General features: G+C 50.0%; 5 protein-coding genes and 2 long non-coding RNA genes across 12 annotated transcripts; 2 read left to right on the top strand and 5 right to left on the bottom strand.

Moving 5' to 3' along the window:
• Positions 1–8,998: 8,998 nt before the first annotated feature.
• Positions 8,999–9,718, bottom strand: LOC117088516 (mucin-22-like). The gene has a single exon (XM_033219811.1). It carries the CDS (start codon positions 9,716–9,718, stop codon positions 8,999–9,001), a length of 720 nt encoding a protein of 239 aa, XP_033075702.1.
• An 11,045-nt stretch (positions 9,719–20,763) lies between these two features.
• On the top strand, positions 20,764–27,672 carry LOC117088443. The gene is made up of 3 exons (XR_004439232.1): positions 20,764–20,851; positions 23,086–23,255; positions 27,096–27,672. It is a non-coding gene; the product is annotated as an uncharacterized LOC117088443 (long non-coding RNA).
• Positions 21,406–33,125, bottom strand: MUCL3 (mucin like 3). The gene is made up of 3 exons (XM_033219595.1): positions 33,004–33,125; positions 23,118–25,135; positions 21,406–22,658 (listed from the first exon to the last, which is right to left on the bottom strand). Exons 1-3 carry the CDS (start codon positions 33,083–33,085, stop codon positions 22,512–22,514), a joined length of 2,247 nt encoding a protein of 748 aa, XP_033075486.1. The 5' UTR covers positions 33,086–33,125; the 3' UTR covers positions 21,406–22,511.
• A 2,190-nt stretch (positions 33,126–35,315) lies between these two features.
• LOC117088433 lies at positions 35,316–38,295 on the bottom strand. Its single transcript, XR_004439222.1, has 5 exons — positions 38,255–38,295; positions 37,681–37,851; positions 36,781–36,881; positions 35,891–36,029; positions 35,316–35,777 (listed from the first exon to the last, which is right to left on the bottom strand). It is a non-coding gene; the product is annotated as an uncharacterized LOC117088433 (long non-coding RNA).
• Positions 38,296–39,649: 1,354 nt separating this feature from the next.
• On the top strand, positions 39,650–40,626 carry SFTA2 (surfactant associated 2). The gene is made up of 3 exons (XM_033219690.1): positions 39,650–39,937; positions 40,178–40,266; positions 40,400–40,626. The coding sequence occupies exons 1-3, from the start codon at positions 39,781–39,783 to the stop codon at positions 40,484–40,486; spliced, it is 333 nt and encodes a 110-aa protein (XP_033075581.1). The 5' UTR covers positions 39,650–39,780; the 3' UTR covers positions 40,487–40,626.
• A 1,802-nt stretch (positions 40,627–42,428) lies between these two features.
• VARS2 (valyl-tRNA synthetase 2, mitochondrial) lies at positions 42,429–54,668 on the bottom strand. Of its 4 annotated transcripts, none has more exons than XM_033219562.1 (30): positions 54,537–54,668; positions 53,847–54,079; positions 53,647–53,728; positions 53,433–53,533; positions 53,018–53,139; positions 52,838–52,904; positions 52,644–52,741; positions 51,946–52,027; positions 51,683–51,802; positions 51,099–51,210; positions 49,981–50,069; positions 49,067–49,157; positions 48,700–48,827; positions 48,480–48,583; positions 48,165–48,246; positions 47,775–47,851; positions 47,611–47,686; positions 47,224–47,326; positions 46,920–46,990; positions 46,675–46,800; positions 46,361–46,465; positions 46,150–46,218; positions 45,951–46,029; positions 45,696–45,823; positions 45,413–45,565; positions 44,344–44,550; positions 43,501–43,612; positions 43,168–43,343; positions 42,879–43,007; positions 42,429–42,779 (listed from the first exon to the last, which is right to left on the bottom strand). In XM_033219562.1, the coding sequence occupies exons 2-30, from the start codon at positions 54,045–54,047 to the stop codon at positions 42,678–42,680; spliced, it is 3,192 nt and encodes a 1,063-aa protein (XP_033075453.1). In that variant the 5' UTR covers positions 54,048–54,079; positions 54,537–54,668; the 3' UTR covers positions 42,429–42,677. The 4 variants fall into 4 exon arrangements, with proteins under 4 accessions (XP_033075453.1, XP_033075455.1, XP_033075456.1 ...); XM_033219564.1 differs by having other exon boundaries at positions 53,847–54,074; XM_033219565.1 differs by lacking the exon at positions 54,537–54,668 and adding an exon at positions 54,412–54,469.
• Positions 54,669–54,774: 106 nt separating this feature from the next.
• Positions 54,775–61,087, bottom strand: GTF2H4 (general transcription factor IIH subunit 4). 3 transcript variants are annotated; one of them, XM_033219631.1, is made up of 14 exons: positions 60,728–61,087; positions 60,015–60,154; positions 59,649–59,753; positions 59,132–59,263; positions 58,451–58,547; positions 58,271–58,359; positions 57,625–57,736; positions 57,395–57,463; positions 57,129–57,212; positions 56,752–56,884; positions 56,441–56,571; positions 55,737–55,784; positions 55,506–55,584; positions 54,775–55,067 (listed from the first exon to the last, which is right to left on the bottom strand). In XM_033219631.1, the coding sequence occupies exons 2-14, from the start codon at positions 60,149–60,151 to the stop codon at positions 54,895–54,897; spliced, it is 1,389 nt and encodes a 462-aa protein (XP_033075522.1). In that variant the 5' UTR covers positions 60,152–60,154; positions 60,728–61,087; the 3' UTR covers positions 54,775–54,894. The 3 variants fall into 3 exon arrangements, with proteins under 3 accessions (XP_033075522.1, XP_033075523.1, XP_033075521.1); XM_033219632.1 differs by having other exon boundaries at positions 60,805–61,039; XM_033219630.1 differs by having other exon boundaries at positions 60,780–61,027.
• Positions 61,088–67,696: the final 6,609 nt, after the last annotated feature.

Raw genomic sequence — 67,696 nt, 5'->3', positions numbered from 1 at the left:
TTTTTTTAGTGCTACAGTTCCCAGCTATTTTAAAGACACATTTCCCATCATATTCTCAATGCTCTTCTATTCACACCCAGACACTTTCCTCTCACATGGGACCTCCTTCCTCTTCTTCTTCCTTCTTCTTCTTTTTTTTTTTTTTCTTGAGGTAGAGTTTTGCTCTTGTAGCCTAGGCTGGAGTACAGTGGCACGATCTTGGCTCACTACAACCTCCACCTCCTGGGTTCAAGATGTTCTCCTGCCTCAGCCTCCTGAGCAGCTGGGATTACAAGTGCTTACTACCACACCGGCTAATTTTTGTATTTTTGGTAGAGATAGGGTTTCACCATTTTGGTCAGGCTGGTCTCAAACTCCTGACCTCAAGTGATCCGCCTGCCTTGGCTTCCCAAAGTGCTGGGATTACAGGTGTGAGCCACCATTCCTGGCAGCAGCTGCTGCTGCTGCTGCTGCTGCTGCTGCTGCTGCTGCTGCTGCTTCTTCTTCTTCTTCTTCTTCTTCTTCTTCTTCTTCTTCTTCTTCTTCTTCTTCTTCTTCTTCCTTCTTCTTCTTCCCTCCTCCTCCTCCTCCTCCTCTTCTTCTTCTTCTTCTTCTTCTTCCTATCTTCTTCTTTCTTCTTCTTCTCCCTTCTTCTCCCTTCCCTTCTTTCTTCCTTTCTTCCTGCTATATTTATCATTTATATTTTCTGTCTTTCTCCTTCTCCCTGGTCTACATGAGACACTAAAAATCAGACCGCAAAAGTAGCAGTCAGCCACTGTCCATCAGGAGGTGGATGCATAACAGCATAGGTGGAACCAGCTGTGCGGGGTACTGAGAGGAATATTTTACCCCAGGGCACACTGCAGCTGTGAAGCATCACAACCCTTACTCACATCCAGTGACCTACTCACTTGCAGTGATTTAGCCAATGAAAAATTTCATTCTCTAAAAACCACAGACTATTACAAATTCGCTGTTCGACTCTAAATCAGTAAGAAGGAAATATCCCATTCTTGTCTGGAAACTCTAAGTGACTCTGACACAGAGAAGTAGCCTACAATTCCAACCGGGGTGCAGACAAGGGGTTTCTGAATACAACATTCCACGTTCATTTTAACTTTGTAGTTTCCAAGGAAACTGAATCTATTTCAGTTTCAAGCAGCCGGTGACCCCTTTACAAACAGCCCTGCTTTCTTTTGAGTCGTTTAAAATTCTTTCATTTACATTTCACCAAAAATCCACACTTTCCCCCAATACTATAATGACATTTCCTTTGTTTGGTGAGAAGCTCCTCAGCTCCCTGGTACACAGCCTCCCATTTTGCAACAAACTGATAAACTTGACTTCGTGGGACTATACATTTGCTTCTGCACTCTTGGTTGATTGGACTAGGGTACAAGTGACTCTCCAGACCCCTCTCCATGCTAATAGCCTAGTGGCCCTTTTTCCATCAATTCTATTCCTCCTCGTGATCTATCTTCTCAGGAAGTGTCTGCCCATTTCCATGCACAGTCACTCCCAAGGCAAAACCTCAGTCCTACTGATAGTCCAGCACCAACCACAACTACAGCCAGGGAAATGAGCATAATGGCCTGGGGCTGTAAATGTCCACTCAGTTTGATCACATGTGTGGGTGTGTGGGTCCTACTGATAGTCTAGCACCAACCACGACTACGGCCAGGGAAATGAGCATGATGGCCTGGGGCTGTAAATGTCCACTCAGTTTGATCACATGTGTGGGTGTGTGGCTCACACTAACTGTGTTAGTGCCCGTGGACACTGGGTCCATTTCCTGGGAGGTGCTGCTAGTTGGCTCATGGGTGGATCCTGTGGTGGTCCTGACGCAGGGGGCTGAGGTGGTAGATGATGCTCCCATAGTGGATGTACCCAGGTCAGAGGTGTTTGAGACTATTCCAGTCACAAGACAACTGCAGAGGCTGTGGAGTCCATTCCAGGGGCCATGGTGACAGAGCTGGGGGCGGTAGGACTGGTTCCAGGGTTCACACAACACAATGCATTCATAGCAGAGATAATTAAAGGGGAGTGGGAGTGCTTAGAGCAGAGGGGGTGAATCTAACATGCCTATGGTGAGAGTAGCTCAGGAGAGGGGTGGTGGGGGAGGAGAGATGCTAGAAAGCCATTCCCCTGTGGCTGTGTCCTCACAATAGAGGTGGGTGTCATATAGAGGAGGAGGTAGAATGTCACCTGGCAGGGTTGGTGATAGAGGAAGCAGAAGGTTGAGGAAACGTAACCGTCATGGGTATGGAAGTGGAAGGTCTATTTGACTTCAGAAGCGGCCACCCAAATAGAAGAGGGCAGGCTGATAAACAAAGCGGCAGGCCCTGCTTCTCTTGTGACTGTGATCACTAGGCGTAAGGAGGGAGCTGGAGGAGGAGATGACAGAGTTGGATTCACTCATGGGGATGGCAGTGGCCGTGGTTGGGACAGAGGTGACATCATCTACCACACTGTGGTGGCCAGCAAAGGTGGGGTGAGTGTTCCTGGGCAGATGTGGGAGGACCTGACCCAAGTGGAGAAGCTGCTCACAGGGACAGGAAGGGGGGGGGTCAGACAGGTGCGAGCGAGAATCAACACAGCAGAGGCGGTGGTGGCAGCTTAGGTAGCGATGGGTGTGCCTAGGTCAGAAGTGGTTAAAATAGGGTCACAAACAGCACTAGTCACGAGAATAGAGGTGAGTGTGCTCAGAACCAAGAGGATAGAATTAGATGCAACCAGCTTGCTGATGGAAAGTGCCAGAGAATGAACACAATTTTTTGGTCTTAGACTGGAGCAAGGCAATATGATTTGGATTTATGTCCCTGTCCAAATCTCATGTCAAATTGTAATCTCCAATATTGGAAGAGGGGTGTATTAGTCAGGGTCCTCTACAGCAACAGAACTGATGGACTATATATAAAGGGGAGTTTACTAAATATTAACTCACACGATCACAAGGCCCCACAATAGGCCGTTTGCAGGCTGAGGAGCAAGGAGAGCCAGTCCAAGTTAATCTCCTTTGGTAACACCCTCACAGACACACCCAGGATCAATACTTTGTATCCTTCAGTCCAATCAAGTTGACACTCAGTATTGACAATCACAAGTCCACTGCTTGTCAACTTGAACCCATGCGCATCTCCTGAGATCATACATAATCTTCAAATAAAGACAATAATAAGGTCATAATTACACCTAACATAATACAGCTATCCTTCATACAACTGGAAATGCACCAATCCCCAACCCATATACATAAAGTTAACAATACTTAAATGCTGATGTGAAGTCAATAAATCTTATGCCACATAATGAAGGAGAAAGGAAATGAAATGAAGATATTTTCTTAGTACAAGTGTATACATGTACAAATGTGTTTTAAACAAAAGGAGGAGGAAATACTCATGACAGTTTACAGTGCTTTTTCTGCAGCTGGTCACTTGGTCGTAGCTGGTATCGATGGCTACCTTCTTCTACAACCCATTCTGTATTCCCTTTACCTTTAGCAAGCATCTCAGCAGGTCATGGTTTTTTCCTGGTGGAGTGACCCAAACTTTCATTCCTGAAAGGTCTGGGTCATTTGTAGTCCTGGTCATTTGTAGTCCTGCCTGGATTGGGCTGTTGTAGTTTCCCATTGACCTTAATCACAGGGCATGATAATGCTAAGAGATGCCCTAAAGGATCTCAAGTATTCCACACATACGTTTCCTTACCTTCTTTGTGGAGTAGTAGACTGATTTCTTCAGGATAGTCTGGGTCAATCACGACAGCCAACACTGTAACTCCCTTCTTAGCCTGTTGACGTAAAGGTAGAAGGAGCCCAAAGTGTCCAGGTGGCAATTTTAACTTCCAGTTTAACGGAATCGTTGTTGTGTCTCCTGGTGGCAGCGTTCCTCCCTCTGGAACTAAGACCTCTAGGCCAGCAGAATGTAATGTCTCAGGAAAAGGAAGCAAAAATTTTGCTAGTGGATCACTAAGGGGTGATGGTGAGTGGTGCCACTTCCACTTCCACCCCTTGATTCCTGGACCCATGAATGCTGGTTATGGGAGAAACAGTACCATACATTGGACACTGATTCAGAGCATACACAGCCTTCTAGAGAATTTTGCCCCAGCCCTGCAAAGTATTATCATCTAGTTGATGTTTTAATTGTGACTTCAAAAGGCCATTCCACCATTCTATCAATCCAGCTGCTTTAGGATAATGGGGAACACGGTAAGACCAGTAAATTCCATGAACATGAGCCCACTGCCACACTTCTTTAGCTGTAAAGTGAGTGCCTTGGTCAGAGGCAATGCTGTGTGGAATACCATGATGGTGGATAAGGCATTCTGTGAGTCCACAGATGGTAGTCTTGGCAGAAACACTGCATGCAGGATAGGCAAACCCATATCCAGAGTACGAGTCTATTCCAGTGAGGACAAACCTCTGCCCTTTGCATGATAAAAGAGGTCAAGCCAGTAATCAGCTGGCTGATCACCCTGAGGAATTGTGCCATATTGGGGGCTCAGTGTTGGTCTCTGCTGCTGGCAAATTGGGCATTCAGCGGTGGCCATAGCCAGGTCAGCCTTGGTGAATGGAAGTCCATGTTGCTGAGCCCATACACAACCTCCATCCCTGACACCATGGCCACTTGGTTCATGGGCCCACTGGGCGATGACAAGGTTGGCTGGGGAAAGAGACTGAATGGTATCCACAGAACGGGTCATCCTACCAACTTGGTTATTAAAATTCTCCTCTGCCGAGGTCATCCGTTGGTGAGTACTCACATGAGATACAAATATCTTCGCAGCTTTTGACCACTCAGAGAGGTCCATCCGCATACCTCTTTCCCAAATTTCTTTGTCATCAATTTTCCAATCGTGCTTCTTCTAAGTCCCTGACCATCCAGTCAAATCCCCTACTGATTATGCATCAGTATATAATCACACATCTGATCATTCTCCTTCTATGCAAAGTGCAGAACCAAGTGCACTGCTTGAAGTTCTGCCCACTGAAAATATTTCCCTCCACCGCTATCCTTCAGGGATGTCCTAGAGAGGGGCTGTAGTGCTGCAACTGTTCACTTTCGGGTGGTGCCTCCATATCGTGCAGAACCATCTGTGAACTAGGCCCTAGTCTTCTCTTCCTCTGTCAGCTGAGCATAGGGAACTCCCCATGAGGTCATCAGTACAGGCTGGGGAAGAGAAAGCAGGGTGGCAGGAGTGGAGACCATGGACATTTGAGCCACTTCCTCATGTAACTTACTTGTGCCTTCAGCACCTGTTCGAGCTCGATCATGTGTATACCACTTCCATTTGATGATGGAATGCTGCCGCAAGCCAACTCACTTTATAGCTAGATGGATCAGAAAGCACCCAGTTCATGATAGGTAGTTCAGGTCACATGGTGACTTGATGACCCATAGTCAAATATTCAGTTTCCACCAAAGCCCAGTAATAGGCCAAGAGCTGTCTCTCAAAAGGAGAGTAGTCATCTGCAGAAGATGGCAGGGCCTTGTTCCAAAATCCTAGAGGCCTCTGCTGTGATTCACTTATGGGGGCCTGCCGAAGGCTCCAAACAGCGTCCCTATCTGCCACTGACACCTCAAGCACCATTGGATCTGCTGGGTCATATAGCCCAAGTGGCAGAGCAGCTTGCATAGCAGCCTGGACATGTTGCAGAGCCTTCTCCTGTTCTGGATCCCACTCAAAACTGTCAGCCTTTTGGGTGACTCAATAAATGAGCTGGAGTAACACACCCAAATGTGGAATGTGTTGCCTCCAAAATCCCAGTAAGCCCACTAGGCGTTGTGCTTCTTTCTTGGTTGTAGGAGGGGCCAAATGTAGCAACTTCTTCACCTTAGAAGGGATATCTCAACAGGTCCCACACCACCGGACCCCTAGAAATTTTACTGAAGTAGAAGGTCCCTGAATTTTAGTCAGATTTATTTTCCATCCTCTGGCACACAAATATCTCACCAAGAAGTCCAGTGTGTTTGCTACTTCTTGCTCACTGGACCCAATCAGTATAATATCATCAACGTAATGGACCAGTATGATATCTTGCAGAAGCAAAAAGTGATCAAGCTCTCTCTGAATAAGACTATGACACAAAGCCGGAGAGTTGATATACCGCTGAGGTAGGACAGTCAAGGTGTATTGCTGGCCTTGCCAGCTGAAGGCAAATTACTTCTGGTGGCCCTATGGACAGGAATGGAGAAAAAGGCATTTGCCAAGTCAATGACTGCATACCAGGTACCAGGAGATGAGTTAATTTGCTCAAGCAATGAAACAACATCTGGTACAGCAGCTGCAATTGGAGTCACCACTTGGTTAAGCTTACGGTAATCTGCTGTCATTCTCCAAGATTCATCTGTCTTCTGCATAGGCCAAATGAGAGAACTGAATGGGGATATGGTGGGAATCACCACCCCGGCGTCTTCCAAGTCCCTGATGGTGGCACTAATCTCCACAGTCCCTCCAGGGATGTGATTATTATTATCATTATTTTACTATTTTTCTAGGTAGAGGCTGCTGTAATGGCTTCCATTTGGCCTTTCCCATCATAGCAACCCTCACCCTACCAGTCATGGAGCCAATGTGGGGCTTCTGCCGGCTGCTAAGTATATGCCAATTATGCATTCTGGCACTGGGGAAATGATCACAGGATGAGTCCAGGGACCCACTGGACCGACTGTAAGTCAGACCTCAGCTAAAACTCCATTAATTACCTGACCCCCATAAGCCCCTACTGTTTTTTGTTTTGTTTTGTTTTTTGTTTTTTGTTTTTTGAGACAGAGTCTCGCTCTGTTGCCCAGACTGGAGTGCAGTGGCACAATCTCAGCTCACTACAAGCTCCACCTCCTGGGTTCAAGTGATTCTCCTGCCTCAGCCTCCCAAGTAGCTGGGACTATAGGCGCAACCACCATACCCAGCTAATTTTTATATTTTTAGTACAGAAAGGGTTTCACTATGTTGGCCAGGCGGTCTTGAACTCCTGACTTTGTGATCTACCCACCTTGGCCTTCCAAAATGCTGGGATTACAGGTATGAGCCACCACACCCGGCCTCATAAGCCCATACTTTAACTGGAGGGCCACAGTGACATTTTGGGTCTCCTGGAATCAACATCGGCTCAGAGCCAGTGTCTAGTAGTCCTCAAAATGTCTAATCATTTCCCTTTCCCCAATACACAGTTACCCTGGCAAAAGGTCAGAGGTCTTCTTGGGGAAGGATGGGAGAAAGATTCACTGCATAAATTGTTGGTAATGCAGTGGGGTCCTTCCTCAAGGGGACCCAGCCTCCTACTCATTCAAGGGGATCTGGGTCTGTGAACTGGCTCAAGTCTGGAAATGGGTTGAGGGGCCGAGATTTTCTGTTTTCATAATTCAAATTAGTCTTTTGTCCATTTGACCTGGAAGTTCTCTGCTTGTATATATTAAGTAGGAATGCAGTAGGCTTCCTATCAGTTTCACTTCTAGGAACACAATGATTAATTAGCCAATGCCAGAGCTCTACATGAGTTAGACTATTCTGATTGCCACTTTACCTCTGCTGTCCATTATGTCACCTATGTCCACCTCGCCTTTGATGGTTGACTGCTGCTACTTGGCTGCTGCCACCTCTGGATCCAATTATTCCCATTGTATTTAAATTTTGCAGTTGACTGACTGCGGTTCCCACTGTTAGATCTGACATACAGAGAAGAGAAATTACAGGACTTTTCAGAGATGTAGGTGCTGCCCTCACAAATCTATTTCACAAAACATGGTCAAGGGTATATCTTCTGGACTCTCCCAGCTGGGATGAGTAGGTCTAAACTGACTACTCCACTCCACCATCCCAATCTTCCTAAGCCTTTGGATCCCTTCCTCTACATTAAACCAAGGGAGATCAGGCGTTTCCAGCTTGCTCACAATGGGCCATCTTTTAATCCATATTTTAGCTAACTGAGCAAATAAACTATTAGAACCCTTTTAAACTCCCCAAGCTGCAACATTAAATGCAGAGTCCTTATTTAGTGGGACCAAATCAATAAATTCAGCCTGATCTAACTCTATGTTCCTTCCACGATTATCCCACACCCTTCATATCCATTCTAATGCCTGTTCTCCAGATTTCTGTTTACATAAATTAGAAAATTCAAGCAGTTCTTTTCGAGTGCATCTCCTCATGGGTCACACTCTCAACCTCGCCTCTAGAAGCCCTCCAGGAAATGATACCTAACAGTGTACAGGCTTGACTTGAGACAGGGCAGAGATGATAGAAACAGGTGAAGAGCTGGTGGTTGCCATCGGAATTAAGATGTGTGTGATCAGAGAAGACACACACATTTAGTACCTGACACAACTGTGTTGGTGATGGTCTGAGTAGAAATGTCAGTGACCTTGGTGGGCACAAAAGTGGTAGAGACAGTGGTGGAGGTTGCAGTGGCCCCAGAGGCTGTGGTAGAGGCCAAGAAGGGCAATGAGGCCAAAGCGAAGGCTGTGGAGGTCACAGATACTGCTGTGGATGGCATGGTGGTCTTAGAGCCTGTGGTGGAAGACATGCTGCTTCCAGACCCCGAAATGACCTCAGAGGCTGTGCTCACAGCCATGTTGCTTGTGGAGGCTGTGGTGGTCTCAGAGTCTGTGGAGGAGGCTGCTGTGGGCACAGATACTATTATGCAGGCAGTAGGGGTCTCAGAATCTGTGAGGGAAGCCGTGGAGGTTTCAGTGGCTGTGGTGGTCTCAGATCTTGTAGTGGAGGCTGTGGTGGTCTCAGAGCCCATCATGGACAAAAATTCTGCAGTGTTCTCAGAGGTTATTGTGGAGGTTGTTGTGGGCACAGACACTATTGTGGAGGTAGCGGGGGTCTCAGAGGCTGACATGGCCTCAAAGGCCATAGTGGAGGCTAGGATGTGGTGGACACAAATATTTTGAAAGAGGATGTGGTGATGTCAGAGGCTGTGGAGAAGGCCTCAGTAGTTTCAGAGGCTGAGGTGGGAGCTATGGTAGGCACAGAGGTTATCATTCAGGCTGTGGGAATCTCAGAATCTTTGCTAGAGGCCAATGTGGTCACAGACTACAGTGGTTCCTGAGGCTGTGATGGAAGCCAGAGTGATCTCAGAGCCTGTGGCGGTTTCAGGGGCTTTGATAAAGACTGCAGTAGGCACAGATGTTATCTTGGAGAGAGTGGTGCTTTTGGAGGCTATGGTAGAGTCCATGGTGGGCACAGACTTGGTCACGGAGTCTATGGTATTCTGATAGAGTGTGGTGGAGGCTGTGGTGGACACAGACGCTGTAGTGGTCTCAGCAGGCATTATGGTGACTGTGGAGAATCCAGACTGTGTAGTTGTCACAGGAGCTTTGGTGGAGACCATAGCGGTCTCAGAGCCTGTGGTCATGGCTGTCGTCGCTTCAGTGGCAGAGGTGGAGGCTGTGATGGTCTCAGAGCTTGTGCTGCTTTCAGAGGCTGTAGCGAAGGCTGTGGTGGGCACAGATGATACTGTGTAGCATCTGGTGTTCTCGGAGCCCATGGTAGAGGCTGTGGTGGGCACAGATGCTGTGGTGGTCTCAGCAGGTGTTGGAGTGGCTGTAGAGGGCACAGACTCTACAGTTGTCCCAGAGGCTTTTATGGAGATTGTAGCGGTCTCAGAGTCTGCGATGGGGGGAGGCTGTGGGGTCTCAGAGCCTGCAGTGATTTTAGAGGCTGTGGTGAAGACTGTGGTGGGCAGAGATGTTATTGTAGAGGTCATGGTGGTCTCGGAGGCTGTGGTCATGGTGTTGGAGGCTGTGTTGGGAGCTGTGGAGGGGTAGATGATATCACGGATGGTGTGTTGTTCTTAGGGACTGTGGTGGACACAGATGCTGTGGTGGTGTCAGTAGGTGTTGGAGTGGCTGTGTGGGGCACAGACTCTGCAGTTATCACAGAGGTTTGAGTGGAGACTGTAGTGTCCTCAGAGGCTGTGATGGCAGCAATGGTAGTTTCAGACATGGTGGCCTCACAGGCTGTTGTGTTCTTAGAGCCTGAGGTAGAAGCTGTGGTGGGCACAGGTGTTACCGTGGAAGATGTGGTGGTGTTAGAGACCGTGGTGAAGGCCAGGGTGGACTCAAGGGCTGGGATAGAGACTGTCACTGGCTCAGACACTGCAGTGGAGAACCTGATGGTCTCATACGCTGTGGAGGAGACTGAGATGGTTGCAGAGCTCATGGTGATCTCAGAGGCTGTGCTGGAGGCTGTGGCTGACACAGACATTGTAGATGACGTGATGATCTTAGAGGCTGTGCCGGAGGCTGTGCTGCTCTCAGAGCTGGTAGTAGAGGCCACAGTGGCACAGATGCTGTGGTGGAGGGTGTGGTAATCTCAGAGGCTGCAACAATAGCTGTGGTGGCTTCTGAGCCTATGGAGGTCACACAGTCCATGGTGGAGGCGGTGATGATCTCAGAGGTCGAGGTACTCTCAGAGCCCGTGGTTGAACCCATTGTGGACACAGACTCCACCATGGTCTCAAAGGCTGTGGTGGGCCCTGGGGGTATAGTCCTCCCTGAAAAATATCAATTTTTAGTCAAATATGACACCCACCTTTATATTTTTGATATTTAATTAGGAGCATTATGCATATCTCTTTCTTGTTTCCTTTAAATCAGCAGAACTACTGGTGTCGTTACCTTTTATTTGGAATCATGTATTTTAGAGGCGCAGCATTTGCAGTTTTCTCTGGCAGCTAAGGGCCCGGTTGCTGATTCAGCTATGCTTCTGTAGTGGATGAGTCACTTGATCAATCTGCTTGGCACTTTGTCCTTTCCGCCACAACGTTTTTTGGCACTGTACTTGCCTGGGTGAAATGAAACCTAATCTATGTTAAGGAGGCTCCACATTATCTCTCTGTGTGTTATAACACTAAGGATAATTGGATCTCACCAGATTAGGGGAAACTGTGTTGTTTGAAAACCTCATCCAGGGCCAGGCACAGTGACTCACACCTGTAATCCCAACACTTTGGGAGGCCGAGGCGGGCAGATCACCTGAGTTTGGGAGTTTGAGACCAGCCTGACCAACGTGGAGAAACCCCGTCTCTACTAAAAATACAAAATTAGCTGAGTGTGGTGGCACATGCCTGTAATCCCAGCTACTCAGGAGGCTGAGGCAGAAGAATCGCTTAAACCTGGGAGGCAGAGGTTGCAGTGAGCCGAGATCACGCCATTACACTCCAGCCTGGGCAACAAGAGCAAAACTCCATCAAAAAAAAAAAAGAAAGAAAGAAAGAAAAAGAAAGAAAGAAAGAAAGAAGAAAGAAAGAAAGAAAGAAAGAACGAACCTCATCCAGGTCATCTGGACTGATCAGAAGAATCCCCTTGCCTGGGTGGAAGTGACAAGGAGGTCATAAGAGGGCAGCTTGAGCAGAGACACTCTGGTGCAAGCCCTCCATCACTCTTTGGGACATTCAGCACACGATTCCTGCCTGAGGAGAGCCTGTAGGTTCTCACATACCATCCCAGGGCTCCGGGGTGTAATTCACAGGAGGCCAGATTTTGTCCAGCCTCTTCAGGTGGTCAAGGTTGATGAGTTGATGAGTTAGGCAGTTTGTAAAGAGACACAAGGAAATACCAGGGGGAAAAGTCCTTGAGAAGATTTCTTTTTTTTTTTCCTTTCCTTTCACTTTCTCTTTCTTTCTTTTTCTTTCCTTCTTTCTCTTCCTTCCTACCTTCTTTTCTTCCTTCCTTCTTCCTTCCTTTCTTCCTCCCTTCCTTCCTGTCTTTCTTACTTTCATTTATTTACTTTTCTAGTATAAAGTACTAGATCAAGTGGTAGCACTGGGAAGGGATTAGAGAAGAACCTGGGGGATTAATCTTGGTTTCTCTCTAATATACACTCTCTGCATCCAGGCCTCCTCAATCATTTATTCAAACATATTCCTTAAGAACTTTCTATGGACCACATGATGTGCCAGGCATGGGACACAGTGACTGAAAAGTGGATACAGAGCTTATATTCAAATAAGGGAGACAAACCATGAATAAGTAAACAGATGATGTCCAAAATGAAAAACCTATGCATAGCTGACTGGGACTCTTTCAGGGGCCAAAAGGAAAAGTCTCTCCCATCCTCCATGCAGGACCATGTGCAGGACCAAAAGAGAAATGAGAGGCCTAAAGCAAAGAAATACCTGCAGACTGGTTTTTTAAAGTGGAAGCCGTATTCTGACAGTGCCCTTCTCAATATGGAAAAGCAGCATTTCCGAGCAAGTTGCCACAATGTTTTCTTGTTTTTTTTTTTTTTGAAACGGAGTTTCACTCTTGTTGCCCAGGTTGGAGTACAGTGGTGCAATCTTGGCTCACTGCAGCCTCCGCCTCCCGGGTTTGAGTGATTCTCCTGCCTCAGCCTCCTGAGTAGCTGGGGCTACAGGCACACGTCACCACGCCAGGCTAATTTTTATATTTTTAGTAGAGATGGGGTTTCACCATGTTAGCCAGACTGGTCTTGAACTCCTGACCTCAGGTGATCCGCCCACCTCAGCTTCCCAAAGTGCTGGGATTACAGGCATGAGCCACCATGCCCAACCTAGTTGGCACAATATTGAAGGAAATACAGAAACCACCAGCCTGTGATGGATCTAAAAAACAGCAGCCCTGACACAGCAACCTCAGAGGCATTGGAGCAAGCTGGAAAGCTCAGAGAAAATGTAGACCCAGAAAAGGCTGTATAATTATACCAACAAACAGCAATGCATTTAAAAGTGTGGAATGCTTCAACACACGGCTGAATTGTTAGGAAAAGCCTCAGGAGTGCTAGTATAAGGATGCAGGATTGATGGGACAGCACTCTCTATTTAGAAACAAAAATATTTATAAGGAAACAGAGTTATCCAACTGTAAGAAAACAGCCGCTCAAGTATTAGCTCCTCTACATAACAATGACTGTGTGGCTGGGAAAGCTGTGTCAGGAGAGCTCCAGCATAGCAGGAGTCCATGGAAGTGGCAGCTGAGCTGTGCTAGAACAGCTTCCAGAAGGGTTTGCCCAGCAAGACCAAGTTACGCATCAGAGGTCAGTAACTCCACTTTTCAAGTACATGGGCAATGATTATGCTAAACTCAGCGTGAATTTAGTAGTTCTGGGACACAGTATCAGGAAGAAATCACCAGGGATGATTGTACAACCACATGAATGTACTTAATGATACTAAACTTTACTCTTATAAATGGTTAAAATGGTGTATTGTATGTTGTGTATATTTTATCATGGTTAAGAAAATAAGAAGAAGGAGGAGGAGAAAGCAGAGGAGGGAGAGAGAAGAGGAAGAGGAAGAAGAATCAGAAGAAAAAGGAGGAGGAGAAGAGGAGGAGGAAGAAAGGAAAATCAACAGCTACCCTGGCCAAGCCTGGTGGCATCAACTTTGTCGCTGTTGCTCAGGAAGACAAATATTTGGGATTGTGCAAGTATTTTGCTATGCAAAAAGGAAAGGAAAAATTCTGACATGGCATTTCATGGACATGGAGCTTGTTTAAGAGTACTCCACACTTCATTGCATCCATGGTTTTGAATGCTAATAAAGACTCTAAGGCTGGGCATGGTGGCTCATGTCTGTAATCCCAGCACTTTGGGAGGCTCAAGTGGGTGGATCACCTGAGGTCAGGAGTTCAAGACCAGCCTGGCCAACATGGTGAAACCCCGTCTCTACTAAAAATACAAAAAATTAGTCAGGCGTGGTGGTGCGTGCCTATAATCCCAGCTACTTGGGAGGCTGAGGCAGAAGAATTGCCTGAACCCGGGAGGCAGAGGTTGCAGTGAGCCAAGATCACGCCACTGCACTCCAGCCTGGGCAACAGAACAAGACTCAGTCTCAAAAAAAAAAAAAAAAAGACTCTAATTTTTAGTTATCAGTTCTCCAAATAACCTATCTGTGTCTGCTACCTGGAAAGCATTTTTTTCTTTCCATAAGAGCTTTCCTAAAACATAAGCAGGAGTTAACAGTAAATGGACTGTCAGGTTTTCATACAGTTTATTTTAAAACTTATGAGCCAAATTCTAGATAAATTATGTTTTAAACAAATGAAACAATAGGTATGGATATTCTTTTCTCTTGGGTCATGTAACTTACAAAATTTCCTTTGCATTTTATTTTATGATTATTGCTAAAATTAAGTTTACTGATTTTTAAAAATTAGAATTTAAAAAAAAATTTGGTTTTGTTTTGAAAAGAAAATGTATCCCTCCATGATATTGGATACTGTCTTAGTCAGCTTGGACTGCTATAGCAAATACCACAGACTGTGTGTCTTAAACAATGGTAATTTGTTTTCTCACAGTTCTGGAGGCTGTGAAGTCCAAGATTAAGGTACTGGACAACTCGGTTCCGTGTCAGGGTTCCTTTCTGGATTGCAGATGACTGCCTTCTTGCTGAGTCCTCACATAGTGAAGACAGAAAGAACTCTCTCCTTTGATAAGACCACAGTTCCATTGAATTAGGGCACCACTCTTTTGACCCCATTAACTTTAATTACTTCCTAAACACCCTATCTTCAGATATAGTCACACTGATGATTAAGACTTCAACATATGAGCTGGGCACTGTGGCTCATGCCTATAATCCCAGCACTTTGGGAAGCCAAGGCAGGAGGATCACTTGATATCAGGGGTTCAAGACCAGCCTGGGCAACATAGTGAGACATGGTCTCTACTAAAATTTAAAACAAAAAGAAAATTAGCTGGACATGGTGGCAGCCTCTGGGAGGGGTGAATGCTGAGACGAGAGGATCACTTGAGCCTGGGAGATCAAGGCTGCAGCGAGCTATGATTGTGCCACTACACTCCAGCTTAGATGACACAGCAAGCCCCTGTCTCAAAAAAAAAAAATAGAAAAAAGACTTAAACGTCTTTAGGGGGGACACTGTTCATAGTAGATATATTTAAATTAGTAAGTCCTTTCAGAGGTGAAATTGGGACAGGAAGCTATTTTGAGCCTTAAATATTCTTTAGCTCAATAAAAGATGCAATTTAAGGTCTCATTCAAAAAAATCTATGAATTGCAATACAATATGGACACGATGTTTAAATCTGTACATGCAAATACTGGGATAAAAAGCTAAAAGTTAAAAGTCGTTTCCTCTGAAGAACAGGAATCGGACATGAAAAGGGGGAGGGTGCATCCTTGCTAGTTTTTGCAATAAGTCTATGGAACTACTGGACTCTTTATACATGGATTGCTCTGGTAAAACTTGCAGAAAAAATACATACAGAGAGTATGCGACAAGGACATGAAGATAGTGTTGTAGGGGATTGTTTGAAGAGGCTTGGTGATGAAGAGGAGCTGATGGGGGCAGGGCTGAAAAGATGTGGGTGGGGGTCTGTTAAGCAGAGCAGAGCTTTCCAAAGTGTGTCCCTGGACCACATCAGGAGTGCCTGAGGAACTTGATAATTTTTTTTTTATTTGTTTATAGAGACAGTATCTCGTGATGTTGCCCAGGCAGGTCTCTGACTCCTAGCTTTGGGCAATCCTCTCACCTTGTGCTCCAAAAGTGCTGGGATTACAGGCCTGAACCACTGCATCCAATGGACCTCTCCATTTTATTTATCTATTATTTTTTTGAGACAGCGTCTCACTCTGTCAATCAGGCTGGGGTGCAGTGGCACCATCTCAGCTCACTGCAACCTCTGCCTCCCAGGTTCAAGTTATTCTCCTGCCTTAGCCTCCCGAGTAGCTGGGATTACAGGTGTGCTCCACCACGCCTGGTTAATTTTTGTATTTTTAGTAGATACAGGGTTTCGCTATGTTGTCCAGGCTGGTCTCAAACTCCTGACCTCGTGATCCGCCCACCTAGGCCTCCCAAAGTGCTAGGATCATAGGCGTGAGCCACCGTGCCAGGCCTTTGGGAATCTACTTTTTAAAAATACTCTCCTCTGGGTGCTTCCTGTGCATACCGCTTAGGGCTTATTTGGCTGGTGATGGGAAGGAGCCTGTAGAGGAAGAAGTAAAAACTGGAAGGGGAAAAAGCCCATGAAGAAGGCAGGAGAGGTGGGATGGGGGTGCCAGAGCCACAGTGCACCAACACTCCGATGTTAGTGGGGGAGAATGGATGCTAATGACGGCAGCTTTTTAGACTTGATGGTGGGAAGACGAGAAGGGGCCTGACAGTATTCTGCACACCTGTGCCTCTCTTTTATTATATGCCTTCTTTGTGTGATCTCTGCCTTTCCTAGTGAACTTTGAGCTTCTTTGAAAGCAGGGGCTGTTGCTGCTTTGTTCACTAATTTATCTTCAAAACTAGCACAGAGTAGATGCTCAAAAATGTTTGCCAGATGAACACATGAATGTCATGTTCAATATGACATAACATCCAAGTGAAGATATTATTGAAAAAAATCTGAAAATAAAGGACTGGTTTTCAGAGCCAAGGTAGCAGTATGAGTCTGGAAGTTGCCTGTTGCAGTAATAATTTGGGCCTTTTAAAATGAACAAGCTCACAGAGACGCAGGGAGAAGAAAAAGAACAGGATGTGCAAGGCAGTCTCCAGAAGAGTGCCTGGGATAGAGCAGTGTGTGAGAGGTGGCAACGTGCTCACAACCCTTGCTCTCGGCGCCTCCTCAGCCTCGGCGTCCACTCTGGCGGCGCTCGAGGAGCCTTCAACCCGCCAAAGCCCCTCTCTGGGCTGGCCGAGACTGGAGCCTGCTTGCTGGGAAGTATGGAGGGATAGGCGCGGGCTGGCACCGGAGCTGCGCGCGGCGCGCTTCTAGGTCAGCGCGAGTTCCGGCGGGCGCGGGTAAGAGCTGAGCTAGACCTCGCACTCAGAGTGGCCGGCCAGCCCCGCCAGCCCAGAGCAGTGAGGGGCTCACTACCCGGGTCAACACAACAGAGGATGCGCCGGGTCCCCCAGCAGTGCCGGCCCACTGGCGCTGCGCTGAAGTTCTCGCCGAGCCTCAGCTGCCTCCCCGCGAGGCAGGGCTCGGGACCTGAAGCCCACCGTCCCCGAACACCCCACCCCTCCCCGCGGTGGGCTCGCCGCGCGGCCCGAGCCTCCCAGATGAGCGCCGTCCCCTGCTCCACGTCGCTCGGTCCAGTCAACCATCCAAGACCTGAGAAACGCAAGTGCACGGCCCGGGATTAAGCCGGCAGCTCTGGCGGCGACCACGCTGCAATGTTCACCGACGGAGGCCAGCTAGGTTCCTGAGTTTGGTGGGGACTTGGGGAACTTTTATGTCTAGCTCAGGGATCGTAAACGCACCAATCAGCACTCTGCGTCTAGCTCAGGGTTTGTAAATACACCGATCAGCACTCTGTCAAAACAGACCAATCAGCTCTCTGTAAAGTGGACCAATCAGTAGGATGTGGGTGGAGCCAGATAAGGGAATAAAAGGCTGCCTGAGCGAGCCATTGGCAAAGCGCTTCGTTTTTTTCCGTGCTGTGGGTGCTTTCCCTCCTCCCCCCCATCGTTTGTAATATCGTTGTTGGTTACTCTCTGAGTGTATGCTGGCTTTAGGAGCTGTAACACTCGCCGTAGCCGTCTGTAGCCTTGCTCCTAAAGCTTGACTGAGGCTACGAATCCCGAATCCACTGGGGAGAATGAAAAACTCCAGATACGCTGTCTTTATAGGTCATTAAGACTCACCACTTGGGTCTGCAGCTTTGCTCCTGTCAGCGCAGACCACGAATCCACTGGGGAGAATGATAAAACTCCAGAGAACGCTGTTTTCCGCTAACACTCACCACACAGGTTTGCAGCTTTGTTTTTGTCAGAGTAGACCACGAACCTACCAACAGGAATAAAGCCCCAGACGCGTGCGAACGTCTGTAATGGAACACATTCTGGAGAACAATCTTTAAGAACTGTGACACGTGCTGCGGGGGTCTGCAGCTTCATTCTCTAGGTCAGCGAGACCAAAAATCTACCAATTCCACACGCGAGAGAACCCCGGCAACAGACCTAAGAGAAAACACAAAGCAGTCTATTTAGTCTAGGGCTGTTTCTGTTCTAATCAAACAACTCTTTCTCACTTTCCTTTTATGGCATTTTATCCTACAGTGGAAGTGAAGGGGCTTTATAAATCTGCCTGACATTGTGGTTGTAGTCATTAGGTAGACAAACTTGAAACGTGGAAGAAACACTGAAGGCAGCAAGAAGAGGAATTAGGTAAAGTGGCTAGGAAAACGGGAATGCAGATTGAACTTCTCTCTAGGTCTCCAGGCTAATACAAAACCCATACATAGTTGCTGTATCTCTGGGATCCCAGGATGCCTACTTGTCTCTATCCGGCGATTATGAAGGCCGGCTGAGGATCTTAATTTAGGCAGTATTTCTGTAAGTGATATATTCATTTGGCTTGGCTTTAAACCTGGAGCCTAGCTGTAATAAGGATTTAAGGATGATGCTGAAACTAGAATTTTCAAGTTAGATACAAAGGATTTGTCGAGCAGCCATTAAACCCACGAAATACAATGCAGCTGTTTGCGTTCATGCTTACAGCGGAGCATTGGAAGGGGAGGATGATGGTGGGTTTGTTGCAAAGTAAAGGGGGGGGGTCCAAAATCGTGGTTAGTACTGACTTGCAGAAGGGTGAAAAAGTTCACCTTTGCTTGCATTTTGCTTTCGCTGAAAAAATGAGAATAAGCAAACAATGGGATAGGAACCCTTGTCTCCTTCAGACTTGTGTCCTTCGTGTCCTCTCCAATTGATAATTCACTTACCAATTAAGATTCCAAAGAGAAGCATCACCTGGATGCAGGAGGTGGGAGGTAATTTCCCTCACCTCATCTCGGAATAATCCACGTGGGAAGTTATCTAGAGTGCCTGGGTTCTAGAGCGGAGATGGGTGCCAGAGGGGGCCTTGATGCCTGGTGTCTCAATGGGACGTGAAATTGCAGGAAGAATTAAAAACTTGCCAGGAGCAGGGTTCTGGGATGAGTAAGATGAGTTGGGGTAGGTTCCAAGACAGTGGGGACTGGGAACGCTGGATTCCTGGTTTCTGAGGGTTGCTCCCACAATGTCTGGCTCAATTTCTTTTCTGACTTGACCATAGCTGTGGCATTTATAGTTGCCACGAGGCAGGGGAGGTCACAACTTCTGGACCCTCCCTCTCCAGGGAGGGGCATCTTAAGGCCCTGACAACATGAGGGAAGAAGCAGGGAGCAGGAGAGAACAAGGGGATCAAATCTGTGAGAGGAGACGAGACCCACCCTCCCAGCCACAGGTCAGCAGAAACCGGTTTTCTCTGGGGATGTCTCATTTCTGGGACAGAGGCCTTTGTAGGAGGCAGAGGGGAGAAAAATGGAGGTTACTGTGTCCCAAATCATTGGATCACCTTATTGTGCCAGCACCTCTCCAGGGACAGCTGGGCACTATGAGGGGAGGTTGCAGAGCCTGTGAGTGTCAGGCCAGTTAATGTGTGTCCCGGGACAGAGGCTGGCAGAAAAAAACCCTGCCCTGGGATACTGGCGGTGAGGCCAGAAGACGACTCTGGACGTTCAAGGGACTGGAAAGGGAGGCCTGGACTCTGGAAGAAGAGGCTGGACACACTCTCGCAAATCTAAATTATACCCTGTTCCTTAGGTGGTCTATATAACAACCCACCCATCCAGATGGGGCTGCCTCGGTGTTAGAACCTGGCTCCACTGAGGAACAAAGTGAATGGAGAAAATAAAGCAAGTCTTCTGTTCCATAGGAGCCGTGTGGGTTTGAACAGGGGTCTTCTCTGAGCCTCGATTTTTTCATCTATAAAACAGGCCTCATAACTCGCAGGGTGATGGGAGGTTCACAGGTGCGATGTAAGTGAAAGCACATCACAAACGTGCGTCAGTTTTATGGCCAATGTCTCGGGGGTAGGAGCGACGCCCAGGCCTGTCAGTGCGGGCCCCCCTTCCCGGGGAACTGAGCTGGGAGGAGGGGATTCGGCGCTGTCGGGCTGGAGCGCTGCGGGAGCGGCGGCCTCGAACCACAAATTTGCGCTGTCCGCGAGAGATCAGAAGCCGCCCGCAAAGTGGAACCCGGAAGAATGAGGGAGGACCGCAGTCTCGGGGAGCCGGAGTCCGGTCTCCAACTCCGCCGGGACAGAAGCTTCCGGCGCCCCGGCCGCCGCCTGCCCTCGGGGCACTCGCTCTCCCTAGGTGTCCTCCCCGGGGGCTGAGGGAGCGCTTTCCCTCCTGTCCTACTCATTAAGTAATTATCCCTAATGAGGGCCCAATGAGGGAGCCTGTTAAAGGATTTCCGCCGGGATTTCAAAGTGAAAATGAGCTGGGAACGGAGAGGGGAGAGGAGTGGGAAGGAGACACCCGCCGCGCCCCGAGGCCCACAGTCCGCTTTTGCCGGGCGAAGAACCTCTCCATCTCCGTTTGACCCCTAGTGCTGCATTTTGGTGTCTTGATAGAAGAGGGGTCTGTCCGGTTGGGTATTTAGGACTTTCGGGGCAGAGGTGTTTTTATTTCGTTTTGTTTTTGAATTGGAGTCCAGGCTGAGTTTAGGGGACTCTGCATCCCTCCCAGGGCAGAGAGACACTCCTGTCCTGGCAGATGCCACAGGCTGAGTCACCACCTGCCCAGATAACTAAAATCCAGGCGTCTTCCTCCTTTTCTCGAGGGCTCTCCAGCCCCTTCCGGAACCCAGGTGTCCCTCTACCTCCTGGCATGCCCCCTCTCTGAGAGTCAAGCTTCAATCTTGCCCTTAGCAGAGTGGGTTTCTGGTGGGAGATTCAGTAATAAGGGCCTTCCCAGCCCAGCCAGGGCCAGATAGTTCAATGACATCAGTGTCAGGGTTGGGATTACTGACCATGATAAGTTTCCAGCTTTCAGCAAATGGGGATGCCCAAAGGAACAGATAGTGAGTGACTTGTGGCCCCGCTGTTTGATTCTGGATGGAGTTACGTTTAGGAGCCTGGCAGCAAAGTGGGGCATCTTTTCTGTTAGTGACGATGCCATCTTCCTCTGGTAAGAGAGCCAAGGCTGCATGGGTGATGGGAGGTTTCTGTTGGGACTGACATGGGCACAGAATGGTTTTGGAGGAGGACTGGTGTCCTAACATAAATAGGGGGCATAGCAGATACTCACGGAGTTGGGCTTAATGAATTAGGGTGTTGTTTATTCTGTATAGCACCTACCTTGTGACAACTCTTGTTAAATTATTTAATTTTAATTTTCCTATCTTTGTGTCTCAGGTGAGAACTATGTCTTATACTTCTTTATATCCTCAACAGAGTATATAATAGGTGCTTTAAAATACTTGCTTTTTAATTGACAGGTTTTTCTACTCATTTTGCCACCATGCGAATAAACCCGGCTTGTACTGAGGCTGGCTCTTATCTAAACCCAGAAAGGAGCCATTTTTGGAGCAATAGAAATTCAGCCTCCCCTTTCTTGACCCTCCATAGATTGCGAGTCCTGCCCTCCAGCTCCTCCGGCTCCTCCTCTTCTGTAAGGTCTCAGCCGGAGCCAGGAACACCAGTCAGAACTTTCTCCCAATGGATAGTCTAATAACTATGATGCCCTTTATAAACATCATTACTTTATTATAAAAAAGGTCAGTAGAAGGAAACTATCATCATCATTCTCCTTTTCCCCTCTGCCCAATCAGTAATAAGGTGAAATGGCCATAGGAAGAGAGAGAGAAAATCTAGAAAACACACATAGATGAAATGCCTACAAGCAGGAAAATTGGAATCTGGGGTGAAGGTGGGAGGGGAGAGTATGGAGATGGTAGAGAAGATGGGTAACTTTTACGAGATAAAGCCACAGCTGACTTTTGGTGGAAGAGACAGGAAAATAAATGCTGAGACACCATCAGGGATGGTCTGGGATGGAGATCAGTGGGTGAGACTGCTGGCCAAACAAAAATCCCCTCCTTGTGTGTCCACCCACAACCCAGCAAGCCAAACCAACAGGGTGTACGCTGTAGACATTTAGGAAAACTAAGGGATTTGGGAGGAAGAGGGGTCAACCATGTGGATGAGAGAGATTTGTGATTTCTTCTGAACTTTTTTTTCTCCAGGGCATGGAGAGAGTGGAGAAGGAAATAAATTCTTTTTTCTTCTTGGATCTGTTTTTTTGTTTGTTTGTTTGTTTTGTTTTTTTCATTAAGAAAATGGGGCGGAGGCAAGGGTCCTGAGAATTCAGAGATGAGCCTGTTTACACACAAACTCTTAAGTAATAGTGAATGGAAATAACAATGCTGTCCTGAAACCCAGAGACTCTGCCCTCAGTCTCTCCCTTTCCTCATAATCCCCACTCACAAGTCGGTCTGGGGCATTGCCTTCTAAGGCTCCTGTCCTTTCTTTAGGACTCAGTGCAGTTCTGCATTGGTCCCCCGACATGTCCATCAAACACCTTTTCATTCTCAGACCATCACATTCTACAGAGAATGTCTGCTCGTATTATTCATTCTTTGTTCTTTGTCCCCTAAACTTACACCCTCCTTGCTTATCACTTCATTCCCCAACCAGTTTCAATGAAGAACAGAGGAAGGGCTAGTACTGGTAACCGTCAGTATTCTCTGCCCTTCCTGTAGTCCAGGAAATAGAAATTGTGAGTCCAGTTCCTCATCCAGGAAAGGCGCAGAGCATGGAAGAGCCAGGGCTGGGCTCCTACTCCAAGATCACCGTGGGGAAGGGATCTGGCCCATGCCAAGATTCTGCTGCTCCATCAGGTAGACTGGGTAGGAATTGGGGCCACCCTCATCCTCTGGGTCATTGTCCTGGGTGTTCTGGGTGAGTGTGCGGCGTGTCCGCATCATATAGGAGACCTATGATTGGGATAAGAAAGGAGGAATGAGAACCATCTGTGATTTGTTTTTCTCAACACTCACCTCAGGTCTTCATTCTATTTTCAAGATTCCATCCAAACCTTGATGTTTATTCCAGCTCTAGATCCAATACCATAAGTCCCAGTTCCCCCCTCTACCATATTCTCCTTGTCCTTATACCTCCTATTCTCATACCCCAGACTCTCCAACCCCGACACTTTCTCTTTCACGCCCTTTCATTCTCAGCCACAGCCTTCTCTCCAGTTCCAGCTTTTTACCTCCTGTGTATTTATTGTCTTTCTCCTTAGTTTTCACCAAAACTCTCCCTCTATTACTGTTCCTCCCACTTCTGCCATGTCTCTTTTCCTAGATTCATTATTCCCTGTAAGTCTGACCCCTAATGTGTCCCCAATTCCCTATCCCATAGGTTGATTTCCATGGGGCACATCTGTCCCTTACCAAGGAGACCAGGCCAAGGAACACCAGGAGGAGAATCACAGCCAGCAGGACCACAATAACTATGGCCCATGCAGGGAATGAATCATTCTCCCCCGTCTGCCCAGCGTGGATGTCGTTGTGTGAGTCATTTTTATTGAGGTGTGGATGGCTCACGTTGCCTGGGGCTTCTGATGTGATAGAACTCAACTTCATTCTACGTGTAGTGAGGGTGAAAGAACCAGTGGGCACCTGATGAGTAACCTCAGTTTTATCTAGATGAGAAGAAGTAGTAGTGAGAGATTTGTCTCCTGTGACCTTGACTGGAGGTTTTATAGTCTTTGTGACTGCTGCTGTTTTTTCTGGGTTTTCTGTGGACTTTACTGGGGCTTTTATGGTCTCAGTGGTCAGTGTGGTGTTCCTCGGGTTTTCTGTAGGCTTTTCTGGGACTGGTGTGTTTTTCTCTTTGGTGGATCTGGTCTTCTCTGAGTGTAGTGTAGGCTTTTCTGAGGCCCTTGTGGTTTTCTCTGTGGTTGACATGGTCTTTTCTGGGTGTTCTGTAGACTTTTGTGTGACTTGTGTCATCTTCTCATGGGCCAATGTGGTCCTTTCTCCATGTTCTGTAGGCTCTGCTGGGGCTGGTGTGATCACATTGGCTGATATAGTCCGTTCTCTATGTTCTGTAGACTCTGCTGCAGATGGGGTGATCTTGTCATTGGGTGATGTGGTCCTTTCTCCATGTTCTGTAGGCTCTGCTACAGATGGTGTGACCTCATTGGCCAATGTAGTTTTTGCTCCATGTTCTGTAGGCCCTTCTGGGGATACTGTGATCTTCTTGTTGGCCATTGTAGTCTTTTCTCCATATTCTGTAGGCTCTACTGGGGATGGTGTGGTGTTCTCATTGGCCGATGGGGTCATTTCTTCATGTTCTGTAGGCTCTGCTGGAGATGGTATGGTCTTCTCATTGGCTGATGGTGTCCTTTCTCCATATTCTGTAGGCTCTACTGGGGATGGTATGGTGTTCTCATTGGCTGTCCTTCCTCTATTTTCTGTAGGCTCTTCTGGGAATGGTGTGGTCTTCTCATTGGCTGTCCTTTCTCTATTTTCTGTAGGCCCTGCTGGGGATGTTGCGGTGTTCTCATTGGCCAGTGGGGTCCTTTCTCCATGTTCTGTAGGCTTTGCTGAGGATGATGTGGTCTTCTCATTGGCAAATGGGGTCCTTTGTCCATTTTCTGTAGGCTCTGCTGGGGATGGTGTGGTCTTCTCGTTGGCTGTCCTTTCTCCATGTTCTGTAGGCTTTGCTAGAGATTGTGTCTCACTGGCTGATATGATCTCGTGTATGTTTTTTGTAGTTTTTGTCAGGAGCTTGTCTGAGGCAACTGTTGTTCTGTAATCTTCAGTTTTTTCTGACTCTTCTGGGGTTCCTGTAGTCTTGTATGTTGTTTTTGAGGCTGCTGTGGTTTTTTCTGAAAAACATATTTTTTTTTGCTTGGTCTGTGAATTGCCTGAGTTGTGGAAGGAAGTTGTACCTTTATTATCCAAAGGACTCATGGACTTTTCCAAAGGTCTTCCAATTTTATCTGGTTTTCTTGTTACCATTGATTTGCCTGTTGTGGACTTATGACAATTTGTTTTGCTCTTGGGTGCTGGCGTTATATGTTTTTCTTCAGAGGATTCTTTATGTGTGGTAGTGGAGTAAGCAGGATCAACAGAGCGCTGGTTCCGGTTCATTGGGTCTGTCCCTTGATTGCTGGAGTTTTCTTCAGAAGAGGGAGGAGCCTCATGATTATCTGTAGAGCTTTTGTGGTCTGTGGTTTTGGAGTTGTCCATAGGCTTGTCAGTTGGCTTAGAATGGTGTGTGGTGTTGCAGTGGCGTTTTTGCTCATGGATTTCTGTAGATTTAGGGAGCTCTGGAGGTCTTTGTCCTGAATGAACAGTGTGATCCAAAGGGATACTATAAACAAGGCCTGGAGTGAGGGGAAATATGTCATCAGATGTTGAGAGTTCCCCAGTTTTCTGATATTCTTGGAATGTATTAGCACCTGTGGAGGGATAGAGGCAAATAAGAAACTTCCCCATGATCTTCTCCAACTCCCCCTTCCCACCTCCTTCTCTAGGGGATCTCTTTGCTCCCCCCAATATGACTCCCCAGTCAGTCTCCTTTGAATACTATGATATCTACTCCCCATTCTCACCTCCAGCCCCTGGGCTCAGGCTGTACCTTCAGCAAGCATGCCACCTCATCCCCTTCCACATCTCCTCAACTCTCCATCTCAAGGCCTTCTGGCTTTAGGGCATCTTTTCTGATCTGCCTAAACAGATTAAATCCAGCTTCATTTCAGTGCTTGAAAAGGTCTTTATTCATCATTCTGTCCTGTTACCTTCAACTTCACGTTACAGTTGTTTGCGTGCCTGCCGACCTCCACTCCCTGCCACGCCTATCCAATGGTAAGGTTTTGAGGGCATGTATGGACTAGCATTTTACTGTGCAGGTGCCCCTTTAGGGTCTGTAACTTATGGAATGGAGTCTCCTTTCCATGGCATAGCTGAGAAGACCAGGAATAAACTTTAGACTCTCCACTTTTCCATAACATTCTAACACCATCCCAAATGTAACAGTGTGAGAAATTGAGGTAAGACTTCTGGCAGAACTTCCCATAGGGATTAGCAGGTAGACACAGGTTGTGAGTGAGAGATGTATAAGAAGAATAGAGGATGAGTAGAAGAAAGGGATGGGAAGTTTTCCTTTCGGTGATAAAGTTGGATGAGGGGAATGGATGAGATGACCCAACCCTTATGGTCACCGCACTGGGTCCCCCTCTTCACACATTTAAAGCCAACTGGGGATAGATGAAGGGGCCATCTTGAAAGGAAAAGAGATCTGCTTGGGGGTCCTGACAGGAGTAAATGAGGCAACTAGCTTGTGGGAGGGACTGACTATGTTTAAGGACAGGGTGTGAGAGAAAACGCCCCTATCAGTGGACAGATACACGCCTTAATTCCATGGAAAAACAACCTGATGGAGACAGAGGAAATGTCTCTGATACCTAGCCAAAAGAGTGAAGGCCAAGAGATCACCAAAGAGTGAAAGAGATAGTGTCGTTACATAACTGAGGTTTCCAGTCCCTGTTAGCTTAAGGCGGCAACCAGAACCTGGACCTATTCCCAATCACAAGAAACCACAGTCCACCTGCCTGCTGATGGGCAGAATCGGCCTGGGGAGCTCAGTCCTTGAAAGAAATATGGGCAGAACAAGAAGGATGTGAGGTTAATAGAGAAGCCCAAGTCTCTGAAAGGAATTGAGAGTGAGGGGAGAGAAGGGAGCTGAATGATCAGGCCTGCACTCCGCTGTCCCAATCCCATTACGTGATCTCCTTGGCAGCAATACCAGTAATAGCTATTGTTTATTGGACACCTTCCCCGCCCTGGGATGTGGCTGGTGGCCTCACATTCTCTTTCTGGATTCTCTTCTATGGTGATTGGTCTCCCAGTGCTCCACAAGGCTCTTTAGAAGCGGTCAAGTTCCCCTATTTTACATCTGAGAAATTTACATTTCATGGAGGAAAAGTGACCTGGACATAGTCCCACAACAATAGCAACAGGCAACCTTTCTGGACCTCTACAATGAGACAGGCAGGTTCTACAAGTGGGGGCATACGTTAACTTATTTACTTTTCACAAGAACCTGTTGAGGTTGAGAACTATTTCCTATTCTCCCAGTTGTATAGATGAAGAAACAAGGTTCTGAGTGGAAGTAATCTTCTCAAGGACACCCAGGAAGTAAGAGGTCGAGACAGAATCTGAACATGCATCTGTGCTCCTGGGCCCAGTTCGTTGCTGGTGAAGACCACAGTGCACAGCCAATAGGTCAGCCCAGTCTTTTAAAGAAGGAAGGACACTGACATGTGTGGACTCCCTGAAAGGTGCTGTTCATATATTTGTTTATTTAATCAAATAATTATGAACCTGTGAAGTGAGGATGGTGATCTTACTGTTTTACAGGTAGGGAAAGGAGATGCAAAAAAATTAAGTAATTGGCAAAATTAGACTTTTCACTGTGCCCCAGAGGCTTTTAAACATGATAAGGGATGAATGACTATCTATCAAGTGAATAAATGAGCTGGCAGCAATGCAAAGGGCAATTTCCACTGGCCTTAAAGAATCAGAGGACAGGTTTGGCGTCCAGGCTCAGTCCCTCAACAGTTTTGCGTTCTTGCTCAGGTCGCTTAAGTGCTCTGAAGCTCCATGTTCTCAACTGTAAATAACCATGATGCTGACTGCACCAGCTGAATGTGAGGGTTAAAGGAAGTATGGACCATGGCAGACTCTGGAGCACAGAAGCTGTTTAAATGTTTGTTGAATCCACATTGTAGTCTCTGAAATAAACTCATGCCTTGCCCTGTCCTTCTCCTGGTTGTAAGGGGAGCCTGAGCAGTAGCCCTACCCTCCTGACTGCCCCATCTACCTCTCACCTGCTGTGGCCACCCTCTTGAAAACAGTAGCCTCTGCATTCCTGGGCCACTTTCTGATCATCACTTTCTGATATGTGATAAATACAATTAAATTAACACTATGGCAAGGGTTTTGTTTTTGTTTGTTTTTTTGTTTTTTGAGACGGAGTCTCGCTCTGTCGCCAAGGCTGGAGTGCAGTGGTGTGATCTGGGCTCATTTCAACCTCCACCTCCCAAGTTCAAGTGATTTTCCTGCTTCAGCCTCCTGAGTAGCTGGGACTACAGGCACGTGCCACCACGCCCAGCTAATTTTTTGTATTTTTAGTAGAGACGGGGTTTCACTGTGTTAGCTAGGGTGGTCTCGATCTCCTGACCTCATGATCTGCCTGCCTCAGCCTCCCAAAGTGGTGGGATTACAGGCGTGAACCATCACGTCCGGCCAGGGTTGTTGTTGTCGTTGTTGTTTTTGAGACAGAGTCTTACTCTGCACCAGGCTGGAGTGCAGTGACATGGTCACAGCTCACTGCAGCCCTGACCTCCTGGGCTCAAGCAATCCCCCCGCCTCAGCCCCCTGCCAGCTAGGACTACAAATGTGAGCCACTGTGCCCCTCTCCCCCTTTTTTTTAAGACACAGGGTCTCACTATGTTGGCCAGGCTGGTCTCAAACTATGGTCCTCAGTGATCCTCTTGTCTCAGCCTCCTAAAGTATTAGGATTATAGGCATGAGCCACTACGCCTGGCCTGGCCTGGCCTGGCAGGGATTTTTATTTGTTTTGTTTGTCACTGTCTCCAGCCTAGAACAGTGTCTGGTCCATAGGAGGCATTTTGTAAATATTTGTCGAATAATGAATGAAAGAACAAGACTGATGAAAACTCCTTAGAAGCCTTGCCAACAACATCTCATAATGCACATTTTTTTTTTTTTTTTTTTTTTGAGACAGAGTCTCACTCGGTCACCCAGGCTGGAGTGCAGTGGCCGGATCTCAGCTCACTGCAAGCTCCGCCTCCCGGGTTCACGCCATTCTCCTGCCTCAGCCTCCCGAGTAGCTGGGACTACAGGCGCCCGCCATCTCGCCCGGCTAGTTTTTTTTGTATTTTTTAGTAGAGACGGGGTTTCACTGTGTTAGCCAGGATGGTCTCGATCTCCTGACCTCGTGATCCGCCCATCTCGGCCTCCCAAAGTGCTGGGATTACAGGCTTGAGCCACCGCGCCCGGCCATAATGCACATTAAGTAGAAACCAAATGTATTTGTGACCTCCGCAGGCTGGAACACCAAGGGGCAACTTCCGCTGTTAAGTAATTGAGCTCTGAGATGAAAAGATGTTGAAAGAAGGCCTCTGGCCCACCAATTCTGGGATCCCAGTTCTCATTAAACCACAGGATCACAGTCCATAACTAGACTCAGATAACAATATTTTAGAATTTTAGATCTGCATCAAACAGTTGTGGAACCATAGATTGTAAAAAGCTGAGGTAAAGCTCAAGGGATTCCTTGGTCCTGATGCAGCCAAGAGGCAAATCAGTGTAAACCCCCAGGACAAGAGAAGCATGTCTTCCCCAGACGATCTACCTTTGGTAGTGACTTACTTCCCTAGGAAGTTTTCACCAGGAGATAGTCATTCCACATACAACCATCATAGCCTGAAAAGAACTGTTTTGGTCATTGAAGAATAGGCAGGAGGTGCAGAAGGGAAAATCCAACTTTAGCACAAGACATTGTGGATGGATGCTCAGTCGGGATAAAAGAATAAGAACAAATCCCACAACATCAAAATGATGCACAGTGCCAAAGCCCGCCATCTGCTTCGTTCACTCATTTGAAAGGGAGGACATCAGCTGGGCACAATGGCTCACACCTGTAATCCCAGCACTTTGGAAGGCCAATGTGGGCAGATCACCTGAGGTCAGGAGTTCGAGACCAGCCTGGCCAACATGGCAAAACCCCATCTCTACTAAAAATATGAAAACTAGCCGGGCATGGTGGCAGCAGCCTGTAATCCCAGCTACTCAGGAGACTGAGGCAGGAGAATCAGTTGAACCTGGGAGGCGGAGGTTGCAGTGAGCCAAGATCATGCCACTGCACTCCAACGTGGGCCACAGAGCGAGAGTCTGTCAAAAGAAGAAAGAAAGAAGAAAGAAGAAAGAAGAAAGAAGAAAGAAAGAAGAAAGAAAGAAAAAAGAAAGAAAGAAAGAAAGAAAGAAAGAAAGAAAGAGAAAGAAAGAAAAGAGAGAGAGAGGGAGGGAGGGAAGAAGAAAAAGAATGAAAGGAAAGAAAGGGAAAGAAAGAGAGAGAAAGAGAGGAAGGAGAGAGAGGGAGGTAAAGAGAAAAAGGGAAGGAAGGCAAGGGAGGGAGGGAGGGAGGAAGAGAGAACATCTTGCTAAGTGACTCACGCCTTGGAGTCTCTGTCAGAGCACGCTCTCCCAAAAGAGCATCTCTAGTGTTTCCTGGTATCCTTACCCCCATAAATGGCATGCTCCATTTGCAATAATGTGGGTAATGCCTGTTAAAATATCTATACAGTATTAATTCAATAAGTGGCTTAAAACACAGACATAGAAAAAGAAAACTGGTGGGCACAGTTGCTCACACCTATAATCCCAGCACTTAGGGAGGCTGAGGCAGGAGGACCAGTCTGGGCAACATAGCGAGACTTGTCTCTACAAAAAAAAAAAAAAAAGGAAAGCTAAAGGGAGATATAATCAAATGATTGCCTGGGGACTAGGGAGTATACAGAGAGATTTTATTTTTCTTTCTGATTTTTTCTATTTTCCATTTTCTACAATGAGCATACATTATTTGTGTTACAGAAATTAAATCAAATAGCATTTGTTATAGGAAAATGTTCTTGTTAGATTCTTCCAAGGACCCCAGTCCCAATTCCCATCTCCTGACTCACCTGTGCTCCCTCAGGTGAGTTCATCTGAACTGTGCCTGTGCCTCCCTCTGATTATTTAATCTAGACTGCACCTGTGCTCCCTCGGATGATTTAATCTAGACTGCACCTGTGCTCCCTCGGATGATTTAATCTAGACTGCACCTGTGCTCCCTCGGATGATTTAATCTAGACTGCACCTGTGCTCCCTCGGATGATTTAATCTAGACTGCACCTGTGCCTCCCTCTGATGATTTAACCTAGACTGCACCTGTGCCTCCCTCTGATGATTTAATCTAGACTGTACCCATGGTTCTGTGACTGCATGATGCAGACTCTGGGGTTCCAGGATCTAGTTATCTGTCTGCGTATTGACTGGTCCTGTGGACAAATGTCAGGGCCCCCTCACCAGAATGATAGACTAAAGGGCTTCATCCATCCCAGTTGTCCCTCTTCCCATCCTGCCCAGGCCTCTCTCTCTGCTGGGCACAGCCATGGACTAGCCCTGATTCATACTCCAGTTCCACCCGACCTCATCACAACCCAAGCCCAGCCTCAAGCCATCCCCACCTGTCACCTACTCGCTCTTGTCTTCAAAATCCGCAGAATGGGAGCAGCCAGCTCCCCTTGTCCTCCCCACCCCTGTCTCCATCCCGCCCTGCCACGCCTATCTCCTCTCTGAGACCACGCCCACATGGCCCCATCGAAATCTTTGGAATTCAGATCTCTGCCCTGAAGCAAATCTCAGAGCTACTGTGTATGGAGTGGATTCCCTTCCGCCCCCTGCAGGTTCCTCTTCCTTAAGCTGCAAGATGGAAGGAGGAGAGAGCAGTCAGAGGACAATCCGCCTGAGGGGAAGGGGAAGGAAAGGCAGGCGAGATGGGGCCAGGAGGTGTTGGGCAGCTCTGGTGCCTCTGTCTCCAGACCCTCAAGGTAGGGGAGACAGACATCAAGTCAGGGCACAGACAGGACGCACTGCTGATATCTTTCAGAGGCAGCTCAAAGATTCCTCAGTCCCCGCCATTCACCACCCACCTGCCCCTGCCTCCGCCCCTGGCCGCAACCTGCCTGTGCTCAGGGAAGGGGCACTGCCTCTAACATCACCCTCTGTCTGCACTACTGGAAGGAGAAGGTGCTGCCTACCTGCCCTGCCCCCAGTACTGCTTGGAGGAGACTTCCAGACTCACAACTGTCCCAGCCCCGGTTCCAGATCATCAGCACCGTTACTGTGGATGGCTCTGTCCTTGGATGACTGTCCAGTGGGTAGACAGTGTTGCTGAATCTGCTGCTGTACATCTGCCTTGTGGAGACCCTCCTCCAAATTGCCCAGGCCCTCCACACCGCCCCTGCGTTTAGCATCTCTGCTCCCTGGGTTCAGTTGCAGTCCGTTTCTTGACTAAGTGAACTAATTTCACAATTTCTTCTTATCTTTAGGGTTTGTTTTGTTCATCAAACGTGTCCATACTCATTTTCTCATCAAAGCCCTGAGATGTTTTCCAACTGTAAGACAGGGACAGAGCCTTTGATGCACACTTTTCTGAGTTTCCATGTGGATTAAATGAGTAAACGTGGATGAAGTCCCTAGAGCAACACCTGGTGCCATGTAAATGCTCTGTAGGCAACAAATATTGGTACGGCTGGGCAGCAGCATCCAGCCCATTTTACAGATGGTGTGGAAGGCCAGAGTAGCCAAATGGGTCAGAGTCAGGACTGGAAACTAGGTCTGCACAAAACAGAGCTCTCAAGAGAGAAGTTCCACCTGTCCCCCAGGGCTGGGGGCAGTGGAGGTGGAATCCCTGCTTACCTCCCTCTAGCTGTGAGATATGGGGCATAATCACTCTGAGTCCACTCTCCTCAACTATAAGATGGGATATTATTAGCCACCTCAGGGGATGCTGAGATGAGATGAGTCTCTGGGCGTGATGGCTTACACTTGTAATACTAGCACTTTGGGAGGCCGAGGCAGGCAAATCACTTGAGGCCAAGCATTTGAGACCAGCCTGGCCAACATGATGAAATCCTGTCTAGTAAAAATACAAAAAATTAGCCAGGCATGGTGGCAGGTGCCTGTAATCCCAGTTACCCAGGAGGCTGAGGCAGCAGAATCACTTGAACCCGGGAGGCGGAGGCTGCAGTGAGCCAAGATTGCGCCACTGCGCTCCAGCCTAGGCGACAGAGCGAGACTCCATCTCAAAAAAAGAAAAAAAAAAGAAGAAGAAGAAGAAGAAAGAAAGCACCATGAGCAGCTGTGAATTCCGTGCACGGAGCTGGAGTTGGTGTTCAACGAATGTCAGGTGCCTACGCCCACCACACAGGGCTGCCACCCTCTACAGTGTCTTTATGCAAACTTGAAACCCCTTCTGGATGGGTGCAGCCCTGTGAGCCATGTTTTAAAGAGCAGAGCACAGGCTGGATTTCATCTCCTACTACATGTCCCTTAGCCAACAAACTTGAGCAGAGAACACTCTAGACAACTGTCTGTAGCAGCCCTGTGCCCGCTCCCTTCATTCCTATTTGTTGTCCAACCCTATAAGCACTAAGAAACAAGCCGTTTCTGTCTTCTGTACCCACTGTGGGCATCTTACCTGCCTCCCAAGAAGCTAGAAGGAAGAGGAGGCAGCACTGGAGGCCAAAGGTGGAGCAGAGGCTGTGGACCATCTGGGCCATGTCGGAGCTGGGTGTTGCTTGGGGACCATGGGCTGTGCACCCCTCACCTTATATGGAGCCAATCTTGACGTCATGGGGGCTGGGGCTCCTCAGGACTAAGTCTTAAACAAATGGAGCCACCCCAACCCACAGGGGAGCCCTGATAAGAGGAGACTGCAGCTGCTGCGTCATGGAGCCAGGCACGTGGGTGCCTGCCGAGGGGTGGGATCTGGGGGCAGGGCAGAGGAACCAGAAAGGAGCAGACACCTAAGCCAGCCCCAGTGGAGAGAAGTGAAGGTGGTGCCTCCAGGGCTCTGGGGAATTGGCGAGCAGATGGCCCAGTTCTAGAAGGACTGAACTCTGGCTGGGAGCAGGACCGGGTGGGGTTCACATTCTGATCTGTGTCCAACTTCACACGCACCCTCCTACCTCTCCCGCGTCAGCCCAGCTTCCACACCCCTTATTCACACATGGTCATTCTTGCCACCTTGGGTGGAGCTGCCCACGAGGATCAGGTGAAAGAGCAAAGGCGAGAGAAAGCCCTTGAAAGACCCTCGCTGCAGAGACAGGTGCTTCGTGATGTTCGGTGGTCATACAACAATATGTGGAGAGTGCAGACGTAGTGACAGAAATAAGACACAGAACCACAGGGACAGATGTCACACCCCTCACCAGGGACACAGGTCAGGCCACCCAGAGGGACCGAGGCCAAGATCTTTGGCCAAGAGATGCTCGACATACAGGGGCTTCTACTTTCACTCTACCTCTTCCCTCCCACCTCAGCTCAGTGGCTGTCTCTTTGCCTCGAAGTCCCCATTCTCTCCTATACAGAAATGCAGACATCTCATTTTTAGGAGCACCCCGGAGCTCCCCCTTCCCTTCCTCAGTTCTTGCCTAATGCAAGTATTAGCTCAGAGACTCACTTGTCTCCCCAGTGACAGTACCTGGGGCTGGAGTAGGGGAGGATGGACTCCCTGGGTCTCTAGCACAGATAAGTCACAACCCCTTTCTGCCCACTGTGGGTCTCCATGGATGGAAAGTAAGCACCTTGGATCCCTACTGTGTCGTCAGAGCCTGGGACAGTGTCTGGCACACAGTAGGCAATCAATAAATGTTTCCACTCCACCTGGACGGAGTGGAAGCCAGGGCCAGAGGATGCCTTTCTGAGGGAAGTAGGAGCAGGCAAAGGTCGTAGAGAAGTCCAAGACTTGAGAGCAGGAGGCCAGGCCCTCAGGGCATTTGGGCTCATGAGAAGACTAGAGAACTGGACACATGGGTTCCTCTCCTTACTTGGTGTGACTTATCCCTAAGCCCTGGGCAGGGCTGGAATAGGTGGGAAGAGGAGGGCAACTGCTTATCAATGTGATTCATGGGAGATTAATGAGGCTCCATGGAGTCAGGTCAAAGACTGACTACTCAGAACTGGGCAGCCTGCCTCTCAGGCAATGTATCCTGCAGGATGGAGAAACTAAGGCAGAGACAGGCTGTCCTCTGCAACTGTATGTGGACTCGGCTGACTGACAGTCCCCCTTTTCACTGGTCCCCTTCCCCACCCTTTCCCCAGGGACCTAAGCCTCTAGAACAGTGGTTCTGTACAGGGAGGTGCAATTTTGCCCACACCAAGGAACATTTGGAAATTTCTGGAGACATTTTTGTCGCAATTTGGAATGGGATGCTACTGGCATCTAGGGGGTAGAGGCCAGAGATGCTATGGGACATCCTGTAATGCCCGGAGCAGTCTCCACAACAAAGAATTACCCAGCCCAGGACACCAATTGTGCTGAAGGTGAGGATCTCTGCTTTAGAATAAGCACTAACCAGTGTTTGTGAATGAACACCCCCTTCCCTTCTCTCTTAGCTACAACTCCACCCCAAGGACCCTGGTGTCTGGGGTGGAGAAACCTGGAGGCAGGTGGAGGCCCAAAACAGTCTCTTACAGTCAGTCTATGTTGCTTCATCTGAGCTGGAGGCTGAAAGACCAGTCACAAAACAACCCTGCCAACTACCAATGTTTGGGCATTTCTATGTACTGAAGAATGTACTAAGCACCTCACCTATGAGTCACCACCTGTCACCCCTCACTTTACAGATGAGGATAAATGAGCCTCGGATCAGGGAATGACTTGCCCTCGTAAGTGGCAGAGACCTGGCTTGGCCCTTCCGGGCCCGCATGACACAAAAGCCTATGCACTTGGGCAAACCCACAGCGTCTGCGAGACAAGTGGAGGAAGTGCCATTTTATTTAGCAATAACTTGTTCACCACCCTCCTGGAGAGGACTGAGGGGGCACCACAGAGGAGGGTTCTGCACCTGCCCTGAGGGGAAAGAATCGGAGGGCCTTGGGGGCTCAAGAGCCAGCCTGCGGGGTCTCCCTGTGGAGGAAGGTGAGAAGGGAAGCCATGAGCAGACTGTCCTCAGCTAAAGAGCTTCTCTGATCGTTGGGGAGGAGGGTGGGACTAGGAAGAGAGGGTGAGGAGCAGAGATTCCAGCTGTCCAGGCCTGGGCTCTGTGAGGGCTGGAAGGTGCCTGCAGGCCACTTAGCCCTGGTCCTTCCTTCCACCGATGAGAAAACTGTCCTCGGAGAAGCTGGGCACCTTCCCGTAGTCTGCATGGTTGGCGGCAGGGCAGAGAACAGAATCTTGTGACTGACAGTGGATTCCTCCTTATGCTGTGGGTGGAAGAGACCTGGGGGCCAGTGACCCCAGGAATCTACCTGCAGAAAAAGGTTCTGGCTAGGGTGAATGGGATAGGGGAGTCTGGGAATGAGACTATTTGGGAGACGAAGAAGGAAGGCCAACGGGTAGGCGCTCAGCTGCCCCGCCCCACCTTTCATTTGACAGAGTAGCGCTGACTGGTGGCCTCCGCCTCATGGTGGCAGCTGTAAGGGGTCATGGAGCCACAGCCACACCCCACAGAGAGCCACAGCCACACGGAGCTACAGCCACTCCCTCTGTAACTGGCAGGCCTGTGAGATAAGGGAAGGGTATGATGGGTCAATCAAGGGGCCCGAGAACCTGCTGCTCAGTCCAGCTCTTCCTGTGAACTGCTGCTTCCTCTTGGCAACCCAGGCACTCAGCGTTCCTCTTTGAGCAAAAACAGCAAGAATAACGAATAAGGCTATATATTGAGCACTTACTATAATACATGCCAAGCACCATTAGTGCTCCCTCTGCATAAGCTTATTTGATCCTCCCAACCACCCTTTGAGATGGATGCCATCATTCTCATTTATCCAAGACTCAATTACGTCATCTGTAAAATGAGGAGTAGTATTTCCTGTATCACTGACTTGCTGTGAACTAAAATATGTACAGCACCTAGCACATAATCAGTGCGATGTAAGTATTATTATTTAAGTATTATTATTAATGAAGAATATGGAGCACAGAGGGTTAAGTAACTTGCACAAGGATTCAAACCCAAGTGAATGCGGCTCCACAGAGCTGGTCCTTCATTGCCTAGAGCTGAGTTGAGTGCTTCCATGCACCAATCAGCCTCCAGCACTCCCCCACCTCTTTCAGTGGCCCCAATGCCCCGTCCCTGCCAGAACAGTGTTTTTCTCAGCCACTGAGACAACGGCTCTCTTTCCCCTCCCTGCAACAAGCCCTGCAAGCTGTCATTCCCCTCCCCAAAGCCCTGTTCTCTGAATCCTGGGGCACCAGGTCCCAGCCCCACTGGCACAGGGATCCCACACATTGGACCACAGCGTTGCTCACCTTCTTGATACCATACATTAGGTTGACAATTGCTGTCACCAAAGTGAGAGTGATCAACACAATGGCCCAGTCTGAGATAGAGTCCTTCTGGGGTTTCAGACCTGGGGCACAAAGACAGGGCCAGTGACTGAGGCAGGTGATGCCTCCAGCCCCCCAGACCCCCACTGCCCTCCGACTTTCCATCTTTCTTTCTGTGACTGATGTCTCTGACTCTGAGACCTTATCTCTCTGGTGTTTTCTCCTATCACCTTGGAAGCAGAATCTCAGCAGGGGTGGGGATGGGGGTTTAAAGAGCTTCAATCCAAGTCTCAATTGCCTCTTCCTTGTGGACACATCTGTCAGTCCCAGACTCATCACTGAGGTCCCCCCCTCACTGACTTTCTCAGGCCCTATTGTCCGCATCCCTGGGTCTGTGATGCCTCTGCACTGGGAGGGTCCTCAGTAGGCACTCTCTTTTCTCCTAGCCGCAGTTCTCCCCACCACTCCACCCTGATTCTTGTTCTTAAGGGGAACCAGAGCCTGCTCTCCTGTCTTCCTTCCATTCGTTTCCTGCCCTCAGACTTCCTGTGGGGTATTCCTCAAGCTCCCCTTCTAGGAATGAAAGGGAGAGGAGGAGGAAGATGGAGGAAGGAGGGGTGATCTCTGGAGGGAATGCCTCTCGCCCTGGACAGAGAGATTAGATCATGAGGAAGAAAGATGAAAACCTTTCGAGAAAGCAGCCAGGTAACAGACATCTGGCAGTTGGTCTGACCAGAGGCCGCCAAAACGCCTTTGAGCTACAGACACATCCTCAGACAGATTTAAAACACAGTTGAAAGCAGGCGCTATTGACTATCCCTGAACTCCTCCCAAGGAGCCAGGGGTGGCTGCAGGGGAATGAGATCGAACGGGCCCACCAACCTTTTACTGTAATGCCTAGAAGAGTGCCTTAACCGGCCAGGATGCTGAGCCCAGGGGACGTGGTGGCCACTCCAGCCATGGTGGCAGTGGAACCCCCTAAGACAGCAACACTCAGTGCTGAAGTCCCAGGCACAGTTGGAGCAGTTCCAGGAGCACTGGAGGAGGTAGGTCCTAAGAGGGCAGAGGGAAAAAACAGAAGAGATTCAAGCAAGAGCAGAGCAGAAGTCACATCAAATGCACCCAAAGACAAGACCCTAGCAAGCTTTTGGAATAAATTGATGAACTGATGTTACGAAAATCAAGACTGAGAATAACCAAGACAGTCTCTTAAAAAAAAAAAAAAAAAAAAGGAGAACTTACATTATAACATCTCAAGACTTGCTGCAAAGCTGTAGTCCTTAAACACTGTGGCCCTGGAGTAAGAACTGACCGATAGGCCAGGTGCAGTGGCTCACACCTGTAATCCCAGCAGCTTGGGAGGCCGAGACAGGTGGATCACCTGACGTCAGGAGTTCGACACCAGCCTAGCCAACATGGTAAAATCCCATCTCTACTAAAACTACAAAAAAGTTACCTGGATGTGGTGGCGGGCGCCTGTAATCCCAGCTACTCGGGAGGCTGAGGCAGGAGAATTACTTGAACCCGGGAGGCAGAGGTTGCAGTGAGCCGAGATCGCACCATTGCACTCCAGCCTGGGCAACAAGAGTGAAACTCCATCTCAAAAAATAAAAAATAAAAATAAGAAAAATAATAAACACTGACCAACAAACCCACACAAATACAGTCACTCCAATTTCAGAACAGGTGCTCACTGTTCAATGGCGGGGACAGGGGAGGATCCTTGGAAATAATGGTTCTGGATATTCATAAGAAGAAAAAATTGAATCTTGACTTCCACCCCACTCCATACACAGAAATTAACTTGAGATGGATAATAGGCTTAAGTTCGAAAGCTAAAATAATAACGTTTCTGGAAGAATGCAGAGGAGAATATTTTCGTGACCTTGAAGTAAGCAAAAAAGTCTTAGGATACAAAAGGCAGTAATCATGACAGAAAAAGGTGATGAATTGGAAAACAGAAAGAGAGGCCCTTGTATAGCCACAAAGGCAAGGGAGCTGCTTCCAATGAGGTTCTTGGAAACTGCCAGGCTTACAGGAAGCCCCACCCCAGAGCTACAGACCAAGCTGAAGAGTTCTCCAGAGGTGGGTTGAGCAACAGAAATATCACCTGATGATGTGGAGACTGTTCCTGAAGTGCTCCTAGAAACAGTTGGAGCTAAAGGGTGAGGACTGCGGGGAAAACTCCCAGAGGTTGAAGAAGCTGTTGAGACACTCCCAGAGGTGGTGGGGAGACTTCCAGAGATAGTGGGGACAGTTGCAGAGATAGTGAGAAGACTTTCAGAAACAGTGTGAGACTTCCAGAAACCGGGGAGAACTCCAGAGACAGAGGGGAGACTTCCAGAGACAGTGGGGAGACTTCCAGAGACAGAGGGGAGACCTCCAGAGACAGAGAGGAGACCTGGGGATACTGTGTCAGAAGTCCCCAGTAGGGTCAGCTGAACTGTTGAAAAAAGAAAAACCATAGAAGAGTTGGCCATCCCACTGGGTCCAAAGTTCATGTCCTCCCTCAAGACCTCCTGTCCAGGCCGGAGTGCTCACTGGGTGCACTTGACTAGTCTTTAAAAAAAAAGCTGAGGCAGCAGGACACCTGGGTTCTGGAAGAAACTTGGCTTAATCCACCCCTCCCTTTTGGGCCCACATTCCTGAGTCCTTCGGTGTCAAGAATGAAAATTAACTGCAGTTAATAATTAATCTCTAAAGAGCCTTGGGAGGTCCAGGCATGGGTGGGGTCCAGACACCTGCAGGAGGGACGCCTCCCTGGTCCCTGCTTCCCTCTTCATTTCTCTGTCTGTAGGACCAGCACTCACTCCCTCAAACCTGGAGACACAAGGTAGGGGTGGGACACAGAGTGAAGAGAGGGAATCTCCTTCTATTTTCCCCGAGAGCAGAGTGAATGGTCCTCTCCTGGGTCCTCTCTTACTGGGAGAACTGGAAAATTCAGTTGACCAGATTCCCCCTCCCACTTCCCCTCAAACACTTATGCTAAGGCTTGAGTGGGGTGTAGAAAGCAGGCCTGGCAAGGAGAGGCCACTGGGACTTCAGTGTCTCCTCCATCCCAGGAGTGTAGTGGCCACTATGGGGTCTGGGCTGCCCCTTGTCCTCCTCTTGACCCTCCTTGGCAGCTCACATGGAACAGGTGAGGGCTAGAGGGCAGGACTTCTGGGTCCCTGTGGCGTGAAGAGGCCAGAGAAAGGGAGTGGGACTCCATGGTCCCTGAGAGAGACAGAGACACCCCAGTCCTGAGCTTCCAAGAGGCTCTGGAGGGGCACTGCTGGGGAAGAGGAACTGTGCTGGGGAGCGTGGGCAGGAAGGTACTGCGTCTCCGGGGGAATCAGCCCTGACTGCCGGATCCTAAGCCGTACTTCTGGATCCGCAGGGCCAGGTATGATTTTGCAACTGAAGCTGAAGGAGTCTTTTCTGACAAATTCCTCCTATGAGTCCAGCTTCCTGGAATTGCTTGAAAAGGTAGTTCTTTGGGAGGGGAAGGGATGGGGCTGTGTGTTTGTGAGTCAGTTTGGGCCTCTGCTGGGGTCTGGCTATCTCCGTGGTGGGAATGGAGAGCTCTCTTACATCGCACCCTTTAACCCTTTGTTCCCAGCTCTGCCTCCTCCTCCATCTCCCTTCAGGGACCAGCGTCACCCTCCACCATGCAAGATCTCAACACCATGTTGTCTGCAACACATGAGAGCCATTGAAGCCTGTGTCCTTCTTGGCCCGGGCTTTTGGGCTGGGGGTGCAGGGGGTGGGCCCTGACCCTGTCTTTCAGCAGGCCCCCACCCTCCTGAGTGGCAATAAATAAAATTCAGTATATGCTGAATTCAATAACTTGCTTGACTTTGTGAGTCCCTGAGCACAGAGTTGGCAGGGAGAGAGGGTTGGATGCTCAAGTCTCTGACTGTCCCCCTGCTGAGCAGAGGGTTCCAGGGATGGACACTCTCTCCTTCAACACCAGTGTCACAGGCTTAGAAGGCATCTGGGGAGTTGTTTGGGGACACTCACACACCACACACATATACGCATGCACATGAACACACACCGAACTGAGATCTTCGGAACACCTGGGAATAAAGAGAAGCAACATTTATTGAAGTCCTGCATTTCTCCTGCGTCCCCGTTTCAATGTTTGCAGCAGTCTTGAATGTGGCATACTAGGTATCATTATCCTATTTTACAGATAAGGAAATTGAAGCTCAGAGAGGGCAAGTCACTCGCCTGAGATCTAGTAGCAGTGGAGAAGTCAGGCACCAGACAGACGTCTTGGTTTAGGCGAGATTTTTATTTCATTTTATTTCATTTCCTTTTGCTTAAGCATTGGGGCTGGGGACTCAAAAACACCCCCAGGACATGGTTCCCCTGACCCAAGGATCCACACAGGTAATCAGGGTGGGAAGTGGGTGGGCACTCAGTTGAGAGATGAGGGGTTCAGCTTGTGAGAGGATGCCCAGCCAGGCATAAGTGCTGGGGAGGAGAAGAGGCCAGGTGCAAGCTGAGCCTATGCTGGCTAACCACGTGAGTATGAGGTGACACCAGCCCATAAGTGAATTCCTGGGCATGTTTCTCATCCTCTTGGAGCCTCCATTTCCTCACTCGCAAAATGGGGACAGTGATGGTACCTGCTGTAGTGTGACAGGTCCCCTACCTGGTTACTTAAAGGTGTAGGCCACTGCCTAAATCCTGAAGGCCAGGTGACCAGCCAAGGTCACGGTGCCTGGTAGAGGAGCAGGTGTCCCTGAGAACCCAAACATCCGGGAGAGTATCTGGGAACCCACCAAGGAAAACAGTCCATTTGCACACATGGTAAGCAAAGAGTCAGAAAATTAGTTTGAAAGCAGCTTCAGGATGGGAGGCAGCACAGATCTCTAAGCTGTCCTGCTGCCATCCAGGAGTGCCTTGTATGTAAGTCCTAAAAACCTCATCTACTCACCAAGCTGGACTTGTCTGAGTCACTTTTTGGCCTCTCAGCTCCCTCCCAGTTTGGGGGAAGGTGGTTTTTTTTTTTTGTTTTTTGTTTTTTGTTTTTAACACAATTCTGAGTTTTTCTCATTATTCCTGTACCATTAGATTGTTGTGAGGATCACACAGGTAGCTACTTAGGGACACACACCACAGCCTGTCTTATAGGTCGTCAGCAGGATAGTAGGGATTGCTGTTAGGATGGAAACCTGGTCCCAACACAGAAGTCCCAGTCCCCTGGGGTTCAGGGTCCTCATCCTGAATTCTGAGGCAGGCACTCCCTACCACCTTCTCAAGATTATCTTGGCCAGGCACGGTGGCTCACGCCTGTAATCCCAGCACTTTGGAAGGCCAAGGCAGGTGGATCACCTGAGGTCAGGAGTTCAAGACCAGCCTGGCTAATCCGGTGAAACCCCATCTGTACTAAAAACACATAAATTAGCTGGGCACAGTGGCACTCACCTGTAGCAAAAGCCAGGGCACTGTCAGTTAGTCCAGAAAGTAGGTAGAACCGGGACCACTGTGCCCAAGCCCTACCCATGACTAGAAAGCTCCTCTTCCTCCAGCGAGGACCCCCCCTCCTCTTTTCCCAGACCAAGCTCTCAGGGGACAACTCAGAAGCACGAAAGTCACCACTAGGAGCAAAGGGGACCAAAAAGCCATAAACAGACATGTTTGGGATTTTAAAAGTTTATCTGAATCTCCTCATTCCCAGACTTCCTGGTGGGAGGCAGGCCGGGCAGTCATGTGAGCATCTCAAGGACACCACAGTCACTACGACCAAGCCAATCTGTTTCCTCATTTACACAATGAAGGCGATGGACCACATAGTCTCTGATGTCCCACTGCACCCTGACAGCTGACAAATCTGTTTGTCCTCAAAGACAGGTCTGGGAGGGAGGAACACTGATGGGGATGATGAGTTAGAGCTCTGGGCTCCCTGGGGCGGGAGGCTCATCCATCAGCTGCCGGAGGTGAGAGGCCGCCTTGTCCAGTTTTGACAATTCCAGCTGGAGGGAAGAAAGCTGGACGAGGAGAAAACGAGGTGAGGATCCAGGAATGAGGCCCCTCCTGGCCCACATTCCCTCGGGGGTCAAGCCTTCTGGGGGCTTCCCTCAGCTTACCCTTTGTTGCCTCTGAGTCCCTGCCTCCCCTTCTGATGGGGTCCCGGCTATGAGGCCATCAAGCTGCTTCTGCAACTTGTACCTTCGGGCGGCTAACAGAGGTAGCTGGATCTGGGGGTCCACCAGGCCCTAGGGAAAAACAGGGAGAAAAGGCTCAGACATCCACCTGCTGCCAGGCCTCCATCCTTCATTAGAAGGTCCCTTCCCCTGCTTTATAGAGCCCAGCCCCTCCCTTCCTCCTAGCATGCTTCCCAAGCCTGCCCTAACCCTCCCCATTCCCTCTGGTCACCTGCAGCTCCATGTAGACCTGAACCGTATCACTGAGTGGAGCCTGGGCCCAGCCGGAGGGAGCTGCTGCGCCTGGAGGTAACAGGCCCACAGCCCCACAGTGGCCCAGGGTGCCCAGGGGCTCCAAGAAGGCCTCAAAGAGGCCCTGGTCCCCAGGCTCTGAGCTCTGCAGCAGCACTGGAAAGAAAGAAACTTGTCAGGGGCAAGGCCTCAGCTCCTGCCTCCCTTCCCACCCTGCACCTCCTAATGGGGGGTCTGCCCTTCAGGCTCTCCTCTTTTCCCCACCAGCCCCCTTTTCCTGCAGGACCCGAGCCCAGGACCCGCCTTGCCTCACCTCGGGGCCGGGCTTTGGTGAGCTGGTACGTGGCTCGGAGAGCCCTTAGCACCTGCACAACCTCTTGGACCCGGGAGAAGCGCCGCTCCAGCTCCGGCTGGCGCCAGTGCTCCTGACAATCAGGGGGACCCAGAGTAGGCAAAAGGGCTCCTGAGAGCCTCAGTACCAACCCTCCTGGCTCTGTTCTCGACCCATCCACCCCATCTCCTTAGGGCAATGAGATCTGTCCTCAGCACCACAGAAAATCCACTATCTCAAGGAACATGACAAAAAGTGAGGTGTCATTTAAGAGGTTTTAGATGATCAGTGTTTGATGTCTGTTTAGTTGCTCTGATTGAAATGGCCAACCAAAAATGAATTAGAATTTAAAAGGAATTAGTCAAAACTCAAAACCAAATAAGTATAAATATAAATAGTTAAATTTAAAAATAATTTTTGGGTGAGTGCATAGCATTTATCCTTCTGAAATTATTCAAGCTGCACTGAGATTTTGGGGACACCCTATTACTAACTTATCCAACCCTTATCACAACCATAACATACTATTACTGTTCCTAGTTTAAACCTGGGGGAAACTGAGGCTAAATCACACAGCTAGAAAACAGCAGTCTAGCAACAGAGTCCTGCTTTTGAGCACTACGCTAATACTGTCCCTCAAGACCCTAGGGCCATCGCAGCAACCCTGCAGGAACAATCCATCCTCCCCAGGGCTCCACAGCAAAGTACAAACCATTCCTGCAGATGAACCCCCTGCAGCAAACCCCTTCAGAAGGCGCTCCCCACCCTTCACCCGGGGGCCCACTCCGAGGTGCCATGGCCCACTCCCAGGTGCGTGGGACTCACCAAGCTGCAGGTGCTGGGGTAGGGGGCAACCGAGATGCTGGGGGCAGGGGGACAACCAGGCCTGGGGGGCAGCCTCTGCCACAGCTCTTCAGCCAGGAAGGGCATCAGTGGGGCCAAGAGGCGGAGGCCGATGTCAGCGCAGGAGAACAGAACCTGAGGGGGCCCTGGGGGGCGGGGTGAGTGCCACAGCACAGGCTTCACAGCCTCCTGGAGAGGAAGCCAATGGTCAGAGGACAGGCCCAGGGCCACAGCCCTCCTCCCTACAGCCACTGCCCTACCCGCCAGCCGGGCAGGCCATGGGTCCTGGGAGAGAGGGACAGGCGGAAGAACTTAGCACTTCTGATATGATCCACAGTCCCAGGACACACTCAGCACAAAGAAGGGAAATTCAAGGCAAAAACTCTCTGCAGTACACAGGGACAGGAATTCCAGGGAAATGTGTAGTTTAGGGGAAAAAATCATTGAGTTTTTTGCTTATCAATAGGGAACAGAGGTTTTTAAAAGGCTGAGCTACGGCAGTGGTCCACAGCCAGCAGCAGCAGCACCACTTGGGACAAGAAATGAATATTCATGACACCCACCCACCCACCCCCACCCCAACTTGCTGAAGGAGCCACTCTGCGGTGGCAGGAGGATCCATGTGCTTTGGAGGCACAAGCCCTCCAGGTGCTTTGGACGTGGGACAGCGTGAGAACCCCTGGTCTGAAGACCCCTGCTAGTCCCTCCCAGGCCTCTCTCAGCACGCAGCCTGCCCATGGGCCAAACTCAGCAACTACAGGGACTGAAAAAATTCCCCTCAGCCTTCTGACACTGACTTGTGAGACATTTCTAGAGGTCTCCCTCCTCCTCCTCTCCCCAGGTGACAGGCAGGCAACAGTGCCCGGGCTGTACTGCCGAAACCAGTCCCAGGAAGAGGGGGACTGAGACTCCCTCATCTCCTCTCCTCTCCTTTCCTAACTGAGGGGATAATTGGGGAATTATTAACTCCAGAGCTCTCTGCCTTGGAATTGGATTTCCAGAGGAATCAGAAGAGGCATGGGAATGCCAAGCCTCCCCCAGCCTCACTCACCAGGTAGACGTCACAGAGGTTGTGGAGCCAGAAGTGGTGCAGGGCGTGAGTGACGAGCGAGAGCTCTCGGGTGAGGAAGCCCCGCTCACACTCCTGGGCGGCCAGGGCAAGGCGGCTCAGGATCCAGGCGTCCATGTGGGAGGAGGGAGACAGCTGCAGGCAAAGGGGGCTTCAGGCCCAGGACGGCCTGACTCCCCCTCCCCTGCCTCCTTTCCTTCCAGATGCCACCTTGGCCCTCTGACACCTGACTACCCTACTCCCAAGCACCTCTGCTTTCTCTTACCTCCTCAGCAGGCTGTGGCACAAATTTCTCCCCTAAGGCATTGAGGATAAAGTGCAGAGCATTCCAGATCTTGTTGCAGAAATGTCGGCAGCTCTGGACCTCAGAGACTGACAGGCGCAAGTCGCCCCCTGGAAGGGGAGAATGGAGGTAGTCTGCATGTAGGTGGCAGCAGCACCGGAAGTCCTGCCCCTGCCCTGCCCCTGCACAGGCGCCTGCTGCTCTCCGCTCACCCCGAGACCCCTCACCCAGGCTTACCCTGAACTCCGTGGGAGCAGAGTGTGAATCTCAGGGCATCTGTCCCACACTCAGGGATCCCATGAGGAAAGTCCTTTTTCTGCAACCAGAGGAAGAAGAGTGGCAGATGCCTTTGTGGCTGCAGGGCCAGGATCCGGGTTGCAGAGGAAGCCAGAGGCGGTGAGCTAGAGCTGGGAGGGGGCAGGCAGCGATGACTCACCTGTGCTGCAGCCACAATGGCCAGCTCTGCGGGGTCCAAATTTCCACTTCTCAGCTTTTCCTGCAGCACCTGGGGATGGAAGGGGGTAATTTACAGCCCAGGTCAAAGGCCCTGCCTCTACAAGGGTCATACTTGCTGGCCTCACTCCTCCCTCAGCCTCCCTTCCTCTCTCCTACAAACCCTGTCCCTCCAGTGGGTGTTTTGTCCTCACCTGCATCTCCACCCCACTGATGATGTCTCTTGGGTCCAGCACATTGCCCAGGGACTTGCTCATCTTGCGGCCCTGCCTGTCCCGAACCATGGGATGAAGAAGCACCTGGGGGCAGGGAGGGGTCAGCAGAGGGGGGTTTCCTTCCCTTGAATCTCTGGCCCTCTAGCCTCCATACTTTTGGGGGTAGGGTGGGAAGTGAATTGGGAAAAAGGAATCAGGAATGTGGAAAGGACATTAGGGGTTAGAAGAAGGGAGGACAAGGTTTGGGGAACACTGGGGTCACAGAAAGCGGCCGGGCACTGAAGGGCTGTTACCTTGCTGAAGGGCAGCTGCCCTGTGAGCTGGGTCCCCAACATGACCATGCGGCCCACCCAGAACAGCAGGAGGTCACTGCCCGTTTCCAAAAGTGACAGCGGGTAGAAACGAGCAAGGTCTGGGGTCTAGGGGGAAGAGGAGCAGTAAGAGGCCCCGGTCCCGGGCCCCCTTCAAGCCTCTGTGGGGGCCCAGCCGTCCCTTCCTTATCGTTTCCCTTCACTTTCGCCCTCTCAGCCCACCTCACCTCTTGGGGCCAGCCCAGGGCAGAAAAGGGGAACAGGGCAGAAGAGAACCAAGTGTCCAGGACATCAGGGTCTGGGAAACAGAAAAAGAATGGGGACAGTTGGAACCTTGGCTTCTAGGACCTCAGACCACTGCTGCCACCATTCTAGGCCAACCTGCACCCCCAGAGACCAGGGCTGTCCCCTTTGACTCCATTCCCAACTTTCCTGACCCTACCTTCTCCATCTCGGGATCAGCTCCCCTCAAAGGCCCAGATGCCCAGTCCTCCACTCCCCTGTACATCCCTCCCTAGCTCAGGCACTCACCCCTCTCCAGGGCCAGCTCTGCCCCTGGCCTCCCTGTCAGTTCTGCTGCTACCTCTCTGGCCTCAGCCTCTGACCGCGCAACCACCCAACAGTCCTCTTCTCCCTGCAAAAGTAGGAAGGAGTCGGGGAGAGTGAGGAAGAACAGCTGACAGGTGCAAATGTCCCTTGGTTTTCACATCCTCTCATGTGGTCTTAGACTGGCCAAGTTCCTCCAGGGGTGAGATAAAGAAACGCCACTTCAGGGAGCTTTGATCGCACAGAATGTTACATGACTACAGCATGAAGCACATTACCAGGCAGGAGCAGGGCCCGGCACTGCGGAGCTCTGACTCCTGGGCTAGGTGCTCTGCGCTACACTCGGCCCTCCGGGTGCTTCTCCCTACCTACCTGCGCGTGGTCCTCTACAACCAGGTAGGCTGGAATCTGATGGCCCCACCACAGCTGCCGGGAGACACACCAGTCCCTGCCGGGAGGACATCCGTGAAGTCTTAGAATAACCAGTCGGTCCCGCCGCCCCATCTCCACGACAGCTCCCCTTACCCTACCCTTACCCAATATGGGAAAACCAGTGCTGCCAGTTCTTCTGGTGGAAGGAGGGACTGAGCTCCAGGGCCCCCGACTCCACAGCCTGGAGGGAAAAGGGCCTTTAGACAATGTTTCCCTTCCTGCGTGGCCTCACCTCCACAGATAGGACGAGTGGCCTCTGAGGTCATTTTAAAACTCAGAAGGACCTCCCAAGCCTCTTGCCAAGATTCTGGGCTTAAGTAAGGATATGAGCCAGCCCTTGCTGGGCCGCCCAGCCTCCATCCCACACATCCTCCCAGTTACCACAGCTGGAGAGGTCTTTGGGGCAGGAGGTCTCCTGCTTCCCATTTCTTCATTCCAACTCTCAGGGAGCTCCCCCAACCCCGGCCCCAGTCCCTCCTACACTGCAGCCTCACCTGGGCAGCTCGGGCCCCCATTTCCTGGCAGCGGACAAACCACTGGCTCTTCAGCAGGTATTCTATCACGTCCCCAGAACGGCTGAAAGGGAGACAGGGTGAGTCCACTGCTCTTTCAGCCCTGTGACTTCTCCCAGGGGGCACAAGACCCCATGCCATGCCAGGCCCTTGGTACTGAGGATACAATAGTGAATAAAACCGACACGAAGCTCGTATTCTAACAGAGGGGTGCAGAGCCCATCCTATTGTCACCCTTAAGCTTCGTACATTCCCTTTTGGGAGTAGTCCTTAGTAAAGGAGTTAAAATGAGGTTACCTGCAGATGGGCAGTACCATGGGGTGGTTCTGGAGGCCCCGGAACAGGCCCCGTTCACTCAGCACAGACACTATCTTTTCCCGGGCCACAAACCGGTGAAGACCCTGGAGAAAAAGCGGCAAGAGTAAAGATTAAAGGCCTCTAGAGAAATAAGAAACTGGGAGGAGGAGTAGGGGGACAGAGTGCCCCTAAAGGATGGGGTAACATAGGATGGTACCACCTGCAGCCAGTCCCCGCAGAGGGAGGTCATGGTCCCATCCTCCGCAATGACATTCAGAGGGCTCAAGCCATGTCGGGCCCCCATCTCAGCATCAGCAGGACTGTGAGCTGGAGTCACCTTCACTGCCCCTTGGGGAGCACAGTCATGGTGAGTACTGAACCTGACCTTGGTTTTTGCTTTTCCAGATCTATCATCACCACCCACACCGCCCCAGGCCCCACGACTTTCTCTGTCTGTGCCTCCCTCCCATTCCCCACTCAGACCACCCTCTATGAGGATCTCCCACTCCCACCTTCCTCTTCCTCCTGGTTCCCTCCCCTCTCCTCCAGGACCCCCAACTTTCTCTCCCTCCCTGACTTCCACTCACCTGTGCCCACATGTGGCTGAACAGCATAGTCTGTGATGAGGGGAAGAGGCTGCCCCATCAAGGGGTGACGAAGCTGTCGCCCGTGTAGATGCTGAAGGGAAGGGAGAGTGATCAGGGACAGGCACCTGTGAGGGGTGGAAGGGTCTGGGCTAGGGCGTGAGAACCCCAAGAATAAGAAGGTAGAAAGTGGAAGGTAGCGAGCTAGAGCAAGGTCAGCAAACTCTTAAGGGGCCAGAATGTAGATATTTTAGGCTTTCGGGCCTAGAGACAAATTCAATCTCTGCACAATTACTCTATTCTGCCACTGCAGCAGAGCTGGAGAGGGTATATAATAGCAGCCATAAATAACACAAAGGCCGCAAGCGGCCGGGCACGGTGGCTCATGCCTGTAATCCCAGCACTTTGGGAGGCCGAGATGGGCAGATCACGAGGTCAGGAGATTGAGACTATCCTGGCTAACACAGTGACACCCCATCATCTCTACGAAATTACATTACTTAAAATATTAATTACTAATTTCTGTAAAAATACAAAAAATTAGCCGGGTGTGGTGGCACATGCCAGGCGTGGTGCCACACTCCCAGCTACTCAGGAGGCTGAGGTACAGTTGCTTGAACCCGGGAGGTGGAGGTTGCAGTGAGCCAAGATCGCGCCACTGTACTCCAGCCTTGGTGACAGAGTGAGACTCCATCTCAAAAAAAAGGCCGCAAGCTGGATTAGGACCATGGGCCAGTTTGTCAACCCCTGATCTCCAGAAAAAGTATAAGAAGAGGAGGGAGTCGAATCAGAACCACTGAGAGAAGTCGAAGGAAAAAGAAGTAGAAGCAAGAGAGAAAGAGCCACTATTTAAAACCCAAGACAAGAGAAGGCCATGGGCGGGCCAGGCCAGAGTGCAGAAGTGTACTGGGTGTTACCGTGTATCTCGAGTCCTCTGGATGCACGGCCACAGCCACATCTCCAGGCAGCGTCTCTGGCCTTGTGGTTCCTACCACAACCTCTGCATCTGAAGACAAACATTTAAACACTTAGAGGTGGTCATCATCCTCACCCCTCACTGCCAACACAGCTAAAGGCAGTAGAACTGGAAAGGGGAAGGGGCAGGGAGTAGTCAAGGTGGCAGAGGCCCCCAGGAGTGACTAGAAAAAAGTAGGAGCAGTGTGTATAGGAACCCAGGGTTTCCCATAAGTTAATGACCAGAGGCCTGAGAGGGTGTCTGGTGCTAAGGAATTCCCTGATAATTTGCATGGAAGAAATGGGGACAGCATTCATTAAAGCAACTATAATAGAATTCTTGCTGGGTGCCCAGAGGACACTGGGGATTCTCAGTGTCCTCATCACAAATGCTGTATATTCTTCAGGGGGAGCACCAGCTCCTCCTACAAGAAGCTTCCTCTGACTATTCCAGCTCATCTGTCTTCCCTTTCTTTGAGCTCTTCAGAACATTTTCCATAAAAACCACACCTTAGAGGCTGGGCGCGGTGGCTCACACCTGTAATCCCAGCACTTTGGGAGGCCGAGGCAGGCGGATCACAAGGTCAGGAGTTCGAGACCAACCTGACCAACATGGTGAAACCCCGTCTCTACTAAAAATACAAAAATTAGCTGGGCCTGGTGGCGCGCACCTGTAATCCCAACTACTCAGGAGGCTGAGACAGGAGAATCGCTTGAACCCAGGAAGCATAGGTTGCAGGAGCCGAGATTGTGCCATTGCACTCCAGCCTGGGCAAAAGAGTGAGACTCCGTCTCAAAACAAAAAACAAAACAAACAAAACAAAAAACACACACCTTAGAACTGATCTGTCTCTTTCCTGGGTAGCGCACTCCTGAAGAATCACACCAAGCTATCAAAGGGCAGTAACCACATGCACTTATTGTACATCCCCCAGAAGATCCTGGGTAAGCGCCCACACTGAGGCGAACATTACCAAGGTTCATGTGGGAGATGGACTGACGGTTTCCTAGCAGCCAAACATGGGCTCCAGAAAACAAAAAATGGAGGTAAACGGGTGACCCTGCAGAGTACTATGCTCACCAGGCTCTCCATCCACGGGGAAGGCAACAGAAAACAGGAGGCCAAAAGACACAGGGGTAGGGCAGCCAGGCAGTCGAAGCTGTGTACGGCCAGGCAGGGGCCGGTTCTCCACCTGGAAGCGCCGAGAAAGCTGGGTTAGAGGGCAGCCTTTCTGCAAGGCTCATGCCCAGGCTTCACTCTGCCACTCATCCATCTGCCCAACCTCCCTGCAATCCATCTAAAAGCCATTTGGAGGATTCAGGAGCTACCTCCCTCTGCCCTCACCCAATGCTTGTGCAGTCACACTTCTAATAAATATTCGCCGGGCACTTAAGCCATGGCCAGGTATCTTGCCAAGCACCTAGGTGAATTCTCATTTAATTTTTACAACATCCCCACGATGCAGGCATTCCATCATCTCTAATTTACAGACTGAGGAAGCTGAGGCTTAAAGAGACTAAACAGCCTGCCAAAAGCCACACAGCTGTCACAGGTAGGCCTCAGATTTGAATCCAGGCACCCTGGCTCCAGAGTCTGAGCTCTTAACCACTGACGACCACTCTGCTCAGAGCTCTCACAAACCTGCTTCTCTTTCTCCGCCTCACCTCAATGTCCGAGATGGCTGATCTTAAAGCACATGACCAGTTGACAAGCTGACGGTGCCGGTACAGCAACCCCGCCTTGTAGAGCCGCACAAAAGCTTCAGTCACAGCCACTGAGGAGCCCTGGAATGACCTGAGTGTCCACCTCTAACAGCCACTTCTCAGCCCATCACCCTATTCAGGGACCCAGGCATTGCTACCTCCCTGCCCCACACAGATCTCTAAACATCCCCCAATGCTCACAGGGACCAAGGCACGGAACTCACAACATCCATGGTAAAACACTCTCGATCCCAGTCCAGGGAGGCACCCAGAGCTTGCAGCTGCTCACAGATCTCTCCACCTTTCCTGTGCCCAGAGAGATCCTTGTCAGCAAACTCTTCCCGAGCACTTCCTATGTACCAGGTCCAGCGATGTCCCCAGCAATGCCAGGTGTTGGAGGAAAATCAAGTGAGGATGGCATTGATCTCGCCTCTAGAGGCTAATAGAAATGGACTGACAAACCCAGTATAGGGTTTTCTAAGATATTAAAAGAGACAAAAGTTTCTATAGGAAGAGAGTAGGGATAGTCATATTGTGGGAAATCCAAAGATGCTTCACAGAGATGGCATGAGATAACAGACCCAGAAGAATGAGGGTAATTCCATGGGAATTGAAAGGTGGGAATGGGCGAGTGAAAGAAGGTGAGATTTAGACAAGAGAAACTGGGGTAAGTAAAGAGAAAGAAAAAAATATATATATAAAAAAATACACACACACACACGAATATTCTAATGCATATATAATATCCACATACATAAGGCTTGGAAATTCCATCAAACGTTAAGGGGCTCCAGAGCTTCCATCTCTGAGGAAGTCAGGGCTGTGTCGGGAAGTGCCAGGGATTACAAGTCAGGAGTGATGGTGGGAGGCAAGAAACCAAATCTGCCATCTGGGCCCCCTGAGCCCTGCCCATCATACTCACGCCTCCTTCCACTGCCACACCTCCCTAAGGAAGGCCTCCCGGCTCAGCTCATGTCTCCTCACTCCCCGTTCCTTCCACAGTTGTTTTTCCACCACAGCCTGCAGTTGGATTCAGGGCAAATGAACAGAGTCAGGTTGCTTTGGGGGAAGAAATTGCTTTCACCCAAGAAAAGGAACATATAACAGAAGACATACTTGTGTAGCGATTCCTGCGTGATCTGAACCAGGGACCCACAGCACTTGATCCCCACGCATCCGGTGCCTGCAACAAAAATGCCCTCCTGTGAGCCCCTGGGCTTAAATGTTTATTCTCACTCATCCCTGCCCTTCCTATTTCCCTTCCAAGAACTCAAGCAGCCCCCACTCCCCTCTCACCAGCGCACGAGGGCATCCTGTATGGCCACCGTGAGTGCGTGGCCAATGTGCAGGGAGCCAGTGACATTGGGAGGTGGGATACACATGGAAAAGGTCTCCCCTGTAGCTTGGGGCAGCCGGGCCTAGAGGAATAAAAAAAGTCAAAGGGGCAAGAGAGAACTGGATTGGGGAAAGAGCACCCTCTACTGTCTCCAGAACAGAAAGAACTTCAGGGAAGAACTGTCCTGCAAACCACAGAGGAGAGTGGAGAGGAGGGAATTGGCCAGGGGGAACCTGCCAAGAGAAATCTTGGGAGACACCAGAGCCAGAAAGAAGGCAAGGTCTACAATGTGAGCTCAACTCTGAGGCTCCAGTTGTATTCAACGGCCACTCTGTCCTGCAGATCATTTAGGACCCCTGCCTGCCAGATACTAACCTGATATTCTGGTTTGAAGAAGCCCTCTCGTACCCACCACGGGTACCAGGCAGCCTCAACATATCGGGGACTGTATGCAGGCGGCAGTGGCCCAGAGACATCTGTGGAGGCAGAGGAGAGCTCCACTAACCACTGAACTTGTTCCCAGGCTGCATTTCGGCAGGCCAAATGGGCAACACAAATGTGAAAGAAAAGGCCTTCTTATTCTACTTACCTTTCTTTTCACCGGGTTTCGTAGGGATTTCATACAATACTACCTCCTTAGGACTCCAGGCCTTAATGGATTCTGCAGGTGACTGAGAAGAGAAAGCAGAAGAGGCTGGGATCCAGTATACCCCAGATTGCATTTCAGCCCGTCTCCTCCAGCCCCTCCCAAATCTCAGAAACCCAAGGACAAGCTGTCTAACCCCTAACCTTGCTCTCCCCTGCTATGTCAGCCTCCAGAGTCGCCTGCTTCTCTCGCAGGCGTTTCTGTTTGGCTTCACGGTTCCTCCGGGAGATGGGAGATCCATGGGGCTCCGACTGTGTAGAAACGGAATGAAACCTGGGGAGGCCCCGTGAGTGCCTCAGCCCCCAAAATGGTGGTCGAAAAGAGGCGAGAGGGAAATGAGGCATCAGGAGTGTTTGGAAAGGGACCGAGATCTGTTCTGGATAGAGAGAGTGCACATTAGGATATGGGGGTGGAGGAGGGTCACTCCCCTTGTCCCATCTTTCCTGTCTCTAATTAGCACAGGTCTGTTATTCCAAGTCTCTATTCCCTCCCACACAACCTTTCCTCCTTGAGGGCTACAGTGCATGGTGTCGACAGCGCCATGGAGTCACGGAGACCAGGGCTCTTCCGGAACAGGACCGGAGTGTCTGGACTTAGCGGTGACCACTGACACATGAGAGGACAGGGCTCAGAAACTCAGGGAGATGACGGGCATCAGCGCGCCCAGGAGCCAGCAAGGAGCCCCGCCAGGGCCGCTGCGATCTCCACCTGCCCAGGGGCCTCCTGCAGTGCCCACAGCCCAGCGCGGCCTGGCCTTCCCGCCCATCCCAACGCCTGGGCCCAGGGCCCGCAGCGTCTCCCACTTCCAGGAGGCCGCTCCCGCGCGCGCTCACCGGGAGGCCCCGCCGCTATCCCAGGGCGCCCCGCGGCGGCAGGGACTGGGGGCTCCACCAAACCCTACCCTGGAACGTGGCCCCGGAGCCGCGCGGCGGATGGGGGCGGGACCACGGCCGGCGCATGCGCAGCAGCTGGCTTTGGCCCCACCCTCTCCCTCCCAGTCCAATGCCTGTCGACTAGAGGAGCGGGTCAGCCGCAAAGGCAAACCGCACCGGGAGGCGCCCGGGACCGCACTGCTAGCTATCACTTTATTAGACAAGAAAAGTCCTGACACGTAAATAAAAAACACCTGAGTTCTGAGGCCCCGCCCCGCCCGGTCCCGCCCGCCGAGGTCCGGGTCCAAGTCCCGCGCTCTCAGGAGCTGTGTTTCTGCCGCTTCCAAAAGCGCTTGACGTCGCTGTGCCCGGCCGGGGTCACCACCATGAGCCTCTTGGCCGAGTTCTCGAACACGAGCACGCCCAGCTCCCGCGCGTGGGCCAGCAGCAGCTCAAAGTCCACTTGCGACAGGAACTGGTTATACAGGACACCTGGGGTTGGCAGGACGGGAGGGGCGCGGGGAGAAGACGAGAAAGTGAGCTCCTGTTGGGAATCCCCCCAGCTCCGTGGCAGCCCTGGACGCGGTCTGGGCTCGCCCCCACCGCAATTTTAGAAACTAATTCTCTATGCTTGTCTGCTCAGGCGTTCATCTTAACACCAGTGTGCTCCGGCCATATTCAGAAAGGCCTAATACAAATAACTGTGAATTATTCCCTCTCCTAGCCAAATCCAAAGTGCATTGATTTGGGACGATTTGTTTACTACCGACTCACCCCAAAACAAACAAAAAAACTGTCTTGCCAGCTTTTCTCTCCTAGTCCATGAAGTAAAAAATAAAATGCATGAAAAGCTTTTACACTTTATCAAGAGTGAATTATCTGCCCTTTCTCTGGCCAATGACCAAGACTTGGCCACCAGAAGCTACTCACCCTCAGTGAACCGGAGTCTGTCCCTTTCCAGCTCCCAGAGCCGGATCTGGTCTGTGATGGTGGGGGGCAGCACAGGTGTCTGCAAGGAGCAAGGGTTAGCTGTAGGGACTCAGGAATACTGCCCCAGACAACCCGGACCTCCGCTCCTTCCCCAGATTTGGATGCCCCTTTTTCTTTTCCATCATCTCATCACCAGCTGCCAGCCTCTGACATCTTGGAGCCTGTCTGTACCTGTTTGAGCATCACTGGGTGGGCCCTTGTCCTTAGGAAATGGATTATCTAGGGAAACAGACAAGAATGGCATTAGGGCTCCAGCAAGAAGGCAGGAAAGCCATCTGAGCTGTCACCTAATGTCACTGGAACATCAGCTTATTCTAAAAACTCATAACTCCTGTCATCAACTCCACCCATCCCAGTTCAGCTGTTATCCCAAGTTGCTGCTCCCAGCAACTTGGGATATTCCTTTTCTGGCACATTCACCCTTTCCAGTAATGTTTTGTTTTTCTGTCTTTAAAATAGCAAAAGCTACTTTTTTTTTTTTTTTTTTAGCACTTATTGCATGGCAGGTGCTGAGCTCAATGCTTTACCCCTATTCTTCCAATGAATTATCCCTGCAACCCTGAGGTAAGAACTGTCACTTACTAGACGAGGAAACTGAGGCTCACAGAAGCAAAACAACGATGTCTAGTTTACACAGTTAGGATGTGGCGGTGCCAAGGCACAAATCCACAGCTATACCTCCTCCCTCCATGTTTCTTTCCCCTCAAGAGTCTACCTGTTCTCACACCCAAAGCCTTCATTTCTTTTCAAACACAGACAACTCACCACCACCTATTATAACCGACTCAGAGCTAGCCTTCCATAATGTGACCCTCTGTGCCCCACAGCCCAAGTGCAGCCTGTCTTCCTGCTCTACCTCTCCCAAGTAGGAATACCTGCTGGGCTGTGATGCCACTGGCGATTGCCTGCTGCACACTCTCCCGGGTCACCTGTGCCACCACCATGTTGGGGAACCGATAGAGCATCTCAGAGAAGAGGGCAATGAGGGCAATCTGCAGCTCCGACTCTGAGCCAGGGATAGAAGGAGGATGAGGAGGCCACCCCCACACCCAGACTCCCTCAAGCCCTTCTTTCAAGTGTCATGAGAAATGTCAGAGAGCTCTGAAAACTGCCAGGTAAACATGAACAGAAACTGGCATTCCCTCACCCCCAACCTTCTCTTCCGGGGCGCTCTGTCCCGCCTCACCCGTGTAGGCATACAGTCGGTAATTGGTTTCCACCACAATGAAGCCTGGCTGATGCACAGTGCCCCCAGCTCCAGAGACACCTGACGAGAGATTGATGGCCAGGCGTGTGGGGTAGTAACGCCGAGATTTCCTCTGGAAAGGACAGAAAGGCAGATGCCTTGTCTCAGAATTCACTGCCTTACATCTTCCTGCCTGAAATATCAGATCCCTCCCAAGATGCAGAACCTCAACCCCCAACTTCTCTCCCCCAAGAGACCCAAGTATTCAGTTCTGGCAACTGCTTCCTGCTACTTCCCCGAGACCACTCCTTTTTAAAGGCGAAGGCAACACACCACCCTGTTTCTTCCCTGGAAGCCACTCATCTAGGCACTCATACCTTCCTCTGGAAAACAAGCCCAAACTCACGCAGATGTTGCAGGAAGTTCAACAGAGAATCACTCATACCTTCCACAGAGTAATCCTGAGGAACAGAGGTTTCCAGCTGGGGTCCAAAACACAACCCACCCACCCCCAACCCCATCATTCATTCTGTCTTTCTCCATCCATCTCTGCTCGTTCTGTGTTCATTCTTATCTTCTGACTCTACTGCCCCACAACTTGCTTTCCCCTTCCCATCTCTATACCCTTCAGCCCCCTGCTTACCTTGCCCAGAGTAGAGAAGCTGAGCTGGAAGAGGAAGGAGAGAATCTCTACTAGGTCCATGCCCCGGCTCTAGGGAGAAAGAGGTAGAGACAAAGGAGGAGGGATGGGAGGGAGACAATGGGAAGAAAGGGACAGAGAAGAGAAATTCAGGGAACAGTCTGTAGGCAGGAATCTCTCAGTGAGACCTGAGAGGAGCAGAGCACGCTGGCAAGTGGCCCCGGCCTCCTCACCTGGGCTGTCTGCAAATACTGCAACATAAAGTACCAGAGCTGAGCCGGGGTATCCAGCAACAGGAACTGGAAGCCAGCGGAAGTAATGCAGGGCGGCTCTCCAGGTTCAGTACTACAGACAAAGACCGGGACAATGATGGTGATATGCAGAGAAAGAATACTACCGGCCGGGCGCGGTGGCTCAAGCCTGTAATCCCAGCATTTTGGGAGGCCGAGACGGGCGGATCACGAGGTCAGGAGATCGAGACCATCCTGGCTAACACGGTGAAACCCCGTCTCTACTAAAAAATACAAAAAACTAGCCGGGCGAGGTGGCGGACGCCTGTAGTCCCAGCTACTCGGGAGGCTGAGGCAGGAGAATGGCTTAAACCCGGGAGGCGGAGCTTGCAGTGAGCTGAGATCCGGCCACTGCACTCCAGCCTGGGCGACAGAGCGAGACTCCGTCTCAAAAAAAAAAAAAAAAAAAAAAACAAGACTACTACCCTCACTTGTCCGCTCACGTTTTTTCTTTGTATCTCTGGCTGTATTCTACTCAGCTTGCCTTTTCCAGCTAAAGTCCTCTGAGCTTGACTAGCCCCAGATACCATTTCTTAGGAACCCAAGGAGATGGCACTGCAGAGAGCTGCTATAACTCCGGTTTCCTCACCTCTTCATGAGCCCAGCCTGGCTGAGGAGCTGAGCCAAGTCCTGGCTGACAGCTGCACTGGGGGAGCCCACCATGAAGTGCAAGACCACCTGAAGAACAGAAGAGAACAGGGAGACCATGCCCCAAGGGCCATGGGAAGTAGAAGCACAAGCAGAGAGACACACAGTCCCAAGTGCTTACCTCCCATCGCTCCTCAGCATACTTGTCAAGGGAGGGAACATCCCGGGCGTGCTTGTCTGGTCCCAGCTGACTTGTGTCATCAGACCAGGCCTTCCCCCTAAGGCCAGGATGGGCCAAGAGTAAGGAACCCTGGCCAGGAGCTCACACCTGTAATCCCTGTACTTTGGGAGGCCGAGATGGGTGGATCACTTGAGGTCAGGAGTGAGACCAGCCTGGCCAACATGGTGAAACCCCATCTCTACAAAAAATACAAAAAATTAGCTGGTGGTTGCCTGTAATCCCAGTCACTCAGGAGGCTGAGGCAGGAGAATCACTTGAACCCAGGAGGTGGAGGCTGCATTGAGCCAAGATCGCACCACTGCACTCTGCCTGGGTGACAGAGCGAGACTCTGTCTCAAAAACAAACAAAACAGAACAACAAAAAAGGAGTAAGGAACCCTGTCTGTGTTCCTTGCCACCTTTCTGCCATCTTTCCACCCTTATCCTCAGGGCCAATGAGTGGGGGACATTTCCTACACCACACACTGCATCTGATCCAACTGATTCCCAAAGGAGCTCCCAACGTGGAGACCACAAGGTTCCGGAGAGGCCCCCAGGAGCTCCCCTTCCCAAACTGTAATTAGCGGTTTAATAAGCAGCAGTTCCCCTTCCCTAGCTTAGGAAGAGACAGAAGTGACATACCCACCCAGAAGGGCAATGCGGAGGTTCTGGCGGAAAATGGGGTTGAGGATGAGGCCCTGGAGCCCGCCTGGGAGCAGCTGGGTGTGCCAGATCCGGAGGCCGCTAAGCAGCCCTGTGCTTTCCTCCTGAGCCCTGGAACAGAAGCAGAGAGGTGAGCAGGGTATTTGGAGAACAAAAAGGAGGACCATAAAAGCCACCTCTCTGCCTGTTCTGAACTTGCTGATCCTTGGAACACTGTTCCACAGAGTGAAATTAGTATCTTCTTAAGACAAATTCTTTACTGCATTACCTATCAGAGCCTTATTACAGATATCACACATAACTCTGTAAGAGGGAAGATACATTTGAAAGCAAGAAGTCAGCTGGGAAATAAATAAAAGGGAAAAGGCAGTATGCAGAGTTTCCCAAATATATTTAAGTTTTGTGATATACCTATTAATACGTCCTGGAAGTGCTCCAAGGAACAGTAGTTTGGGAAATGTAGCTGTTGAGAAATTTGTATCTGGCTGAGACTTACTTGCTGAATTCCTTCTTTACCCACAGGGCTACAGCAGCTTGTGGCAAAGGCTGCTCCAGAAAGAGCATCCGCATCACCCAGTTCTTAGCCAAGGATGGGAGCTCCCTGAACAGGGACAGAGGTCAAAGGTTAATATCAGAAGCTGCATTATATCTGCATCTCTGCCCTCAATTAACTCTCAAACATCTCATCTCACTCCACCACAACTTTACCAGTCCTGCTGTTTTGGCCCCCAAACTTTGGAGCAATTTCCAACCTGCACCCCCAGTCCCCACCCCTACCCCAGGCTGCTACACTTTTACCTGTTATATTTTATTCCAGTCCGCAGACCCCATTACATTTCCCTGCCATGAAGGGGATCCTCACCTGAAGACAGCCAGACAAGTGGCAGGGTGCCCATATAATCGGTCCAATACCCCAGGGCTCAGGCCCCCTAAGAATTCCTGCAGATTTCTGCATTGTAGGTGTACTCGGTTCAGTCCCCTTGAAGGGGTGCTCTCCATCACCTGAGAAATGCAAACATCAGAAGCGCATCCCCACCATCCATGCCAGTGTCACCCCTGACCTTCTGATTCCAGATCCATCAGTCCCCACAATAACCCCACCTTTTCTGTGGCCTCCTTTCCCATGACACTCAACTCCTCTGGTTTCTCGCAAACCTGACCAATCTCTGTCCCTTTCTTGCCTCCTCACCCTATTTCTGCCCTTCAACTCCAGTCTTTCCTCAATTACCAAGTGACAGAATTGTTAACTGTCCTGTGTTTGCAAGATCATTTTGTATTTCAATGACTTGTCTCATCTTTGGCTAAACAGAGACAAAGAAAATTGAGCCCACACCTCTCTCTTCCATCCCTCCTGGTCAGATCAGCCTATAAGCTCCAAATCTGCCCGAACTTCCTATCTTCTATCTCTTAGCCCACTTCTGCTAAGTACGGCGGTAACCTCTCCCCTCCATGCTTCCCAAATCTAAAGCCACCTCTTTTCTCTTCCCAAGTCTAGTTCAAGCCATTCACCCTGACCCACGCCTTCCGATCTCCTAGCTTCTCCCTGCCTTCTCCCACTCCTCGCCTCTCACTCACCTCTCTCTCTCTCTCATACCTCTGCCACTCCCGCCCTCCTAGGTCCCCTCACCACTCTGTCGTTCCTCCTCGCGCACCCCGAATCTCGGGCCGTCGCTTAATCGGAGCCAAAGTGTCGCATTGGCTCCTGGAAATTGAGGGAAAGATGGTGAAAAAATGCGAAGAAAAGATGGGGAAAGCGACGAAAGATTTCACAGGGAAGAGCCCAGAATGGAGAATTCAGAAGAGAAGGGAGGTAAGGGGAGGAGTGGAAAAGTGAAGAGGATTAGAATAGACGATGCACACTCCCGGCGCGGGGGATGCTGGGAATTGGAGTCTTGTCTTTGCTCTCCTTAGAGCCAGCTGAAGTGCATCTGACTACAAATCCCGAAAGGCATGGTGGGGAAGCCGAAAGGCAAGGAGCCGGCTTTTAATTGAGAGAGCGGGAGACACCAGAAGCCGGACCAGTTGGTTCTGCCAGAACCAACTCCGCCCACGCTGCTAACGGCGCGTGTAACCGGATGGAGCGGGAGGCGGGTCGGGGAAAGTAGAAGTGCCTGAAGGGCTTCCGTGCGGAGGCGCGCTATGGCGACTTGGTGGTGAACCGATTAGACTTAGAGACCACAAAACTGGATTCCGTGAGCACAATTACTCCCCGTAAAATTTGGGATAATACACACTCCGGGCCGGACGCGGTGACTCACTCCTGTAAACCCTGCACTTTGGGAGGCCGAGGCGGGCGAATCACCCGAGGTCAGGAGTTCGAGACCAGCCTGGCCAATATGGTGAAATCCCGTCTTTACTAAAAATACAAAACTTAGCCGGGCGTGGTGGCAGGCACCTGTAATCCCAGCTACTCCGGAGGCTGAGGCAGGTGAATCACTTGAACCCTGGAGGCGGAGGTTGCAGCGAGCCAAGACAGTGCCCTTGCACACCAGCCTGGGCGACAAGAGTAAAACTCCTCATAAAAAAAAAAAAAAAGAAAAGAAAAGAAAACAGAAAAAGAAAGAAAGCGTACACACTCCGGAGAGTTTCCACGAGTTAACGATTAACATGATCCAGTGCACCTTACTTGGCGGTAAGTACTCAGTAAATTTTTTTTTTTTTTTTTTTTTTGAGACGGAGTCTCGCTGTGTCACCCAGGCTGGAGTGCAGTGGCCGGATCTCAGCTCACTGCAAGCTCCGCCTCCCGGGTTCACGCCATTCTCCTGCCTCAGCCTCCCCAGTAGCTGGGACTACAGGCGCCCGCCACCTCACCCAGCTAGTTTTTTTGCATTTTTTAGTAGAGACGGGGTTTCACTGTGTTAGCCAGGATGGTCTCGATCTCCTGACCTCGTGATCCGCCCGTCTCGGCCTCCCAAAGTGCTGGGATTACAGGCTTGAGCCACCACGCCCGGCCAGTACTCAGTAAATCTTAATTTCTCCTCAAATTTTCTCTCCACCACTCCTCAAACCGTCTACTTAGAAAACCCAGATAAATTCAGTTTTTAAGACACCTACTGTTTGCTCTGATTTGATTTATGAACCTACTACAGAGAAAGGCAGAGGTCTTCACCCAAACCCAGAACTACACGTTTCCCCAAATTCCTATAAGCAAATTTTGTTATTCCCATTTTATAGACTGGAAGACTGGAGCCTGGCGAGATTAAGAAATTTGCCTGCAGCCTGGCGAGGTGGCTCAGAGCCGTGACCCCAGCTACTTGGGAGGCTGAGGCAGGAGGATCGCTGAAGACTAGGAGTTTGAGGCTACAGTGAGCTATGATCACGCCAGTCTGGGTGACAGAGTGAGACCCCCATCTCTCTCTCTCTCTCTCTCTATCTCTCTCTCTTTTTGAAACGGAGTCTCTCACTCTGTCGCCCAGGTTGGAGTGCAGTGGCATGATCTCAGCTCATGGCAACCGCAGCCTCCTGGGTTCAAGCAATTCTCTTACCTCAGCCTCCCAAGTAACTGTGGGACTACAGGTATGCACCACCACGCCCAGCTAATTCTTGTATTTTTAGTAGAGATAGGGATTCACCATGTTGGCCAGGCTGGTCTCAGGGTTTCACCATGTTGGCCAGGCTAGTCTCAAACTCCTAACCTCAGGTGATCCACCTGCCCCAGCTTCCCAAGTGTTGGGATTACAGACGTGAGCCACTGCACCCAGCCTGAGACCCCCATCTCTTAAAAAAAAAAAAAAAAAGAAAGAAAGAAAAAAAAATTAAAAAAAAAAAAAATCCTACAATCAGACAGAAAGTGCCCAAGCTGGGGTTTGAAGCACATTTGCAAGAGACCAGGGATCAAAATGGTAATGACTATGTAAGACTTTGTTACAGTTTGTAGCCCACCCATGTTTTCTGTTGTCCCTGGTTTTTTTTTTTTTTTTAAGCAATTAATGTTTTAAAATCTTCAAAGAACAGCTAAAAATTGACAAAGCTTCTTTATGGCAAACTTTAGGTAAGGTTGAAAGACAATTTGCAATCTAGGAAGAAATGGTTGATGAAATAAAATACAAAAAGCTGTTACAAAGCAATAAGAAAAAGAAACATAATGGAAAGATTGAGGCAGACCACTGCTTACTCCTTAGCCCTGCTATCAGCAAGGAGCAGCTAAAAAAAAAGAAATGAAAGAAAAGACAGAGGGGCCGGGCGCGGTGGCTCAAGCCTGTAATCCCAGCACTTTGGGAGGCCGAGACGGGCGGATCACGAGGTCAGGAGATCGAGACCATCCTGGCTAACACGGTGAAACCCCGTCTCTACTAAAAAATACAAAAAAACTAGCCGGGCGAGGTGGCGGGCGCCTGTAGTCCCAGCTACTCCGGAGGCTGAGGCAGGAGAATAGCGTGAACCCGGGAGACGGAGCTTGCAGTGAGCTGAGATCCGGCCACTGCACTCCAGCCTGGGCGACAGAGCAAGACTCCGTCTCAAAAAAAAAAAAAAAAAAAAAAAAAAAAAAAAAAAAAAGACAGAGGCCTAGCAGGGTGGCTCAGGCCTGTAATCCCAACACTTTGGGAGGCCAAAGCAGGTGGATCACTTTAACTCAGGAGTTCCAGACCAGCCTGGTCATCATACAAAAACTCCATCTCTACAAAAACAAAACAAAACAAAAATTAGTTGGGTGTAGTGATGTACTCCTGCAGTCCCAACTACTCGAGAGGCTGAGGTAGAAGGATCACTTGGGCCCAAGGATTGAGGCTGCCGTGAGTTGTGATAGCACCAATGCACTCCAGCCTGAGCAACAGTGTGAGACCCTGTCACAAAAGGAGAGGGGAAGAGAGGAAAGGAGAGGGGAAGAGAGGAAAGGACAGGGGAGAATTGGGGAGGGGAGAGGAAGGGAAGGGCAGTTAGGGGAAAAGAAGGAAAGAGAAAGATTGACCAAAGCAAAAAGAAAGTTAAACAAAATGTCAGAAATGTTTTAAAAATAAAAAAATTGGGCGCAGTGGCTCACGCCTGTAATCCCAACACTTTGGGAGGCCGAGGCGGGTGGATCACCCGAGGTCAGGAGTTCAAGACCAGCCTGGCCAACATGGTGAAACCCCATGTCTACTAAAAATACAAAAATTAGCCGGGCGTGGTGGCAGGCGCCTGTAATCCCAGCTACTCAGGAGGCTGAGGCAGGAGAATCACTTGAACCTGGGAGGTGGAGTTTGTAGTGAGCCAAAATCGCGCCATTGCACTCCAGCCCGGGGAACAAGAGCAAGACTCTCTCAAAAGCAAAACAAAACAAAACAAAATTCAAAAAATTAGCCAGGCCTGGTACTGTGGTCCCAGCTACTCAGGAGGCTGAGGCAGGAGGATTGTTTGGACCCAGGAGGTCAACACTGCACTGAGCTGTGATCATGTCACTGCACTCCAGCCTGAGCTATAGAGTGAAGAGAACTTGTCTCAACAAAAAAAAAAAGAAGAAGAAGAAGAAGAAGAAGAAGAGGAAGAAGAAAAGAGAAAAAGAAATTGGCTGGGTGTGCACACATCTGTAGTCCTAGCTACTCCAGAGGCTGAGGTAGGAAGATCACTTGAGTCCAGCAGTTCAAGGCTGCAGTGAGCTACAATTACACCACTGCACTCCAGCCTGGCCGCAGAGTTAGACTCTCTCTTAAAAATAAATAAATAGGCCAAGCGCCGTGGCTCACGCCTGTAATGCCAGCACTTTGGGAGGCCAAGGCAGGTGGATCACCTAAGGTCAGGAGTTCAAGACTAGCCTGGTCAGCATGGTGAAACCCTGTCTCTACTAAAAATATGAAAATTAGCCGGGCATGGTGGCAGGAGCCTGTAATCCCAGCTGCTTGGGAGGCTGAGGCAGGAGAATCACTTGAACCTGGGAGGCGGAGGTTGCAATGAGCTGAGACTGTGCCGTTGCACTCCAGCTTGGGCAACAAGAGTGAAACTCCGTCTCAAAAATAAATAAATAAATAAAAATAAATAAATTGGCCAGAGGCAGTGGCTCACACCTATAATCTCAGCACTTTGGGAGGCTGAGGCGGGTGGGTGGATCACTTGTGGTCAGAAGTTCGAGACTAGCCTGGGCGACATGGTGAAACCCCGTCTCTACTGAAAATACAAAAATTAGCCAAGCATAGTGGCTGGCGCCTATAATCCCAGCTACTTGGGAGGCTGAGACAGGAGAATCACTTGAACCCAGTAGGCCCAGGTTGCAGTAAGCCGAGATCACACCACTGCACTCCAGCCTGGGCAACAGAGCAAGACTCTATCTCAAAATAAATACATAAATAAAATTAAAATATAAAAGTTTAGCAAAAAAGAAATTAAGGATTGTCAGCCTCAGTGTTCATCAGGGTATAGGAGCATACTCATACACTTTTGCTGAAAATTGAGGCCTGGTCCAGTAGCTCACACCTGTAATCTCAGCACTTTGGGAGGCCAAGCCAGGCAGATTGATTGAGCACTAAAGTTTGAGACCAGCCTGGGCAACATGGTGAAACCCTGTCTCTACAAAAAAATACAAAAATTAGCAGGGCATGAGGAGGCACGCCTGTCGGCCCAGCTACTTGGGAGGCTGAGGCAGGAGGGTTGTTTGAGCCCTGGAGGCAGAGGTTGCAGCTAGCTGAGATCACACCATTGTACCCCAGACTGGGCAACAAAATGAAACTCTCAAATTAAAAAAAAAAAAAAAAAAAAATTGAAATAGGCACACCTTTTTTGGAGGGGGTTGGGGGACAGAGTCATTCTCTGTCACTCAGGCCGAATGCGGTGGCGCGATCTTGGCTCACTGCAATTTCTGTCTCCCAGATTCAAGCGATTCTTGTGCCTCAGACTTCCGAGTAGTTGGGATTACAGGCGTGAACCACCATGCCCTGCTAATTTTTTTTTGTATTTTTAGTAGAAACAGGATTTCACCATGTTGGCCAGCGTGTTAGTGGGCGTGGTAGTTCAAAAAAGAAAATTCCTGTGATAGGGAACTCATGACCTCCTTCCCTCAGGCAGCATCCTGGAGAGAAAGAACAAAGAGCCAGGGCTGGGCGGGGTGGCTCACACCTGTAATCCCAGCACTTTGGGAGGCCAAGGAGGGTGGATCACAAGATCAGGAGTTCAAGACTAGCCTGGCCAACATGGTGAAACCCCATCTCTACTAAAAATACAAAAAGTAGCCGGGCATGGTGGCAGGCGCCTGTAATTCCAGCTACTCAGGGGGCTGAGGCAGGAGAATCACTTCAACCCAGAAGGCAGAGGTTGCAGTGAGCTGAGATAGCTCCACTGAACTCCAGCCTGGGTGACAGAGCAAGACTTCATCTCGAAAAAAAAAAAGAACAGAGAGCCAGGAACCCACAAACCCACTTCCCACAGGCTTTACCGTTGACTAACTGTGCTACTTTGGGCAAGTTATTTAACCTAACAGAATTTTCTTCTCTGTGAAATAATTTCAACTACTTCATGTATTATATTAAGTAAGATACAATATGTAGTAATTTCAATACCTGGCGTATAGTGGATGCTCAGTAATATATTGTCATCATTATTGTAACTTTCACTTATTAATCCTAGTTCAAGTTCTATAACTACATAGAATCTGTTAGTCCGTCAGATATTTGATACAATTCTTTCTTTCAACCAATATTGAGCCCTGTGTTCCAAGAATTTGCCCTTGTACAACTTATAGTTTAGTGGAGGGGCAGGTATAAAAAGATATGTAAAATTACACACAAATACATGTAAAATTACACACGTAATAAGTGCTACAAAGAAGAGATTCATGTGCTCTGAGATTATCAGTAGGGGATTTGACCTAGTTGGGGAAGTCAGGAAAGACTGCTGAAGGGCAAGCAGGAGTTAACAAGGCACAGACAGCAGGGAACATTGTTCCAGGTGAGGGAACAGCGTGCCCCGAAGGCCACATGGCAGGAAGTACTGTGGCCCACTGGGCGAATCTGAAAGAAGGCCAGTGGTCACAGAGGAGAGCAATCGGTTGAGGGAGGGTGCTGGAGAGGTATGTGGGGGCCAACCTTGGCCAGAAGGATTTTGTTCTGTATTCTAAGGGTAATGAAAAGCCACTGCTGGATTTGAAATGAAGGATTAGGATCAGATTTATGTGCTTTAAAGATAACTGTGGTTGCAGGGCTGAAAACAACCCAGAGAGGAGCAGAGGCAGATCTGGGTGACCAGCTGGGAGACCACTGCAGGAGTCCAGGCAAGATGGAGGCAACGTGTGCCAGGAGGGCGACGGAGACAGAGAGGACAAGTTCCAGGGAGATTTGGGAGGCACAATCAACAGCACTTTGTGCTGGACTAGACTTGGGAGGTGGAAGGTAAGGGAGAAGGAGCGTCAGGGATGCCACTTGTGTGGCTTGTGCAGCTAAGTGGATGATGCTACCACTCACTGAGTCAGTAGACTGTGGAGGAGGAGCAGGTTTGGACAAGCTGGGCCTGACTTTTAAATTAACTCCAGGTGGGGCTGGGCGCGGTGGCTCACACCTGTAATCCCAGCACCTTGGGAGGTCGAGGTGGGTGGATCACAAGGTCAGGAGTTTGAGACCAGCCTGGCCCATATGGTGAAAC

This window comes from Trachypithecus francoisi, unplaced genomic scaffold, assembly GCF_009764315.1.
Source record: "Trachypithecus francoisi isolate TF-2019V2 unplaced genomic scaffold, Tfra_2.0 Lachesis_group10, whole genome shotgun sequence".
Classification (NCBI taxonomy): Eukaryota; Metazoa; Chordata; class Mammalia; order Primates; family Cercopithecidae; genus Trachypithecus; species Trachypithecus francoisi.
The sequence above is the reverse complement of the archived record's forward strand: the minus strand, read 5'-3'. Positions and strand labels throughout refer to the sequence as shown.

What these genes read in the sequence shown, in the direction of transcription:
- SFTA2 (XM_033219690.1), top strand. Translation starts at nt 39,781, where the DNA reads ATGCTAAGGCTTGAGTGGGGTGTAGAAAGCAGGCCTGGCAAGGAGAGG. An exon ending in TGGCAGCTCACATGGAACAG is followed by an intron (nt 39,938 to 40,177) that starts GTGAGGGCTAGA and finishes CTGGATCCGCAG; the next exon opens with GGCCAGGTATGATTTTGCAA. An exon ending in TCCTGGAATTGCTTGAAAAG is followed by an intron (nt 40,267 to 40,399) that starts GTAGTTCTTTGG and finishes CTTTGTTCCCAG; the next exon opens with CTCTGCCTCCTCCTCCATCT.
- LOC117088516 (XM_033219811.1), bottom strand. Translation starts at nt 9,718, where the DNA reads ATGACCACAGCCTCCGAGACCACCATGACCTCTACAATAACATCTCTG.
- MUCL3 (XM_033219595.1), bottom strand. Translation starts at nt 33,085, where the DNA reads ATGGCCCAGATGGTCCACAGCCTCTGCTCCACCTTTGGCCTCCAGTGC. An exon ending in TCTAGCTTCTTGGGAGGCAG is followed by an intron (nt 25,136 to 33,003) that starts GTAAGATGCCCA and finishes ATCCCTCCACAG; the next exon opens with GTGCTAATACATTCCAAGAA. An exon ending in TCCTTGGCCTGGTCTCCTTG is followed by an intron (nt 22,659 to 23,117) that starts GTAAGGGACAGA and finishes TCCCAATCATAG; the next exon opens with GTCTCCTATATGATGCGGAC.
- GTF2H4 (XM_033219631.1), bottom strand. Translation starts at nt 60,151, where the DNA reads ATGGAGAGCACCCCTTCAAGGGGACTGAACCGAGTACACCTACAATGC. An exon ending in ACCCAGTGATGCTCAAACAG is followed by an intron (nt 55,585 to 55,736) that starts GTACAGACAGGC and finishes TGCTCCTTGCAG; the next exon opens with ACACCTGTGCTGCCCCCCAC. An exon ending in CAGACTCCGGTTCACTGAGG is followed by an intron (nt 55,068 to 55,505) that starts GTGAGTAGCTTC and finishes TGCCAACCCCAG; the next exon opens with GTGTCCTGTATAACCAGTTC.
- VARS2 (XM_033219565.1), bottom strand. Translation starts at nt 54,469, where the DNA reads ATGGGCGGGAAGGCCAGGCCGCGCTGGGCTGTGGGCACTGCAGGAGGC. An exon ending in AGAGCTGGCCCTGGAGAGGG is followed by an intron (nt 46,991 to 47,223) that starts GTGAGTGCCTGA and finishes TCTGTTTCCCAG; the next exon opens with ACCCTGATGTCCTGGACACT. An exon ending in CCATTGTGGCTGCAGCACAG is followed by an intron (nt 46,030 to 46,149) that starts GTGAGTCATCGC and finishes CTCTGGTTGCAG; the next exon opens with AAAAAGGACTTTCCTCATGG.